General features: G+C 38.2%; 3 protein-coding genes and 1 pseudogene across 3 annotated transcripts; all 4 read right to left on the reverse strand.

The window, feature by feature from the left end:
• The window catches only part of LOC121462149, a 559-nt pseudogene extending 353 nt beyond the window's left edge, over positions 1 to 206 (reverse strand).
• An 18478-nt stretch (positions 207 to 18684) lies between these two features.
• Positions 18685 to 19632, reverse strand: LOC121455670 (olfactory receptor 12-like). Its single transcript, XM_041663297.1, has one exon. The coding sequence runs from the start codon at positions 19630 to 19632 to the stop codon at positions 18685 to 18687; it is 948 nt and encodes a 315-aa protein (XP_041519231.1).
• A 13517-nt stretch (positions 19633 to 33149) lies between these two features.
• LOC121463283 (olfactory receptor 12-like) lies at positions 33150 to 34094 on the reverse strand. The gene has a single exon (XM_041675389.1). The coding sequence runs from the start codon at positions 34092 to 34094 to the stop codon at positions 33150 to 33152; it is 945 nt and encodes a 314-aa protein (XP_041531323.1).
• A 14632-nt stretch (positions 34095 to 48726) lies between these two features.
• On the reverse strand, positions 48727 to 49671 carry LOC121464090 (olfactory receptor 12-like). The gene has a single exon (XM_041676708.1). The coding sequence runs from the start codon at positions 49669 to 49671 to the stop codon at positions 48727 to 48729; it is 945 nt and encodes a 314-aa protein (XP_041532642.1).
• Between the last annotated feature and the right edge of the window lie 22418 nt (positions 49672 to 72089).

Consider the following 72089-nt stretch of genomic DNA (forward strand, 5'->3'; position numbering starts at 1 on the left):
GCTTCATCTTTCGGATCATCTGGGACAGGGACCGAGGTGGCCGGTTGGTGTGACTCATGAATAACCTTTTCAGCACAACCTGATTGAAGGTAGAGTTGGTTCGTCTGGCCGGAAACCTGTACAGCTTGACCAGCAGCCTCAGGTAGATGTCCTGGCTCTTGGGCTCCTTGCGTGCGGTCCTTGTTGTGGCGGATGTCAACACCCATGATGGTGCCTCCTGCTCCGCCAGGTCCAGAAAGCAGCATTGTGTTTTGACATCAGAAAAGGAATGGACTATCTAGGCCTGATCCCTAGAAAAGTGCGTGATGAGTGTGGGTGAGGGATGCCCTACTCTGGACTTGGTGCTGGGAGCAGGGAGCACTGGGTTCCTAGTGGGCAACCACGGCTGGGCAGGCTCCTATCCCATAGACGGAGATGGCCCAGTGGTCTCAGGGACAGTGGCCTCAGCCCCAGATACTTTCTTAGCAACACAAGCTCCCTGGACTCCTCAGTGCCCACTCCTCCAGCACCTCAGCAGGACTGCTCCTCCCTGGGTCCTGCTATGAATGAGGCCAGACCTGTTATCTGTGAAAGGCACAGGGTGGTGGTTTCCTATCCTGCTCAGAGTGAGGCAGAGTTGAACTCAAAGAAGAAGATGTTGTGTTTTTTCATAAAAACGAGAGTATGGTGGTTTAAACATTACAAAGAATTGGAAAGACCCGCCATTTTCTGGGGAGCTTTGTGGAAAACATCTGCGCAGACTCCGCGTCAAGAAAGGGTACCATCTCATCACGTGAGTAGAGAGCACAGAGCGGAGTCATTGGCAGAGCATGTCTGTGGACTTCCAGATCTCCAGGAGCTGAGCAGAGGGTGGGCACCTGACTCCAGAGCCCCGGCTTGGTTACTCCCGTGGGCAGAGTGAAGGAGGCACCTTGTGTGGTTTCTGTCCCTCTGGGTTCTGATGTGTGAAGTGTGCCTTGTACTGTCTAGTGGACTTTACAGAGAAATGCCTATTATTTAAAGATGTTTAACTAAAATGGATAATTGTTTACAAGTTTAATTGTTAACTAATTTATTTGCTTTTATAAAACTTGAACTCTCTTGTAATAGCAAAGTCTGGTTCTCAGTCCCTTCCTATCCCACTGATTCTAGATTTCTACCTGGGAATTTGCATCTGGGCCCCACACAGGAAGAGCACTGTCCAGCAGTGGGGGTGATCTCTGGGAGTGAGTGATTGAACTGTGATTAACAGTTTAGTCTGCAATTGATTCTGCTCTGTGTAAACAGCATCTGGGAAACCATATGCCCTGCTCTTCGTTATTCTTCAGGCCCCTGGTTTTATAACATCGTCCATGCTAGGTCTGTGACACAACTATTATTAGTGTTATAACTACAGAAGGATTTTAAAGTTCTCGTATTTATTCCATATTTCTAGTTATTATCCAGTATGGGAAAAATTTTTCAAGCCTTACTTGTTTGCTTTTTTAAAAAGTCATTCAAAAGCCGGGCGGTGGTGGCACACGCCTTTAATCCCAGCACTTGGGAGGCAGAGGCAGGCGGATCTTTGTGAGTTCGAGACCAACCTGGTCTACAAGAGCTAGTTCCAGGACAGGCTCCAAAACCACAGAGAAATCCCCGTCTCGAAAAACCAAAAAAAAAAAAAAAGTCATTCAAAAATATATTCATTCATTTCTAGCGGTGTGGGTCTTCCCACATCAGTGAAGATAAGCCCACATGGTAATGTTCAGTCTTGACGGCCAGGCCATCCTAGATCCTGTCAAGTGTCAGTCAGTATTGCCCACTGCATTTCTTTATAAGTGTGTATGAGGACGGGGTGTGGTGGGTAGTACTACACATTTGTGGTGCATGAGTCTGATCTAACAGGACAGATGGGCCACAGGTGGGCACCGGCGTGGAATTCAGTCCCAGTGACTCTGGACCTCCTTTCTCTGTTATTCCCTAGACAGCTGGGAGCACCATTTGAATTTCTTCTCATCTCAACTGGGATGTTCTGCTTTGATCTTCATTATCTACAATGCTCTTTCCCTTTTATCTCAATGTGATATTGAGACCACAGCCCAATCAGTTGTTTGTATTTTCCCTGGCTGTGAGCCCTCAGGACGTCCATTCCCTTTATTATGTATACACTGGCAACCCACCAGGATGTGCAGAAGAAACGTCAGGATGAGATTGACAGAGCTCTGCCCAGTAAGATGAGTGGATGGTACCCAGAGAAGGCGTGCATAGCAAAAGAATTAGCAAGAACATGACTCATCAGTCTCAATGAGAATTTTTACAGCTGGCCATGCAATAGTTCTTCCACCAACAAGAGTCTAAGAGAAACAGGAGGGACATAGGAGATGAATGCAACCCATAGAAATACACAATCTTTAATACAGTCCTGGCTCTGCCGTATCTTTATCTGTTATTCCAATAATACTAAGTAAGAGACCCAGAAAACCTGGGTGACACTTGAAAATGAACAGCAGTCCCTCAGGTGTCTGGAAAGTTATCTCTGCTGAGGTCCTCGGTGTGCTGTCCCCACTATATAGTGGTAGGCTGACTGTCACTTGTCTTGGCAGGCTGGCCTGACACTCCTCTCAATGGCTCCTCTGTCCAGTCCATTAGCATGGCGTGTGTGTGTGTGTGTGTGTGTGTGTGTGTGTGTGTGTCAACTAGGGATTCCTTTTTCTTCTGTGGTTTTGATGGTGTATTAGGCTCCTTCCTGTCTGATGCCCTGATTGTAGTTAGCATGACTTTCAGAAGTTCTTTGAGTGTCAGTGCCCTCTGCTGACCATAGCATGCATTACAGTCAGTGTGCTGGACAGGTTCTCTCAGGAAGTATCCATGCCAAACCCTGGGAAGAAGCGGCTAATGTTCCAGCTTCAGCTGTTTTGGAAAGCACCTAGATATGCACTAGAGGAGTGTCTGCCTTTGTGCTTTCGTGAACTCCTAAGTATTGGTCACCTGCTGGTGGGATGCAGCCGTGGGTCCAGTTGTGCTGTGGGGAGCATCTCATGGCTGAGGTGCAGGGAAAGGACAGCTCGGCAAGTTCCATGTCCTTGTCATCCTGTCAGGGAGGGGTTTGCTTGGTGGTGAATAGAACTTTAGAAAATGAGGAAACTGTCTCTGTCTCCTTTCATCGCCTGATGAAGGTTAATATTCAGGAGAATGCCTATATGTTTTTCTTTGGGTTCTCCTTCTTATTTAGCTTCTCAAGGATCACGAATTATAGGCTCAATGTCCTTTATTTATGGCTAGAAACCAATTATGAGTGAGTACATCCCATGTTCCTCTTTTTGGGTCTGGCTTACCTCACTCAGGATAGTGGAGACAGAGACAGATAGTGGAGACAGAGACCCACATTGGAGCACCGGACAGAAATCTCAAGGTCCAAATCAGGAGCAGAAGGAGAGAGAGCACGAGCAAGGAACTCAGGACAACGAGGGGTACACCCACACACTGAGACAATGGGAATGTTCTATCGGGAACTCACCAAGGCCAGCTGGCCTGGGTCTGAAAAAGCCTGGGATAAAACCGGACTCGCTGAACATAGCTGACAATAAGGACTACTGAGAACTCAAGAACAATGGCAATGGGTTTTTGATCCTACTGCACGTACTGGCTTTGTGGGAGCCTAGGCAGTTTGGATGCTCACCTTACTAGACCTGGATGGAGGCTGGTGGTCCTTGGACTTCCCACAGGGCAGGGAACCCTGATTGTTCTTTGGGCTGACGAGAGAGGGGGAATTGATTGGGGGAGGGAGAGGGAAATGGAAGGCGGCCGCGGAGAAGAGACAGAAATCTTTAATAAATAAATAAATTTAAAAAAAAAGAAAATGAGGAAATCAAACAGTTGGGGGAGTTTAAAACTCACTGAGCTCTGGCCAACAACCTAAAGAAGAAGATGAGAGAAGAAGACAGATGTGCCTTCAGAGTCAACACTCAGAAAGGCAGCAGACCCAGCAGAACCTCATGCTGGCAGGCTGGCTTGTAGAGACTATACTGGGTACAGGTAGAAGTGGGAAGGTGTCTAGGGGCCTCCTGAACGAGAAAAGTGCATTGTCATCATGTGAACATGCATCCAACAGGCGATCTCCTAGCTGACTCCCTGACCTCCCACCCTGGAGCAATCCTTAAGGGCAGAGATAGGCAAGTCTCCACCTAGATGGAGAGTCCATGCTTACCCTTGACATTGTTTTTATCATTTCCTCATTATGACATCTGTATGGCTTGTGGAGGCTAATCTTGGTTGTCATTTACACAACATCTCTAATCCATACATGCAGGCACTGGTGAGGGAATTTATAGATTGGGTAACTTGAGGCGGAAAGGCTCACCATAAATCTTGCACACATCTCCTGGAGTCAGCCCACATAAAAAGAACAAGGAAGAAGGAAGCTTCTGTATTTTTGTCTTTTTGTCCTTGCTCTCTGCAGTAAGTCCATCTCTCCTGTTTATGAGGCATTCCTTCACTGGTGTTAGACCTTACTTGGGGATTTCAGTGCACACTGAAGTACAGCAGCTCTCTGGGTCTCGTCTGCGACTGCTGAGACATTCAGGTTCCTAGACGGAAGAACTGTGTGTGCTTGTCCTTCCCATCAGAAGAACACATGTGTAGGACAAGCTGGACCTCTGCTTGTGAGCCATTAATATAAACAGCCCTTAATATGTATGTTTGTGCATTCATGGATGTAGGCTGTGTGTCTGTATGTGTGCCTCTGTGCATGTATGTGTGTCTCTCTGTGTGTGCACAGGTATTATTTCCAGTAGTTCAGTTCCTTGGCAAACACTGACTAAAATTGGCAGTTTGGTCTACTCTTAGTTGTCTTTGAACCACATTCTGTCACTGACAGCTTACCAATTGGGAAAACTGTCTGACTTGGGTGTCTTTGCCTTCTTTCTTCTTGCTGTGATAGAAAACTGACCAAAAATACCTTCAGAAATGCAGACATTTCTTTCATCTTGCAGATTAATGTCCACCATGAAGGGAAGCCAGGGCAGAAACTCAGAAAGCAACCTGGAGGCAGGAATGGAAGCAGAGGTCATGGAGGAACACTGCATACTGGATTGCTCCTCATGGCCTACCCAGCTTGCTTTTCTCTACCACCCAAAGTGATCAGTGCTTGGTGGCACTGCACACAGAGGGCCATCCTTCCCAAATCAAGCACTGATCAAGAAAACATGCCACCTATTTGCCTTCAGGCCACTCTGATGAAGGCATTTTCTCCACTAAGGTTCCCCTTCCCAACTGACCTTCTTTGTATCAAGTTGAAGACAATGAAAGGGGGGGGGGAGGAAAGAAGGATATAGGGTAAGAGATGCACAGAACCATGCCATTTTTAAAAAATGTGAATACTGGGTTTCCATTTTAGGTCCTTGTGCTTTCTCAGCAGGTAGCATACTGATGGCTGATGTGGGAGTGTCATATATCAATTTGTTGATTTCATTGGTTAAGCAATAAAGAAACTGTTTGGCCATGATAGGTTAAAACATAGGTGGGAGGAGTAAACAGAACAGAATGCTGGGAGGAAGAGGAAGTGAGCTCAGAGAGACGCCATGCTACCCTCTCCCGGAGAGACACGATTCAGCTCTGACCCAGGATGGACGTAGGCTAGAATCTCCCTGGTAAGCCACCTCGTGGGCTACAGCAGATTATTAGAAATGGGCTAGTCCAGGTGCGAGAGTTAGCCTAGAAGAGGCTAGATAGAAATGGGCCAAGCAGTGTTTAAAAGAATACAGTGTCCATGTAATTATTTCGGGGCAGAAGCTACCCAGGCGGCCGGGGTGCTGGGGACGCAGCCCCGCCGCTCCTATTACAACAGATGGCCATCTCCCTATCTTCGATCTGTGTCGTTTCCAGGGTCCATCATCATGCACAGGGACAGTGACGTAAGCATTCCCAATGCTGTCCAAAGTAATCGAATGGATGTGCAGATTGATTGCTGTGTGAACAATTTTAACAGTGTTGTCCTTTGTCCATGAACCTTCCATTTCTACATCAACTGACTTTCCTTGTCGTTTTAGCTCCATGGTATGATTCCTGCTGTCTTACCCATTGCAGACATTTCCCTAAGAATTTCTGGAGAGAAGATAGGTCCACTGTGGAGAGCAGGGACAAGGCATATAGTAGAATTGATGACTGTTTGAATGACTGTATCTGTGTATTTTCCTGCTGATGTGCTTTTAAGTTGATGCTCTCATCTGGATTCCTCCCTGTGCTAGGCTGGTGTGCAGCTGTGTGGCGAGTTCCTTCCATATGACCTGTGTTGGCCGTGTGTGTGTGTGTGTGTGTGTGTGTTTGCTGAATTGCTTACTAGCTCTAAAAATATTCTGTCAATTCCTCAGAATTTTCCTACACATATTGATTGGAAATTATGGTAGTTTGATAGAAAAAGGCACCCACAGGGTGTGGCATTGTTAGGAGGTGTGGCTTTGTTGGAATAGGTGTGGCCTTGTTGAAAGATGTGTGTCAGTGTGGAGGTGGGCTTTGAGGATTTGTTGCTAAAATTACACAAGTGTGTAACACACCATTGCTTATGTCACCTGCTTATCAAGATGTGGAACTCTCAGCTCCTTCTGCAGCACGATGTCTGCCTGCATGCTGCCATTGCCACCCACCATGATGATAAGGGACTAAACTTCCAAAGTGCAAGCCAGCTCCAGATAAATGTTTTCTTCTGAGTGTTGCTGTGGCCATGGTGTCTCTTCACAGCAACAACAACCCAGACAAAGACAGTGAAGGACGAGTTCACTAGTTCGCTCTGCCTGTGTGTAGGGAGGACAACTAGACCACTAATGTCAATCACTTCTGGCTACTGTTCCTCTCTGTCCTCTGTGCTGGACAGTCGTCCATTGTTCTACAGGGAAGCCTGTCTCCAACTGCAGCCTGAGTGGGCGTTCCCTCAGCCTGGCTAGAGCATCCTTGGGTAACTGAGTCGTGAGAAACCCTGGCCATGCCAGCTCTGTGACTAGATGATATCGACAGCTCACTTCTTCTTGATGAGACCTGGACTAGCCTGGAGACACACTTGGCCACACACACCCATTCCGCCCCGCCTGCTCGCTGGAGAAATTAACCCCTCCCTGCCTGCCTTGGCTAAGTTTGCAGCAGAACCCCACTGCCTGAATTAACAGAAGCTCAAGTACCAGTGGTTTTGCAACAAAAGCCGCCACAGCAGCAGATTTGGTCTGATACAAAGTGACCCCTCCGCGACCACTCTAACTCCTCAGGCAGAACAATAACTTTCGGTTTTGAGTTGTTTCAGACCAACTCTGGCCTCGGCCACGTGGACTCAAGTGCATTTCTTTCGCCACCACTGACAGGAACCAGTCATTGCAGGTAAAAAATTTTCTTTTATAAATAAAATGTCTGAACATGTTACCATTCAAGACTTTAACAGTTTTTTTTGAGATTTTACCATGTGGGAGATTTTACAAGAGGTGTCTATCACCCCACATCTATGGACCCTTCTGGGATTCGTAGTTTTCCTTGGCACTACATGGTTTGATAATAGAAATATGATAAAGTCTTTACGAGACGAATCCAGGATTCTTAAGGCAGAGGTTGAACACTTAAAAACAATTGAGAATGACAACAATCTTCTCAAGAATCAGTTTGAAGTTCTCCAGGAAGAGAACAGATCTTTGTTTAACATGACTCAATCAACTGAGCAAATCAGTACAGGCTGATGTTAAGGAGAAATTCATTTCTCTATGGAAGAGGGAACAGCTGATTTGGATTGTAAGCTTCAGTCCCTTTCTGTAGGAACTGAAAAGTTAACAGCTAATATTAAGGAGAAATTCATTACTATGGAAGAAGGAACAGCTGGTTTGGATCGTAAGCTTCAGTCCCTTTCTGTAGGAACTGAAACATTAGTGGCTGATATTAAGGAGAAATTCATTACTATGGAAGAGGGAACAGCTGATTTGGATCGTAAGCTTCAGTCCCTTTCTGTAAGAAATGAAACATTAACTGAGAGAATCAAAACTGCTGAATGTGACAATTGGATTTTGTCTAAAGCTTATGACAGATTGGCGGAAAGATTGTCAATACAAGAAGGCATGGTTTATGCCATAAAAATTATGTCCAAAGACAAGATGTTATCTCTAATGGACAAACTTCATACTTTAGAATCCTCAGTGAAGGCTTTGGAACATAATTCTGGACAGGAGATTCAGACATTGCAGAAGGCAATGGTGAATAGAATTGAAAAGATTGAGGAATTTCTAAATTCTGATGAAGAAGAGCAAAGGGTAGAAAGGCAAATTTTAACTACATCTGTGGGTAAATCTCTCCAGGACAATTTCCACAAAGCTCTACCTACAGCTCTACCTGCCTTTCCAGTAATAACAACAGAGAAGGTGATTGGTTCCAGAAACCCTAGGGTCATCAAGTAAGATACATGGGAACCTGTCCATATGAATGATCTCAAAGAAATTAAACAGGCTGTCATGACTTTTGGGATGCACGCCTCTTTTGTTAAAGAGATGCTAAAATCTTGGGCCACGACAAGCAGAGCAACCCCCTCGGACTGGCTCCAGCTGAGCTCTGCGTTACTTGAGAGTGGACCACAATTGAAATGGAAATGCTTATTCAGGCAAGAGGCTAGACTTTTAGAACAGCAGGAAAAAGCAAAGGGAATTGACATTTCCCTAGATAAAATTCTAAGTGAAGGGCTTTTTTCCGACCCTCAGGAACAAGCTAATTTGGATGAAAACACACTCTCCATGTGTACTACAGCAGCCTTAAGGGCTTGGGACAGGCTACAAGACCCAGGACAGAGAATGGAATCATTTGTCAGAGTTAAACAGGGTCAGAGAGAACCCTTTAGTGACTTTTTACAAAGACTAACTAAAGCTGTACAAATAGGGATATCTGACCCAGAAGCAAGACGTATAATAATTGAGTCTTTGGCTTATGAAAATGCAAGTGTGGAATGCAAAATGATTTGGGGGCCTTTAAAGCTCAGATCAGCGCCCTTGGAAGAATGGGTCTTGTATACACTGAATGTTGATACATTTGATTATGGCACTGAAGCATGGGTAGAAGAAGCAATTTCCAATGGTAAAAGGAGACACCAGAATACCAAATGTTTTAATTGTGGCAAAATAGGTCATATGAAAAGGAATTGTAGACAATGGATTTTCAGAAATAATAATAATGCATCTTCTAGAAATAACAGAAATAGGAGGACTCAGCCTTCAGGTTTATGTAGAAGATGTGGAAAAGGCAGACATTGGACGAATGAATGCAGGTCTACAAGAGATAGACAAGGCAACATGATACAGACAGGAAACATGAGAGGGGGGCCTCACAGGTCCCCATGGCAAACATGGATCAGTCATTTCCAGTTTCTGCAGAGAACATGCCTCGTCAGGACAATTAGGAAGCCCGATGCCTACTGTTACAACAATAATGATCAGAAAGATGAGTTACGTGTGTTTTGGCAAACTTCTATAAATGATCAAATACCTAAGCTGAGAGTGTGTGTAAATGGCATTTTTATTACTGGCCTTCTGGACACAGGTGCTGATGTAAGTATCATTACCCCAGAATCTTGGCATCCATATTGGCCTCTTCAGAATGTAAATGTTCAGCTCCTGGGAATTGGAACCCTATCTCGAGTAAGGCAGAGCATGAGATGGGTTGAATGTATAGGGCTAGAGGGACAAATAGGAAAATTAAGGCCATATGTTCGGAGAGGGCAGATTCAGTAATCACTCATTTGTTGGAGGTCATGGCTCTCATGGGTATACCTACACAAATAAAGACGGATAATGGTCCTGCTTATGTCTCTAGGAAAATGAAACGGTTTTTTGATTATTACAATATCAAGCATGTTATAGGTATACCATACAATCCTACAGGTCAAGCAGTCATAGAAAGATCAAATCGAACTATAAAGGATATGTTGAACAAACAGAAAGGGGTGGAAAACAACCCCAGAAATAGGTTACATAATGCTTTGTTAACCTTGAATTTTCTCAATGCTAATGAGAAGGGAACAACGGCTGCAGAAAGACATTGGATAATGGAAAAGTCTGCTGAACTAAATCAACCAGTTTATTTCAAGGATGTGCTGACCTCACAGTGGAAGCCAGGAGATGTGCTGCGTTGGGGAAGGGATTTTGCTCTTATCTCCACAGGTGAGGAAAAATTGTGGATGCCATCAAAATTAATAAAGGTTAGGTTTGAAGAAGAGAAGCCACTTGGAAAAGATAAATAACAATTCATTCACAAGGATGGTGAGCATACTGATGGTAAGAAATACAGATAGGTTGGGGGCAGGGTTCTTTTCTTATCTCCACAGGAAAATACTCATCTTCAAAGAAATTAAGGGACCCTGAATATTTAATTATTGATGGATGGACACATTTTGTAAGTATTAATTTTATATCAACAAGCCTGTTGATAAGAGATATTTCACAGTTTCTGTCTCAGGTCAGGAGCCATGAAATGGGACAGAATAAGAATAATTATGTACTTGATAAACTTTCTTTGCTTTTCCTCATATCTGTGTCTTTCTTTATATGTCAGTATATGTCCTTGTTGTTAATGTTTAAATTTCCCATAACAAACAACAACTTTCCCTACAGTAATCTTTAAAGTTTACAGGATGAAGATGGGGCCCCATGACATCAACTCAATCTGGTTTTTATGATGTCATGAATATTTTTTTAAGCGCTAAAATTAGACCTGTTTTTTGGAACCAACTGCACAAGAAAATTTCGAATGGTGCACATTTTAGACAACACTCTGGCCGGACCTTCTCAAAACGCTCAGAGACTAGTTATAATTTTCTTAGGTCAAAGGTTTATTTGGGAATTTTACCATCATTTGCTTTTACAGAAGCCCCTATAAAGAACGTCGTCCCCATGTCAGCTAGAAGCAATTTTAGAGGACGATGTCCCCTCTCCAAACAGTTCCTGCAAACTTCATAAGGAGCCTCTTTGGTGCCCATCATCCTCTTGAAGTAGATTGGTGCTGCCAGAAGCATATGTGTTTCACTGTCATGAAAAGTCTTAAGCTCTTAAAACATTTTAAATGCCATATTCTGAAGGTCTCTGAAAGATTTGAAGAATACCTACCTAACTGAAATATATCTCTATATATCTAGAAAACCTAACTGACTACACACTTGACTATTATTGATAATTGTCTATTAAGCTATATTTGTTAATTATATATAACATTTCTTAAATGAGCTGCATAAAAACAGCACCATAATCAAGAGCTGAAAAATAGATAACAAAATTGACCTTAAGTTTGCATCAACAGACCAAGATTCTTACCAATGCAAAGTATTCATGTCTATATCATATCCTCCTTTAAATGTAAAGAAACATTTATAAACAATATTTGGGAATTTGGACGAAGCTCTCTCTAAACTGTCTGCTGCTTTTTGTTGGGCAAAGTATTTCTGTGGGTATTCATAGCAATCTTTCAGGGGGTATTGGCCATAAAACCACATTAGTCTGGAAGGATTCCACAGGTTCTCATCCTCTGTGGAAACAAAAGTACCTGTTTTCCAAAGCAACATATCCTTAGACTCAAATTTTGAAGTCACGAAACCTTTAAAACATATGTGTTTGTTTAGCTTAGTAGCCCATACAATGGAATATCTCTCTATATTTAGCTCCTTCACAGTCAAAAAAGTCAAAGAGAACACAATAATATACATAATCCATATTCTGTATTTATGTTCCATCTTATTTTTCTTTACTCCTATTACTTTTTCTACAAGGTTATTTTGTCTCTTTAAAGATTTTGTTTTATTTTAGGAATGTGCCCCATCTTTACAAATCAGCCTCTCACCTTCTCTTTGTTACTTACCTGCTGACCAGCCTTCTGGAGGGTGTCCCTCAGAGGTGTCCCTAGTTCCTGATCTCAGCAGGTACTCCACCTGTGGTACCTGCACCACCCAGAACTGTGGTCAAGCAAGAGTCTGGGGAGACATGGGTCACTCTTGACGCAAGAATACTAATTTTATTATGTCCCAGGCAGCTTATTTAGTGCTCTGCTTGACTAGTAGCCATGCTCTAGCTTTTGGAATTTTTCACGGCAAGCACACCAGAAACCACTTCCTTGTTATCAGGAACTCATGGTGGTTCCATGCTCAGAGCAGCTGCAAGTATAGGAAAACAAGTTGTTTACTCCAGCAAGCAAGGGGTTATAGAAGGTTCCAGGTCTAAGGGTCTGCAGTGCCCAACAATCAGGGATTTTGTTACCTCCAGAAGGTCTTTTATTGAAGCTGCAAAACAATCCCACACAAGTTAAAAATTAGGGATAATAAAAAGGGTTATTTATTTGAGGGGGAAAACTTACAGATCACCATCCCAAACAACAGTCCTCTTGTCGCAAACAGGAAACAAAGTATAGTTGCCAGAAAGGAAGCCCGAAGCAAGAGAGAAGGTATCTGGATCCCGCTACTTTTTAAAGTATGAGACCACACCCCAGTGTTCTGGTATCTTAAAGGCTATTGGCTGAAAGAGCAGAAGAAGCTCCCGCAGCACCTCCCCGTTTTGTTTAATTAAGAGAGTTCCAAACCCAATACAAAACAATACACACTAGGAACAGATAACAAGTATAAGATTAGAATTACAATCAGTATAAACAATATTAAGCAAGGAACATATGCTGTTTTAATAAACATTCTATCCTGTGGAGCCTAAGTCTTGTATAGGAAATGGCTTGGCTAGATCATAAGAGGACAGTAAATACAACTATCTAATCTTCAACCCCATCGAAGGTCTAAGAAGGGAGATAATATTACTTGAGCAGACAGGAAATGCAATTAAGTGGCTTCCAAAGGGAACAATATATGATGGAGACAATTAGCTACCTGAGCAATCACCCAAAGTCTCATTTTGCAAAGTTGAAGCAACCAACTTTGGCTAAGGCATAGTGTAAGTGACAGACCATTATCAGAGGCAGGAAAATTTTCAAAATCATTTTACCCTGTCTTGGCATGATTTGACAGTCCTGCTTATCCATTTCCAGATACTATGTAACTTGTCAGGGGTTGAGGCATTGTCAGTTCCTGGCCCAAAGACCAGTTTTGCCAAGAAGAAAACAAGCTCCAAGTGGAGTGTCTTTGGTGCTCAACATTCTCTTGGGAATAGATTGGTGCTGTCAGAAGCAGTCATGTTTTATGTCAATCAAACCCTAAGTTATTTAAATGCCATGTTCCACATATTCTTAAAGTGGTTGAAGATTGCCTATCTAGACAGAATACAATCTCTATATATCTAAAGAACCTAATTGATCTGACTGTATGTACAACAAGTATAAACAACTATTGACCAAAAATAATAAATACCTGTGCAACTTAGAGAGTAAATCAGAAGTAAGTCAGAATATTAAATAATCTGTAAACAAAGTTCAACAAATGAGGACAATGACTTCAAAATGTAAACAATCTATAAGTATCTTGATCAGAGGTAGGAGTAATATATAATGTGATATGAAAATATATCGTAAAAGTTGTATTAATATACAAAATTCCCTAAACAGAGATAAGAACATACATATATACAATCTGACAGAATAACTTTGCATAGGTGTACAAATAATGTAAACAAAGATAAAATATAATTTGAACTTGTATCAATATACAAAAACCATACCAATGTAAATTATTCATAAATAATAGCTCACACTCTATTACCCCCTATTACTATCTCCCCTTTTTAACAAATATATTTTCACCCCAACTCTCTATCTAATACAAGTAATTAGCAACAACCCCTAACAGTGTTCCCAACCCTATGGGCAAACTTTTTTGGGATGGGGATGTTGTCTTCTAGAATTGTTTCCTGCTGTCATGGGGGCAATGTTCTCTTAATGGGATCCTGCGAAATTAAAGTGGTGGTTACGTTTCAAAATTACTGTCTAGTATATTTACAAACAATTTCAAAACAGTCAATAGATAGGGATTTTTGGTTGTTGTTGGGTTTTTTTTTCAAAATTCTTATTTGGAGTTCTGGCCAGAACTTGTCATGAGAAGGTACAACATTTCAGCAGCTGGCACCCCAAAAAAAAGCAGTCTTATAGTAGCTCTGTCTTCATCATGATGTCATCTCAACTAGGTAGAGTTGATGCTGTGAGGCCCCATCTTCTTCCTGGAAAATTCAAAGATTACTGCAGGAAAAGGATCTGTAGGAAAAGCTATTGTTCATCATGAAACACTTAAACATCATTCATATAAACATACATTCAATGAAGAATATGATATAGACAAAAAAGTCATGGAGAAAGTAAAATTTTTCCTAAAGTTTTTCTTTTGTCCCATACCAAATGTCTCTTGATATGAAACAGAAACTCTGAATGTTCCTTTTAACAACATACTTGGATTTAGAAAAGTACAGAGCCATTATCCAACTCCAAAACCAGCTGAGTGTGTGTGTGTGTGTGTGTGTGTGTGTGTGTGTGTGTGTGTGTGTGTGTAAATGTAATTATAATCCATACCTGGATTCATAAACCATATTCTGTTTTCTAGATGGTCCTTAGTGGATAGTTTTTTTTCTTCTTTCAGCATTCAAACATCCAGTGTCTCTTGAATTTTTGATGGTATGTATTTTCCTGCAAAGATAAGAACAGAACCCTGTCCCAACCCTATATGACTTTCCTTACCACCTGTATGGTTGTCACCATTGTGGATGAGCTGTCATTTCTCTGTTTCAATAGGTTTCTCCTTTTCAAAGTGAATCTTTATTAATCTTGATGGTATCCATAATTTTTCTTCTCTTGTGGAAACAAGAGTGAAACCCCTTCCCCCAGTAGTACATCTCGTGGTTTTCATTGGGAGGTCAACACATCCTTGAAATATCCTGGTTGATTCAATTCAGAAGTTTTTCCCATTATCTAATGCCTCTGGCACTGTAGTTCTCTTCTCATTAGCGTTAAGAAAATTCTGACACCTACTGGTAAGTTAAAATCCTATCCTTGTACCTCCACCCCCTGTTCATCAGTTCTCATAATTTCCTCAATCATTTCAAATCTTTTTACCACTGTCTTCTGTAAAGCCTGAATCTGTTGACCTGTGAATTTTTCTAATGGTTTCATTGACTCAAATAACCTCTGTCCTCATTCTGCACATATGATTCCATAGTATGAAATTTTTCCATTAATGATAACTTCTCATCTTTAGATATTATTTGGATGGCATGCTGAGTGTCTTCCTGGAGAGAGACTCTACCTACTAACTTATAATAATTTCTAAGCAGATTTTGATTGTCAAACAACAATATCACTTCTTTCAGATAATGTTAGTACCCTTTCACACTGATTGAATTTTTCTGTCAAAGTAATGTTATCCTTTTCTATCATATTAATTTTTTCAGTTAACTTTTGATTTTCAATGGTATAAATTCTGTCAGCCAGCTGTTCATTATTAGTCCATAAAGACCTTATCATTTCTAAAAGTGCCTCATTATTAGCCTGTTATCAAACCATTATTTAAAAGATATAATACGGTTAGGGAGAACATGAGCAAGGAAGTCAGGACCGCGAGGGGTGCACCCACACACTGAGACAATGGGGGATGATCTATTGGGAGCTCACCAAGACCAGCTGGACTGGGACTGAAAAACCATGGGATAAAACCAGACTCTCTGAACATGGCGAACAATTAGGACTGATGAGAAGCCAAGGACAATGGCGCTGGGTTTTGATCCTACTGCTTGTACTACCTTTGTGGGAGCCTAACCTGTTTGGATGTTCACCTTCCTAGACCTGGATGGAGTGGGGAGGTTCTTGGACTTCCCACAGGGCAGGGAACCCTGACTGCTCTTGGACTGGAGAGGGAGGGGAGAGGAGTGGGGGGAGGGGGAAGGAAATGGAAGGCAGGGAGGAGGCGGAAATTTTTTCAATAAAATAAAGATATAATACATAAAAACAAAGCTAAGTCCCAATATCAAATAAATAGATGTATCAGAAAAACCATATAAGCCTTGTAGAATATCATCCATAATATAAGCAAAAACGTTATTATATTTCTGGATGGTGATAATGGTCTGCCATTATATAACTTTCAAATTTATTGATTATTTTTTTAATCAAGTGAACTTTCCTCCATTATGAGAATTCAGTAAATTGTTATCTGGAAACACAAACTGCCCAAATTGCTGTGTGCCAGGAAAAGCAGCAGGGGAAAAAGTGAGTGTGAGCTGGAGAAATTGCCAAGTCACTGCATGGTGAGCCTACCAATGGGTTACCTCTGCTGTGGTGGGGTTTTGACAGAAAACCACATAGGTTAAATCAAGCCAGGTGGGAGACTTTTGGCCCCAAACATTTTGAGCTGGTTCTAGTAGTCATGGAATCAGTATCCATGTGAATTTGTACCCCAAAACTCCTAGCACCAAATGAAGCATGATTAATATAAGCCTTGTATGTGTATTTATTTTCATATAAGGCTGGTACCTTTTATAAATTTTGAACATATATTCTATCATGTGGATAACCAAATTTTATAAAATCTATATAGAAAGATCATTTATGTCTTACTAAACTATTCCTAAATTTTTGTGAACTTTGAATTAAAAGTAGGAATTTTTCTCTAAATTTAAAAAATATTTTTATAAAATATTTCCTCATTGTTAGTTGACCCTTTCAATATCTGCAGATATACATACTTTCTCATTATATTCTGATAATTTTACTCTATTTTCTTCCTTAAAATGCAAATGATTTTACTGTTAACTTCATTTTGAGTTTTATATTTATTTTTAAGTATCTCATAGTAGTGTGTCATAAAAATCATAAAATGTTTTTATTCAGCCTTTCTTTAAACCTTTTGAGAAAATTTTCATATTACTCTGAAATTTCTAATATTAAATCATCAGTGGTTTCCATATTAAAAAATATTCCCCAAACACCACTCCAGCCTAAGGGGCCAAGACACATAAGTGCTGCCCTGGTCTCTCAGACCATGGTGGACATGTGCCTCTACAATAAATAAGTGATGGAAAGTGGGGGAAGAAAAACAGAGATGATGAGCTCAGGAAAGAGGTGGAACTGAAGAAATGATGGTTGTGATAGATGAGAGAGGTAAGGTCTACATGCTGTTATTGCCAAGTAGGGTCAACAGATGGTGTAAAACAGCCTGGAGCTTATGCAGATGCACACTCATCCCTGAACCTTCTGTCCAGCTTCAGGATCACCCTGACTCTGGGCAATGATGGAAGCCCAAGATGAGGAAAGGTTCACTTTCAGGATAAGACCTCCTCAAAGGACCACCTTGATCAGTGATGCTACCAGAGGCCATGTTGATGTCAGTGGTCCATGAAGTTGCCCAGGCTGTGATAAAGCCTGAGATTCATGTGGAGAAATTTAGTCTGTGCTGTTACCTAATACCTTGGTGATGTCCTCGGGATTTGCGCCCTCAGGAAGCCATACCGATGTGAGTGGCATATGAGGCCACCTGAGTAAATGCTGAAGCATGCTGTCACTGAGAGCTATGAGTGGGTCAATGGTCCTGGTGTGGCCAAGGACCATGTTGCTATCTGTGGCCTGGTCAGGGCTGTCACCTGAATCCATGTTAATATCCATGAGAGTGGAAGGGCTGGATCTATCCCTCATGGAAGAGTTGACCCCTCCAAGGGTCACAGCACTGCAATGCAGGAGGTAGTGTGTAGGAGATCTAGTCCTGTTCCATTCATGCCTCTATACAAATTAATTAAAAATAGGAATTTGTCTAAGATCATTTGAAGTTTTAGTGCCTTTAAATCCAATAATAAAACTAGAAAAAAAATAATAAGGCATGAGTCAAGTGGATGGACTGTGCTGAAGTTAGAAATCCATTTAAATAGTCCCGTTGTAAAATCGATAATACACACGACAGAACAAGAACACATGAAAAATGAAATTGCACACCTATACTGATGATTGTGCAGCTCTTCAACACAATTCATGAAACTAAGGAAACACTATTCAATATTTAAACTCACAAAAAGGAAGTTAATAAAAATCAGAAAACCTTAGAAAGTAAAACAGTTATATGGCATAAAGATTTGTATGCAGATATTTCAGTGATATATTCAGTATATACATTAATTTTGGTACTTTTGTAATTTTGAATACACCTCAGCAAAATAAAACAAAAGCAAAGATACATATAACAACTTGACACACTAAGAGGAATTATTTAAGAAATGGATATGAATCTCAAAATGAACTTCATAGCAAATTCCATGGCAAGTTTAATAGAGAAAACAAGAAGAAAGTACTAGGTAGGATATTTGAGATAGTGAGCATGTCTACTGACATTGAAAGGCTCAGATAATTATGAGAAAATATTTTATGTCATTTCATGGAAATAACTTTTCAAATTCAAGGGAAATGTATAATTTAATTTACATATAAAATTTTGAAATAAGATACATAAATATGAACTAGACAAGCATAAATGATACTGACCATCAAATTTTTTGTTAAATAAACCGTGGAAAGATAGTTTTAATCAATTTAATATATATATATATTTAATTTGGTAGTAATGCATTTAATTATAGTTTTGAAATTATGTAATACCTAGCTATAACACTATTATTTTATACAAGAAACAATGAAAATCTAGGATATCACCAAAAGAAAAAAAATAAAATTTAGAATCCAAAACTTTGAAATACCTTTGATTGAGCTATGCCATAAATTATTGATAATGTTGCTTTTAGTTGATTCCATAGTTTTGAGGGAAACTTGCAGTCAATGCCAAGGCATTTTTCTTAGTAATATCTTCTTCAAAGCACTTTTTACCTCTGTATTTCTTAAGCTATAAATCAGAGGATTCAGCATTGGGATGATAAGGGTGTAGAACACAGCCACAATCTTATTTTTCTCTGGTGAGGAGATGGACCCAGGCTGGGCATACATGAAGAACACAGTTCCATAGAATAAACTCACCACAATGATATGAGAGCTACAAGTGGAGAAGGTCTTACTCCTGCCGTGGGTGGAGGGGATCTTCAGGACAGTGGAAAGAATGTACCCATAGGAAACCAGAATGATGGTTGTGGTGGAGATGATGATGAGAGCAGAGAGAATAAACAGTACAATCTCATTCACAAAGGTGTCAACACAGGAGATCTTAATCAGAGCTGGGACGTCACAGAAAAAGTGGTCCAGCCTGTTTTCTCCACAGAAACGCAAGCTGAAGGTGAATCCTGTTTGTATCATGGAGTTGATGCATCCACAGATATAGGAGCCAGCCACCAAACGAATACAAGCCGATGGAGACATGCGTACAGTGTACAGAAACGGTGAGCAGATGGCTGAGAAGCGGTCATATGCCATCACGGCCAGGAGGAAACCTTCTGTCCCAACAAAAAGAGCAAAGAAAAAGAACTGTGTTGCACACTCATTGTATGAAATTTTCTTGTGCTTGGAGAAAAAAGTAGCTAGAGTTTTGGGTGCAATGACTGTGGAATAGCAGAGATCTAAATAAGATAAATTTTGAAGAAAGAAATACATAGGTGTATGAAGTCTGGAGTCTATTTTAATGACAATTAACATGCTGATATTTCCCAATACAATGGTCAGATAGATAAGCAGGAACAATAAGAATAAGGGAACTCGTGCTTTTGGAGATACCGAGAATCCCAGCAGAATAAACTCTGTCAGCTCGGAGTCATTCCTGCTCTGCTCCAGTTTCATAACTGAGACCTATCTGAAAAAAGAGATCACAGGGCACTGTGGTTAACTTGTGGTTCCTTTTGGGGAAAATGCTAATATAAATTGATTCATTTTTAATAACTCATTTGACAAGATAGTTTTGAATTTAGATTAGCCAGTGTAGTGTCAAAGATGAAGCCATCCATTAACTCTAACATCATAAGCCCTGATATAAATTGAGAAGTATGAATAGAGGAAGGCACACTTCTGGATTGGATGCTACTCAGTCAAGTTAGGACACTTAGGAGTTTTCAACCTAAATAACTCTAAGATGACTTCTAAACTCTCAGTACATCCAAGTTCTCTTCTGTAGGATGGGAACTGCTAATAATACCTACCGTACGAGGTTGTTTCAAGGATTGCAGGAAACAGAGAATGAAGCAGTAGTATTTATAACAAACCAAACACATAAAATTAGATAGTAGTCAAATACTTAAACACATACAATTCTTTGAAATTTAGAAACAAGAAATCTGTTGAATCTACTTCCCCACCAAAAGACATAGTGAACTTGGTTCTTTTAACACAATAATTTATGAAGAAAAGAAACTATAAAGGTGAAAGAGAGCAAGGAGGGGCATGTTGGAGGAAAAAACATAAGTGGGGAATGATGTTTTTACATTTTAATATAAAAAAATTAAATAAAAAGTTTCATGTGTACGTAAAGACATTAGGACACAGGAGGTTGCAGTTTCACACGGTGAAGTAAAGCACCAGCCTGGAGAAATGTCATCCAGTGAGAAATCAGCCCCATGTCCCCTGTACATGCCTGACATAGCTAACGTCTGTGTTCTACATCACTTATTGCTCATCTCCGAAGGTCAGTGGCTTCTTTTTGGGAAACCAAGTCCCAGCACTTCTTTTCTTTGTCCCAGCTTTAAACATATAAATTATTTGTTTATGTAAAATGTCGTGGTTGCCACTTATTATTCACTTCCCCAACAAGAATCATTTTTCTCTGTGAATATTCTAAAAACACAAAATAAATAAATCAGGTTTACTTCTTTAGTAAATATAAATGCTTACTATTAAATAACAAAAAATACATCAATAACGAATTAATGGCAAAAATATCTGAAAAGCTAAATCTAAATGGAAGAATAGATTTTATGATCCTGAGGGCCTAACTTGTTACATTTAATTTCCGATTGGCAAAAACAGTTCCTTCTATTTGAGGAACTTTTAATGAACTTCTGAAGTTGAACATTTTTATTTCAAAATCTTAGAAATTAAACATACAACAGAGAGAGAAGTGAAAGTGACTTAATTTCTGTCATATTTTATAAAGGATAAAAGTATTTCTTTATAAAATCATGATATTTGGTTCACATAAATTTGGGTTATGCTGGGTGGTGGTGGCACATGACTTTAATACCAGCACTCGGGAGACAGAGGAAGGTGAAGTTCTGTGAGTTCGAAACCAACCTGGTCTACAAGAGGTAGTTCCAGGACAGGCTCCAAATCTACAGAGAAACCCTGTCTAGAAAAAAAAAAGATTATAATCCCTGCTTTTTATGTCTCTGGCTACTTTATCTCAACAATTCAATTAAATGTTTAATTCCATGTCCTTATTTTATTATCAGTAACTTGTGTAATAGAAAATTGATTCAATAGATTGTCATAAGGATTGCCCAAAGTTATATATAAAAAGTAAGTAAAATATCTAGCCCTTGTAAAATGGAAAGTCCTGAATAAATAATTCATACTTGAGAGAATGAACTGAGAAACAAGAATTATTTGCTAAAGTAAAATAAGGTCTATATAAAAACTAATTTTTTTTTTACTTTTGAAATACAGATCTGGCTACCTGAAAAGCCTCACCAATGAATTTAAAAGCTTATTGTTTTTTAAGTCATATTGAGAAAAGTATAACAATCAACAAAAGTATTTTATCTTTCATATAGATTCTCCAAGCATCACACCACACGCACCAAACAGACCTTTTTGATTTCATATATAACATGTCCTCACCTCATTACCCTCAGAAAAAATCCCTACACTGGGTTTTCAGCTCAAACTCAAGAATACCTTTTTATATTAGTAAACGTAAAAGTGAAAGCATCATAATATCCAGCTGTCTAATACTCTCAAACCAGAAAAGCAAATCTGAAATTTCTTGAATATACACATATATTTCTATGAAAATAAAATAAGTCCCAGAGGTCAATTAGGTCAGCATTTGGTGTATTTTCTGACTCACTAGAATCACCTGGGAAGTGTTTTGTTCTTATTTTTAATTAATTAATTATTAATTAATATAAAATTGTAAAAGTCTAAATAGGACACGGTGAGTTTAGGATAGGAATTCTTCATTGTCTGATTCCTAATGACTGTTATAATTTCAGTTTCTATGAAAAAAGTTCAAAGATAAGTAGAGTAGGCTACAGTGCTTCCAAGTAGAATAGATATTTCCTCACTCAAAATTCACCATTGATTATAAAGAATTTTTGAACGAATATTATATTATTTCACAAAACTGCTTCTAGGAGTCCCTGCATTTATTTAACAAAAATGAAATATTATGAATTTTTTCTTGTTTCTGATGTCAGTGTATGCTGAGAAGTGGATCACAAAAACCTAGTACTGTTCGTTGTATAAATACTTATTTAATAATATTGATGCTTGAAATAAAAATTATAAATTCAATCAGAAAATGTTGATATAAAAGAGATACGAATACATGATATTTTTCAAACTTATAAAACTCTTTAGCTGGGGGCTGGAGAGATGGCTCAGCGGTTAAGAGCATTGCCTGCTCTTCCAGAGGTCCTGAATTCAATTCCCAGCAACCACATGGTGGCTCACAACCATCTGTAATGAGATCTGGTGCCCTCTTCTGGCCTTCAAGCATACACACAGAAAGAATATTGCATACATAATAAATAAATGAATAAATAAATATTTTTTAAAAAAAATAAAAAAAACTCTTTAGCTAACAAAACAATAACAATAAACCCCCAGAAGATTAAAGGACAAAAATCTATATTACTAATCTGCAAAATAAAAAGTACTTGAATTTTAATTAAGAAATAAGATTTAGCAATTTGAACAATTCTGTACTTCATTTGTTTAAGGTGTATGAACAACTGGAAAAAAGATGCATAATTTTGTAAGGATATTTGGTAGATGCTGAAATATTCTTGTGTTTTAATATTCACTTTTTAAGATGAGCAAATACTTATAGTTTTTCCTTACAAAATTATGCATCTTTTTTCCAGTTGTTCATACACCTTAAGTATCCTCCGGAATATTAACCTTCATCAGGTGATGAAAGGAGACAGAGACAGAAACCCACATTGGAGCACCGGACTGAAATCCCAAGGTCCAAATCAGGAGCAGAAGGAGAGAGAGCAGGAGCAAAGAACTCAGGACAACGAGGGGTGCACCCACACACTGAGACAATGGGGATGTTCTATTGGGAACTCACCAAGGCCAGCTGGCCTGGGTCTGGAAAAGCCTGGGATAAAACCGGACATGCTGAACATAGTGGACAATGAGGACTACTGAGAACTCAAGAACAATGGCAATGTGTTTTTGATCCTACTGCACGTACTGACTTTGTGGGAGCCTAGGCAGTTTGGATGCTCACCTTACTAGACCTGGATGGAGGTGGGTGGTCCTTGGACTTCCCACAGGGCAGGGAACTTTGATTGCTCTTTGGGCTGACGAGGGAGGGGGACTTGATTGGGGGAGGGGGAGGGAAATGGGAGGCGGTGGCAGGGAAGAGACAGAAATCTTTAATAAATAAATAACACAAGAATATTTTTACACATTGTAAGAAAGAAATTGAAGAAGCTATCAGAAGATGGAAAGATCCCCCATGCTCTTGGATCAGTAGGACAGATATGGAAAAAAAAAGCCATTCTAACAAAAGCAATCTATACAGTCTACACAATTCTTCACAGATCTTAAAAGAACAAACTTCAGTTTCATATAGAAACACACAGAGAGATGCAAATCCCAGGATAGCTAAAGCAATCCTTAATACTAGAAGAACTGTTGGAAGTATTTTTATTTCTGTCTTGAAGTTGTGCTATCAAGCTATAAATAATAAAAACAGTAAAGTATTGTCACAAAAACAGACACATTGATCAATAGAATAGAACTGAAGACCCAGTCATAAATCCATAAACCTATGGACACCTGATTTTTGACAAGGAAGCAAAAACCACACACAGGAAAAAAGACATCATCTTTAACAAATGGTATTGATAAAACTGGAAGACTCCAAATAGATTCATATTTATCACCTCACAAAAAATTCCATAGAGATCAAAGACTTTAACATAAAACCAGATATACTAAACCTGATAGAAGAGAAAGTGGGGAATAGCCTTGAACTCATTGTCTTAGATGAAGACTTTCTGAACAGAACACAGCACAGGCACAAAAATCAACAACAAATAAATGGGACCTTGTAAAGCTGAGAAACTTTGCAGTAAAGGACCCTGTCGTTCAAAGCAGTGGCCTACAGAATGGGAAAAGATTACTTTAAATTACTATCTGATAGAAGGCTAATATTCAAGATATATAAAGAACTAAAAAGCATGGATATCAATAAAACAAAAAATCAACTAAAAATGGAGTGCAGATCTAAACAGAGAATTCTCAGTAAAGGAAACATGAATGACTGAGAAACACTTAAAGAAATGTTCAATATCCTTAGTCAACAGGGCAATGCAATATTAAACTGCTTTACTCATGTTACAACCACCAGAATGACTACAATCAATAAAACAGGTAAAATCTCATGCTGGTGGGGATTTAGAGAAAGGGGAACATTCATCCATTGCTGGTAGCACTATGTCACTAGGGAAATCAGTGTGGCATTCCCTCAGAAAAATGAGAATCGATCTATCTCAATATCCAGCTACACCACTTTTCGGTATAAACCCAATGGATATTTTATCCTATCAGAGAGACACTTGTTCAACCATGCTCATTGCTGCTGTATTCATAATAGCCAGAAACTGGAAACAATGTAGATGTCTCTCAACAGTAAAATAGATACAAAAAAAGGTAGTGTATTTACATAATGTAGTAATAATCATCTGTTTCAAACAACAACAAAAAAAGAAATCATAAATTTCCAGACAAATTGATGGATATAGAAAGCAATCACCTCAAATGAGATAACCCAGACCCATAAAGGCAAATAAAGACCCAGAAAGTCTTCATCTAAGACAATGAGTTAAAGGCTATTCCCCACTTTCTCTTCTATCAGGTTTAATATACCTGGTTTATGTTGAAGTCTTTGATCTTTACGGAATTTTTTGTGGGGTGATAAATATGAATGGTACATATTTGTTTATATTTAGATATTAGCTGCTAAGTCATTGACAACCAAGGTACAGAACTACAGAGATTAAATACAGAGTAAAGAAATAAGAGGAGACATACAGATGTCTCTAGGAAAGGGAAGTAGAATAGATCGTTTTTAGGCATGTTGGGGGAGATTATAACAAGAGGATCAAGTGGAGAGGGGGAGGGAAGAGAGAGATGTGGGAGTAAAGACAGTTAAATATGAAAAGAAACAGTTAAAAGGAGTAGTATGGAAACCTAATGCAGTAGAAGATTCCTAAAATATATGCATATATGAAGATGATCTAAAAATTGCCAAATAATAGGGCAGACAGAACCCCAACTGGACATCTCTTGTCATCAAATGAATCTTCCCGTACCAGGATTGGGTTACCTCTAATTGAGTTGTTGGCCATAGAAATCCCATGGGAATATCCATATTACCTAGACCTTAGTCCAGTCTGTAGATTTTTTTCCATAAACTGAAGGCAAGCCCCACTAACGAAGACAATACCATTGCAACATATTGAACCTTGAGAAGTAGGACTGGTTCCTACAGAGAAAGCCTTTACTCTGCAGGCGTTGAAGCCAACGGTGAGTATTTCCATCTTGACTTAAGGTTAGAGAGTTCAAGATTGTAAAGGCAAAATGTGTTCACTAGATGTGTTTTGCTCCTCAAGGCCAAATAACATAATGTTTGACCAAAGGCATGGTCACTAGATGTTTTACTCCTCAAGGCCAAATAACAAGATGTTTGACCAAAGGTGTGGTTACTAGATGTTTTGAGAATTAAGGATGTGATTATGCTTGTTTGTTTCTTGAACCATGGTAAGGAAGCCAAAAGACTTTCTCTTTTGACTTCTTCTTTTTTGCTTTGAGTATAAAAGGTCTATGAAAAATAAACTCAAGTCTGCTAGATTATTTGCTCAGATTCCTCCTGATTCTATCTTTTGACTTTTGCCTCTTCTTTTTCTTAATCCTTTGGATAGCTGTCATGGATTAAGTAAAATGCTGCAGGATACCTGGTGGTTGCAGTGGAAGAAACACTGCAGGTCCCTGTCTTATATTATTTTATTGTTATCCCTTAGAAGCCTGTTTGTTTCCTAATGAGAGACAGAAACAGGGTGGATCTGGGTAGAAGGGGAAGGAGGTAGAGATGAGCTCCAGGAGTAGAGACATGGGAAACTATAATTAGAATATGTGAGAAAAAAATCTGTTTTCCATAAAAAAGAAAAATATACACATTATAGTATTGAATGTATTGTTGTGTGCACATATTTTACATTCTCAAACAAATATATTTTAAAATATGTAGTTAATGTAACTACATACTAGTTGAGGGGTGTAGCAAGCTTTTTCGGCAGCTGTCACCACAGAAATAATTACATGGAAACTTATTATTAATAATGAAAGCTTGGCCTTTAGCTTAGGCTGGTCTCAACTAGCTCGTAACTTAAACCATTTATACTAATCTACATTCTGTCACATGACATTACCTCTCATCTTGAACCATCCTTTTCTGCTTATCTGGCTGACAACTCCACTCTTCTCTCTGTCCCTGGAAATCCTGCCTAACCTCTTCCTGCCTAGCATTTGGCCATTCTGCTTTTTATTAAATCAACCAGAAGGCGCCTTGGTAAAGACATATATTCACAGTGTAAACAAATATTCTGTAATAGGGGTAAGGACTAGAGAAAGGGTAGGAAAGGGGAGGGAGGGGAAACTGAATGGGTTGTGGAAAATCAACTAATAATAAATAAATAAGTATTAATAATTAAAAAAAACTCTTCTTTCATGATGTATCAATAAAACATGAAAACCATGATGTAGGGTTTTCCTATATCAAACAATTCCCTAAAAGAAACTACTTAATTTATTTGTCTTTATCAAATTACAGTTTCACGGGTTTAGTCCATAATAATCATGGCAGCACACAGGCAGACATGCTACTGGAGACGTAGCTGAGAGTCCTTCATCTGGATCTGCAAGCAACAGAAAGAGAAAGCCAGTGGGTTTGTGAAGGCGTAAGTCACAAACAATGCCACACCGATTCGGGGTTATGATTATTAGGGTGGTATTTATTTAAAGGGGAAAAAACTTACAGATCACTGTCCCAGGCAACAGCCCTCTACCCAACCAGGAAAGGAGTCTAGCCGCAGGCGGAGCAGGAAGTGAAGAGAGCGAGGAGAGGGAAGTGGCCGCTTTTTTAAAGGGAGAGAAACCACGCCCCAGTGGGCTGGTACCTCAGCGGTGATAGGCTGGAGGAGTGGGAGGACCTCCCGCAACACCTCCCCCTTTTGTTTAAATAAGAGAGTTCTAAACCTACTATGAAATTATATACAATAAGTACAAATATCCTATTCTAACTAGCTTAGGTCTTGTATAATAAATAACTTGGCCAAGTCATGAGAGAAAGTAACTACATTTATATAGTCTTCAACCCCATCGAAGATCTGAGAAGGGAAATAATGTTACCTGGGTAATTAGGAAGTTCAGTAAAACAACTTCCAAAACATGCAACAAATTACAGAGACAACTAGCTACCTGGGCAATCACCCAAAGTCACATTAGCAGCGTTGAAGCAACCAACTTTGGCTAAGGCCCAACATAACTGACATACCATTTTCTAAGGCAAGCAACTTTTCAAAACTATCTTACCCTGTCTTGGCAGGATATGACAGTCCTGTTTTATCCATTGATGCATGCTCTGTATCTTTGTCAGTTGTTGAGGTATGGGCATTTCTTTGCCCAAACGCCAGTTCTGCCAAAAAGAAAGGCTCCAGGTGGAGTGTCTTTGGTGCTCAACATTCTCTCGGGAATAGAGTGGTGTTGCCAGGAGCAATTGTGTCTCACTACCACAAAACTCTGAGTTAGATTAAAGGCCATTTTCTACAGCTCTTTGAAGAAGTTGAAGATTATCTATCTATACTGAGTATAATCTCTATATATCTAAAGAACCTGATTAGTCTATTATAAATGACAAACTTAGATGACTATTAGTCTATATAATTCTCAATATCTATCTAACTTAAAGACTAAGACAATAAACAACTGTGAAACAAATGAGGACAATGACCTCCAAATATAAACAATGTACAAATATACATTGCAGTAGGTAAATATATATCAATGCACAATCATTATAAAAGTATCTTAATCAGAGGTAGAAATGTACACTGCAATATGGTAAATATATACAATATACATATATATATATATATCAATACAATATATGTCAATACATAAACAAATGTTTTAAACAGAGGTAGAAACATGCATGCGTACAATAGTCAATATAATTTAACTTTGTATCAATATACAAGAATCTATAGCAATGTATTTGTCTAAAAACAGTAACTCACAATTACAAATCTATTATCCCATCATCCCTCTTTTTTTTCTTTCAAAATGATCCCTGAGCGTATAAAATTCCTCCCCCAACCCTCAATCGTATACTAATTATAATCGACCCCTAAATGATGTCCCTAAACCCAAGGGCAAGTTTTATTGGGAAAGGGGACGTCGTCCTCTAGAATTACTTCCAGCTGTCGGGGGCGACGTTCTTTCTGGGGGATCCTGTGAAAGTGAAATGCCCCACGTTGGGCGCCAAAATGAAGGCGTAAGTCACAAACAATGCCACACCAATTCGGGGTTATGATTATTAGGGTGGTATTTATTTAAAGGGGAAAAAACTTACAGATCACTGTCCCAGGCAACAGCCCTCTACGCAACCAGGAAAGGAGTCTAGTCGCAGGCGGAGCAGGAAGTGAAGAGAGCGAGGAGAGGGAAGTGGCCGCTTTTTTAAAGGGAGAGAAACCACGCCCCAGTGGGCTGGTACCTCAGCGGTGATAGGCTGGAGGAGTGGGAGGACCTCCCGCAACAGGTTTGGCTTGGACAGAATAGCCTCAAAGCCTACACCCAGTGGCACATTCCTCTAACAAGTCTACACCTACTCCAACAAGGCTGCAATTCCTCATCCCTCCCGAGTAGTGCCCACTCCCTAATGACCAAGTATTCAAATATATGTGCCTATGGAGACATTTTTATTCAAATCATCACATCATCCTCATAGCAATATGCAAACATAACTCAAATCAACATAAAAAGAACAAATTAAAACCAAAGTATTACTATGCAATTTTACATATGTAAAATTTTATACATGTAAAACTTCACATATAAAACAATACATAATGGTAATGACTATAAATTACATATATTTTTCCATTATAAATAATATTTTAAGTTATTTTTGAGAATTGCTTACATTTGTACAATGTATTTTAGTCATATCAATCCACTACTACCTTCCTCTAACTCTCTCTTGTGCCCCCCACACCATCTCCTCCCATTTTCATGTCTTCCTTCTACTCTTTTTTTTTCTTAAAACAGGTCTTCTTATGTTCTTATGGCTGGATTTGTGTTTTCTGTGTACCAGGTTGGCCTTGAATACACAGAACCTACATCTGTATGCTAGGTGCTAGAATTAAAAATGTATCATGACTGAAATTGTCTATTTCTTGGTTATTAATAACATTGAGTCCTATTACTGCTGCCCATCTTCATGTGGATGTGACTATCTACTGGGACATGGGCAGCCTATCAGCTGCCATGTTCTCAAAAAAGAGTGAAACTTCCTTTGGTAGGCATCAGTTTCCAATGTCTGGTCAACCAAAGGCTCATCCCCTGGTCATGTAGGAATATTGATTGTATGATCTTGTCTAGATCTTGTTCATGTAGCCACAAATTGATGAATGCATTAGCCATGCCATGTCAACAAGTCATAATTTTGTAGATTTTACCCCATCGTTTTCATTCTTTCTTCTCTGTCTTCTACAAAGTCTCCTGAGCTAGGGTGTGAGAGAAGGGCTTGATATGAATGATTTATGCACAAATGGATACTCATTTGCTTGTACATGGTGCTTTGACTTGTTATATATCTGCATTACCTACTGCAAAAAGAAGTTTCTCTGACAAAGGTAGAAGTAACACAAATCTTTAGCAATAAACACAACTATTTAGAGGACAGCTTGACCCCATAAGCATTTAACAAACCAATAGCAGTAACTTTCCCTTTAGAGTCTGTGAGTTCCCCAGTCATGGGATTTTGGCCAATTTACAATATAAGACATTAAATCCCTCATGTGAGGCAGACTTTATATCAAATCATAAAATGTTTGATTACCCTCCTACCGGTTATATCACTCTTATGCCAATGGGCACATCTTGCCATGTAAGTCAGTGTTCTAGCATGTAAAGATCAGCAGTTAGAGACACCTACGATTTCTTTTCTCTCTCAGCAGGTTATATAACACCTTTTGGAACTATATAAGCTATCCAGAAGGGTGAATGCTCCATCTACAGTTGAAGTTGGCTTCTCTATGTGTTATAGGCAAAGTGAGTAGTGTCTTCAGTAATAACATTATACCACCTAGCTATGATGAGTAAACTAGAGTAACTGCAACAATATGTTCCATTTTGAGTGCCTCTGGAGGCAAAGAGGTGTTACAATTGTTTACACTACATTATATTACTTAACTGTGTAAAGGTGTGTTACTTTTGTTTACGCTGTATTTGTTTAATGATACAAAGATATGTGATTAATTATATAAAGATGAGTTGCTTCTGTTTTACCTGGCCTGCCTAAGGCACCTGATTGGTCTAATAAATGGCTGAATGACAAGCCGTTAAGCGGAGAGGGATAGTTGGGTCTCGTAGGCTGGAGGAATACATAGGAAGAGAAATCTAGGCTCAGGGACAGAAAAGACGAAGGAAAGAATGGGGGGAGAAGGAGAGGGACCCACACAAGGCCAGAAACCACTCAGCTGCCACCCAGACCCAAGAAACAGTAAAAGTATGATATAGAGAAGGAAGAAAGGTAAAAAAGATATAAGGTAAAAGATAGATAAAGAGAGGCAGGCTTATTATTTAAGTTAAAAGAGCTAGCCAAAAAAAATGGGGCACTGATCTGAACAGAGAATTCTCAAAAGAAGAAGTTCAAATGGCCAAAAGACACTTAAGGTCATGCTCAACCTCCTTAGCAATCAGGGAAATGCAAATCAAAACAACTTTGAGATATCATCTACACCAGTCAGAATGGCTAAAATCAAAAACACCAACGATAGCCTTTGCTGGAGAGGTTGTGGAGGAAGGGGTACCCTCATCCATTGCTGATGGGAATGCAAACTTGTGCAACGACTTTGGAAATCAGTGTGGCGGTTTCTCAGGAAATTCGGGATCAACCTACCCCTGGGCCCAGCAATGCCACTCTTGGGAATATACCCAAGAGAGGCCTGAGCATATGACAAGGGCATTTGTTCAACTATGTTCATAGCAGCATTATTTGTAATAGCCAGAACCTAGAAACAACCTAGATGTCCTTCAATGGAAGAATGGATGAAGAAAGTGTGGAATATATGCACTACTACTCAGTGGTAAAAAACAATGACTTCTCGAATTTTGCATGCAAATGGATGGAAATAGAAAACACTATCCTGAGTGAGGTAACCCAGACCCAAAAATATGAACATGGGATGTACTCACTCATAATTGGGTTCTAGCCACAAATAAAGGTCAGTGAGTCTATAATATGATATCCTAAAGAAGCTAAATAAGAAGGTGAACCCAAAGAAAAACATATAGCTATCCTCCTGGTTATGGGAAGTAGACAAGATTGCTGGGCAAAAAACTGGGATCTTGGGGGTGAAGTGGGAGGGGGGTAAGGGGAGATGGGGAGAGAAAGTGAGAAGGGGAGGATGGGGGGAACTTGGGGAAAAGGGATGATTGGGATAAAGGAAGGTTGGATAAGGGAGCAGGGATAATTAAGGGAGCCATCTTAGGGTTGGCAAGAGACTTGGACCTAGAGGGGCTCCCAGGTGCCCAGGGAGTTAGTTCCTGGGGCAGCTGAGGATAGGGAACCTGAAATGACCTGATCCTATAGCCATACTGATGAATATCTTACATATCACCATAGAACCTTCATCTGGCGATGGATGGAAATAGAGACAGAGACCCACACTGGAGCACCGGACTGAGCTCCCAAGGTCATATTGAGGAGCAGAAGGAGGGAGAACATGAGCAAAGAAGTCAGGACCACAAGGGGTGCACCCACCCACGGAGACAGTGGGGCTGATCTATTGGGAGCTCACCAAGGCCAACTGGACTGGGACTGAAAAAGCATGGGATAAAACTGGACTCTCTGAATATGGCGGACAATGAGGGCTGCTTAGAAGCCAAGGACAATGACACTGGGTCTTGATCCTACTTCATGTTCTGGCTTTGTGGGAGCCTAGCCAGTTTGGATGTTCACCTTCCTAGACCAGGATGGAGGGGGGAGGACTTTTGACTTTTCACAGGGCAGGGAATCTTGACTGCTCTTCAGACTGGAGAGGGAGGGGGAGAAAAGTGGAAGGAGGGGGAGGGAAATGGGAGGCTGGGAGGGGGCAGAATTTTTTTTCTTCAATAAAAAAATAAAAATTTAAAAAAAGCCTAACCTAGGTAGAGGATTCATAGCTAATAAGGTTCTGTGTCATGACTTGAAAACTGGTTGGTGCCCCCCCCAAAAAAAAGCCTTGTACACCTCCTCATTCCTGAACAACAGTCTAAATATGTAATGGTTTGATTTCTGATGCCCCTAACCACCAGGATGAGATTATTTTTACTCTGATAGGATCCCATGTTGGGAATTTGTTAGTGAAAGTAAGAAATTGGTGCCCATATAATGTTTTATGATCAATTATAAACAACAAAAATCTACAGATGAAATGAAAATTGAGTTAGACTTGTCTGGAGGCCATTTTTATATTTTTACTCTATCGGTCCTGTGTGTGGTGTTGAAATGATGAAGATGTAGGACCCTGTAGAACAATAGAGAATTTCTCTTTTGCTTAGTTGGGCTTGACCCAGGAAGTGAAAGGTGACATGACTCAATGTCATTGGTTGACATAAAAAGTGTAATATACATATATGGCAAAATTTTAACAATTACATGAAGATAATTTTTTATATTTGCTACCTAATCAATTGAAATTTCATTATAAAGTGAGAAGTTATATGCTTTCATATATTCAGTATAAACAAAATAATGTTCTATGCATTTTTACTGGAATTATTACTCTATAAGACTTATATAATTATATCTGTGGTCATATACAGATTAGAAAAGAAATTTTGTTCACTAAATAAAGGTTTCATAAATATCACTGAGAACATTTCCCACCTAATATTTTTTGTACAGCATCTTTGACATCTCTGTTTCTTAGACTATATATTAGAGGGTTCAGCATAGGGATTATAAGTGTGTAGAACACAGATACAATCTTGTTTTGCTTTGGGGAGGAGATGGACCCAGGCTGGGCATACATGAAGAACACAGTTCCATAGAATAAACTCACTGCTACTATATGAGAGCCACAGGTGGAGAAAGTCTTACTCCTTCCTTGGGTTGAGGGGATCTTCAGGACAGTAGAAAGAATGTACCCATAGGAAACCAGAATGATGGTTGTACTGGAGATGATGATGAGACCAGAGAGAATAAACATTACATTCTCATTCACAAAGGTGTCAGCACAGGAAATCTTAATCAAAGCTGGGACATCACAGAAAAAGTGGTCCAGCCTGTTTTCTCCACAGAAATGCAAGCTGAAGGTGAAACCTGTCTGTACCATGGAGTTGATGCATCCACAAATGTAGGAGCCAGTTACCAACTGAATACATACCTTTTGGGACATGTGCACAGGATAAAGGAGAGGAGAGCAAATGGCTGAGAATCGATCAAATGCCATGACAGCGAGAAGGAAGCATTCAGTTGTAGCAAACAAAGCAAAGAAGAAGAATTGCGTGGCACAACCATTGTAGGAAATTTTCTTTTCACTTGTCAAGAAGTTGGCTAAGGTTTTGGGTGCAATGACTGTGGAATAGCAGAGATCCAAATAAGACAAGTTTCTAAGGAAGAAATACATAGGTGTTTGGAGTCTGGAGTCCATCTTAATAATCATTATCATGCTGACATTCCCTACCACAGTAACCATGTAGATCATCAAGAACACCAAGAATAAAAAGACTTGAAATTCTGGAGGGGCTGTAAATCCCAACAAGATGAACTCGGTTATATCTGAGTAATTCCTCTTCTGCTCACTCTTCATAGCTAATATGATAATAAAACTTGAAATGGCAAAAAATAAACATAAGAGTCAGAATTTTAGTAAAAATAACTGCCCACTCAGCATGGAAGCACACTTACCTTGTTCATTTTACTTTGTAAAACATCAAGGACATAAACAATCTCCCCATTGAGTTGTTTAATCCAGTGAGGGTTTTTCATTATACTTACCTGTAATAAATGCAAATTGGACCTCTAAATTCTATTGGGAAAACAGAAATTCCAGAAAAATGTCTGGAATCAGGAAGTTTTGTTTTGAATTTTCCCATAGATTCTATCACCTGTTTACTGTCATTAAATTTTGTGACCATAAAAGGTTGATATTTATTAGGTACATCATAATCTTTCTAGAATATATAATATGTGAAGAATAATAATGTAATTATTTTTGAATAAATTTTGAGCACATATTAAAACGTTATTCGGTTTAGATAGTTTTATCGACAAAATAAAAAGTAACATATATCATAACACACATGTGTGTACATACACAGTTTTATAGATGAAAGGGAGTCTCTCCAGTTTAGACAATTTTATCCTTACACAATAACTTCATGTTATTATTTCCTTTGTTGTTCATCCATAAGATTATTTAAATGCTTGAAGGCACAACTTAACTGCCAAAGGCAGTCATTATTTTGCTTATATTTCCTAAATGCAATGAAACAAGACTCTCATTTTGCACTCCCATTTCTCCCTCCTTCTTCCATTTCTTATTTTCTTTATGCATTAATTCACTTTTTATTTCCTATTTTATCCTTCATTCTTTCTTTTTTCAAACTATCCTTCCTCCTTTCAATCTTTATTAATTAAAAAAATGCAAGTAGAGTTTTCTTAACTCTTTAGCAAAGAAATCTTCCTTTTAGAAAGAACCCTAATTATATGTACAATGATACATACACTTGTAAGATGAGAAGACAACACAAGACACTTAAAATATAGCTGCTATTTAAATAGTAAAAGTAAGAATTTAGGCAAGCTTCAGTTATCTCCATTTAGACATATACTGTTAAAATTGCAGCATATTATTAAGTAAAATAAAGCATAGACATAAAGAAAGGAAGGAAAGTTTTTTTCCAATCTATGATTTAGAAGAATAGTTTTAAATGACTTAGGGTAACTACAGTGAAAAACATGCTTGTCTACTATTCAATAATCTATCACAGAGTAGAAAAGAATGTGTGTAATCAATAGTTCAATCACATGCTGTGAAGCTGACTTTTAAATCGCATAGTCACGTGCATTAACTTACAACATCTTTACTTATGCCAAAAATGCTTCACAATTGCTCCTGTTGGTACTAGAATCACACTATGAAATTTTCATATGCTAGCACATTTTGAACCTTTGGTGTATATATTTCCAGAAAGAAATTTCCCATGAGGATGGAAACCAAGGAGCTAGGCAGGCAATGCCTCCATATAATTTCCCATGGAGATCAAAAGGCTCTATCATCATTAAAATATTTGTGCCGTGATGCCAAAAAGAAACAAAAGGAAAAGAAATAGAGTGAAGGAAATAAGGAAAGAAGAGAGAAAATTATTAATTGGTGAATTCATCAGACCTTTGGGAAATTAAAAGAGCTCTCTGGAGAACATGATAACTGACTTTCTACACAGAAGAAACTAATAACAGTGATACAATGTGACAAAAGGTACACTTGGACTATATTTCTTATGGTCCTGATTAACAGAGAGAAGTTCATTAATATCTGGATAGATTATAGATTTACATTTATAGAGCCATTTCTTGTGTGGTTGTGTGTTATATTCAAGTGTGTCTTTATGCATGTGTGGGGCGTATATTTTTGGTACACTTGCTTGTGCACATAGATGTGGAAGCCAGAGTGTGACTTACAGCGTCTTTCTTTTCTTTTCTTTTCCTTTTTTTTGCAGGCTCTACATACTTTATTTTGTTTGTTCTTAAAATCACCATTAATGATCACCATCAGATCATGAACGATTTCTCTTTCTTTTCCTGTTTTTGGAAAAATGGACAAAGAACATAATGAGTGAACTTTGACCAAACTGCGTTTTTCTTTTCATGACTTGACAAGTAACCCAAATTTTTATTTTCAGGATCCCTTAAAAACGCTATTGCTCCCAGGTAGCAGGAAATAAATTTAGGAACACAACTTCCAAGAGGTGGGGTAGGTGGCTTTGGGTCTCTCATTGGGTTATGGATATTTGTCATTGTTTACAGGGGTTGGTTACAAGTTGTTATTTTTTTTATTTTTATTTATTTATTTATTTATTTATTTATTAAAGATTTCTGCCTCCTCCCCGCCACCGCCTCCCATTTCCCTCCCCCTCCCCCATCAAGTCCCCCTCCCTCGTCAGCCCAAAGAGCAATCAAAGTTCCCTGCCCTGTGGGAAGTCCAAAGACCTCCCACCTCCATCCAGGTCTAGTAAGGTGAGCATCCAAACTGCCTAGGCTCCCACAAAGCCAGTACGTGCAGTAGGATCAAAAACCCATTGCCATTGTTCTTGAGTTCTCAGTAGTCCTCATTGTCTGCTATGTTCAGCGAGTCCGGTTTTATCCCAGGCTTTTTCAGACCCAGGCCAGCTGGCCTTGGTGAGTTCCCGATAGAACATCCCCATTGTCTCAGTGTGTGGGTGCACCCCTCGTTGTCCTGAGTTCCTTGCTCGTGCTCTCTCTCCTTCTGCTCCTGATTTGGACCTTGAGATTTCAGTCCGGTGCTCCAGTGTGGGTCTCTTACAGCATATTTCTCAGTCACTTTATACCATAAGTTAGTTGAGATTATCTAGAACTAAGTGTGAATGTCACCACTGTAGACAGATTGAATATCAACTGGCCTTGTGTTTTTCCTTTGTTCCTGCCCTGTTCTCCAGAGCTGGAGTTCCAGATGCATGCCACCACACACAGTGTTTATATGGGTTCTGTACAGACAATTTATTCTGAGCCAAGGACTCACTTCTTAATTCAATTATAAACACAATGTGCTGATATTAGTCACGAGGCAATTAATATAAAATATTTTTAGTAAATTGAAACCATGTATTTTTAAAACTAGATGAACTAACAATATACGCTACCAAAAGTATACATAGGGCTGGCATCTTGAATTCACAGAGGGTCACTGGGGTAGTGATTGTCAACTGTGCCAAGGAAGGAGGAACATGCGACAAGCCAATTGTCATCAGTTTGGAGCAGCCAATTAAGCTGGTCCCGTGTATAAGGTATAACCAGGGAATCAGAATTTAATCTCCTAAAAATTCAGTGTGCTGGTTGTGGCATCCAATCCAATATTTCCCTGCAAAATAGAAAGCATGAATTAAGGTATTCTCTAGATACTTAGCTGAGCCATCTGTATCTGAGTATATTTTACCCATTTTGATGAAGGTACCCTTGCCTTCTTAGTTTCTTGGGGGTTTTACAACATTTTAACTGTATGCTGGAATTCTCACAGATGTATTTTGTTCTGTACATTATTGTTATATTTGTGTTTACATAAAGAAACTACAAATGGAAATTTCTATTCTTTTATCTTGATGTTTTCACTTCCACAACATGTTTTACATAACTTTTTTATTAAAATGTTTTAATTTATTTTACACACCAACCACAGTTTCTCCTCCCTCCTCTTCTACTGTTCTCTTCCCCCACCTCCCCTTTACCTGCCCATCCCCCATCCACTCCGCAGAAAGGGCAAGACCTCCCATGGGAGTCAACAAAACATGGCATATCAAGTTGAGGCAGGACCAAGCTGCTGGGATGTTTTACATTGACCTTTGTATATTAGCCATGTTTCAGGAAACATGCGGAAAGTTTTATTGCTACTACTGCTAAGACATTTGAATTTTCTCCATATGTCACCATTTTGTATGCAAACACGTGCCATTGTGTATTTATCATCAATCATCTAATCACACGAGTTTTCTCAGTCTGTCATAACAAAATACAACTAACTGGGTATAGTTATCACAGAAATATTTTCTTATAGCCTTGGAGGCTAATGCCTAAGATGAAGCTACTATCAGAGTGAGTTCATCTTAGATCTTTTTCTTGGTTTGTAAGTGACAATTCTCTTGGTTTCTCTGCCTAGATTCAACTCTATGGACATGAAACTGAAAATTCCATGTTCTTATAATTTCTTCCAACAAATATCCTGATATACGGTGAATTGGGACCCATTTGCTGTCCAACTTTAACTTTATTTCATTTTCAAGGACACTATCCAAATTATAGTCTTATTCTGAGACATTGGAGATTTGGGCATTGTCTTAGTTATTGTTCTATTGCTGTGAAAAGACACCATGACCAAGGCTACTCTTATAAAAGGAACATTTAGTTGGGGGCTCTCTTATAGTTTTGAAAGGTGACTCCATGATCTCCTTGGTCTAAAACAGAAGAGCATCGCAATGAGTCCATAGCTGTTCATTGGATAAATACTTATTTAATAAATATTGATGTTTATATAAAAACTGGAACTAATCTGTTAACTGGGGTTTCTGTCCTTCCTGGTTCCAGCGATTGTTAAGTCCCAAAGAAATCACACAGAGGTCTACATTAATCAGAAACTGATTGGCCCATTAGCTCAGGCTTCTTATTAACTCTTATAACTTATATTAGCCCATTAGTCTTATCTGTGTTAGCCATGTGGCTCAGTACCTATTTCAGCGGCATAGTCACATCTTGCTTCTTCTGTGACTGGACAGGACTACAGAGGGAGCTTCCCTATCCCCAGAATTCTCCTGTTCTCATTGACCTGCCTCTACTTCCTGTCTGGTTGTCCTGCCTATATTTCCTGCCTGGCTACTGGCCAATCAGCGTTTATTTAAAACATGCTTGACAGAATATAGACAGTTTGGGCATTGTCTTAGTTACTGTTCTATTGTTGTCAAAAGACACCATGATCAAGGCTACTCTTATAAAAGGAATATTTAGTTGGAGGTTTCTTATAGTTTTGAAAGGTGACTCCATGATCTCTATGGTCTAAAACAGAAAAGCATCACAATGAGTCCATAGCTGTTCATAGAATAAATACTTATTTAATAAATATTGATGCTTGATATAAAAATTGAAACTAATCTCTTAAAATTTACTCCTTTAGTGGTTTATGATATTTTTTGGTAATTTCTACTTTATTTATTCAGCTTTTCCTAGGCATTGAAAGGTTACTAAAAATAATATGAAAATAGTAAAACTTTTTTATATACACTATTGGATCTTTATCTGGAATATTTGAAAAAGTTTTTGAGTTATGAAATCCAAATAATTGAATATAAAATGTTGTGGATTTAAATTACAAGTAATTTTCTTATTTATATCAATTTATAAAAATAAGTCAAACCTACAGTATTTAATAATAAAAATGAGAAGTGATTTATATACTAAGTCAATAATAATTAAACAAAGAATAAATCATGATTTCTCTTAAATTTACAAAGTATTCTTTAATATGCACTACATGGATAATCAATATGATAATATATGCTGCATAACTTCATATTATATGTATATTAGTATTTACTTTTAAAGTCATCACATATTCTGACAACATATTTCTAAAAATACGAAAGCTGGATGGAGAGCTATATTTACACAATGTAGTAATAATCATCTGTTTCAAACAAAATAAGAAATCATTAAATTCCCCAGCAACTGATGGACTTAGAAGACAATTATCTCAAATGATATAACCCAGACCCATAAAGACAAATATAGTGCATATTTGCTTATATTTAGATATTAGCTGTTAAGTCAATGACAACCAAGCTACAGAACTACAGAGACTAAATATAGAGTAAAGGAATAAAAAGAGACATACAGATCTCTCCAGCAAAAGGAAATAGAATAAATCATTTTCAGGCATGTTGGGGGGAGACTGTAAGAAAAGAATCAACTGGAGAGGGGGAGGGAAGACAGAGTTGTGGGAGGAAAGACAGTTAAATATGGAAAGAGACGGTTAAAAAGAGTAGTATGGAAACATAATACAGTAGAAGATTCCTAAAATATATGTATATATGAAGATGATCAAAAAATTGCCAAATGATAGGGTAGAGAGGACCCCAACTGGACATCTCTTGTCATCAAATGAATCGTCCCGTACCAGGATTGGGTTACATCCAATTGAGTTGTTGGCCATAGAATTCCCATGGGAATACTCATATAACATGGACTGTAACCCAATCTGTAGATTTCTCTCCTCAAACTGAAGGCAAGCCCCACAGATGAAGACAATACCTTTGCAAATTATTGAACCTTGAGAAGTCGGGCTGGTTCCTACAGAGAAAGCCTTTACTCTGCAGATGTGGGAGCCCACAGTGACTATTTCCTTTTTAAGAATAGAGAGTTCAAGATTGTCAAGGACAAATAATAGGATGTTTGACAAAAGGTGTGGTTACTAGATATTTTGAGAATTAAGGAGGTGATTATGCTTCTTTGTTCCTTGAACCATGGTAAGGAAGTCAAAAGAATTTTTTTTTGACTTCTTCCTTTTTGCTTTGTGTATAAAGGGGCTATGAAAAATAAACTAAGTCTGCTATATTATTTGCTCAGAGTTCTTTTGATTCTACCTTCTGTCTTTTGTGTCTTTCTTTCTTAATCCTCATGTCCTATTTTAGGTATTGTTCGACAAGTCGGCTGGTCCCAACATGAAGATACCAAAAGAGAAACATTAACATCAACCCAGCCAAAATCCTTTGCTCTAGAAGACTGTCCTTCCTGCAAGATATGATAGGACAGTGATTGCACAAAGCTTGTGGGAGTTACCAGTTAATATATGACTTGATGTAAGGCCCACTCCACTAGATGGAACACATCCAACACTGCTTATGTTATCAAAACTAGATAGTCCAGGGACCTAGGGTAAAACCAAATACTGCTGTTCTAAAAAACAACACAAAACTTTTAGCAATAAAATTACTCTATTTATTTATTTATTTATTTATTGGGGAGGGGTTCCGAGAAAGGGTTTCTCTGTGGTTTTGGTTCCTGTCCTGGAACTAGCTCTTGTAGACCAGGCTGGTCTCGAACTCACAGAAATCTGCCTGCCTCTGCCTCCTGAGTGCTGGGATTAAAGGTGTGCGCCACCACCGCCCGGCTTAAAATTACTCTTAATGCTATTCTACTATACTCATAGATCAGTGTTTTGCTTAGCCATCATAAGAGAAGCTTCAAAACCCAGCAGAAGAGGAGGCAGAGTGTAAGAGCCAGAGGGAATGGAGAACTCCAAGAAAAGAAGGCCCTGTAGATCAACAAGATTGATGCACATAAAAACTCACGCAACTGAGACAGCATGCACACGGCCTTCATGGGTCTGCCTAGTTGGGGTCCTACAGCTGAAAGAAGTGGACATATGACAGCAACCCTAACCACTGGGAACAAACTACTCATGGGGTAGGCTGCATGCTCAGTACTAACTGGACAACACAAAACAAACTCAATGACATCTTTCGAGGGTTTTTTTTTTCCCTAGTGCTCTGGTAGAGCTTCAACTTTTTTAAAAAAATTATTTTTTATTTTTATGTTATTTAAAACTATATTTTTCTTTTCTTTTTTACTCGACATGTGCTTTGTGTATCTAATATGGCATATTTGGCATTTTATGGGTTTCCTGATTATGCAGATGAGTGTGCCTCAAGCTTTGCGCCTTTTCTTGGGTTCGTTTCCTTTGATCATTCATTTTGTCCAACTCATTGTGTTAGTTTTTATCTTATCTTATATTATTTTATCATTATCCCTTAGAAGCCTGTTTGTTTCCTAAAGAGAAACAGAAACAGGGTGGATCTGGTTTGAAGAGGAGGGAAGTGGAGATGAGCTCTAGGTGCATAAACATGGGAAACTATACTTAGAATATGTGAGAAAAAAATCTGTTTTCATTAAAAGAAAAAAGAAAAATATATGCATTATAGTATTGAATGTATGTGCTTCATACCCATATTTTACATTCTCAAACAAATATATTTTAAAATATGTATTCAATGTAACTAGATACTAGTTGAGGGGTGTAACAAGCTTTTTCCGCAGCTGTCACCTTACAAATAACAACATGGAAACTTATTATTAATTATGAAAGCTTGGCCTTTAGCTTTGGCTGGTCTCAACTAGCTCATAACTTAAACCTTTTATATTAATCTACATTCTGTCACTTAGCATTACCTCTCTGTTCCCTCATCTGGCTGACAACTACACCCTTCTTCCCAGAGTTCACTCTATCCCTGGAAATCCTGCCTAACGTCTTCCTGCATAACTATTGGCCATTCAGCTTTTTATTAAACCAGTCAGAAAGCACCTAGGTAAAGAAACATCTTCACAGTATAAACAAATATTCTGTAACAGGGGAAGGGACTGGGAAGGGAGGAGGGAGGGAGGGGAAACTGATTGGGCTGGGGAAAATCAATGAATAATAAATAAATATTAATAATTTTAAAAACAAACAAAAAACTATTCTTTCATGATATATCAATTCAACATGAAAACCTGTGATATAGGGTTTTCCGATATCAAACAATTCCGTAAAAGAAACTACCTTAGTTTATTTGTTTTTGTCAAATTACAGTTTCACAGGTTTAGTCATTATAATCATGGCAGCACACAGGCAGACATGCTACTGGAGAAGTAGCTGAGAGTCCTGCATCTGGATCCACAGGCAACAGGAAGAGAAAGCCATTGGGCCTGGCTTCTATAACCTCAAAGCCCACACCCAGTGGCATATTTTTCTAATAAATCTGTACCTACTCCAACAAGGCTGTACTTCCTAATCCCTCCCAAGTAGTGCCCACTCCCTAATGACCAAGTATTCAAATATATGCCTATGAAGACATTTCTCTTCAAACCATCACATCATCCTCATAGCAATATGGAAACAAAACTCAAATCAACCTAAAAAGCACAAATTAAAACCAAAGTATTAAAATGCAATTTTACATTTGTAAAAATTTTATATATGTAAAACTACACATATAAAACATTACATAATGATGACTATAAACTACATCTAATTCCCATTATAAACAATATTTTAACTTATTTTTGAAAATTGCAATGTATTTTGGTCATATCAATCCGCTACTACCTTCCTCTAACCTGCTCTTGTGCCCCCCCACACACACACCCTCTCCTCCATTCTTTGTGTCATCCTTCTACTCTTTTATTTTTCTTAAAACAGGGTCTTACTGTGTACTTATGGCTGGACTTGTATTTTATATATACCAGGTTGGCCTTGAAATCACAGAACCTACATCTGTATGTGAGGTGCTAGAATTCAAAAGGTGTCGTGACTGAAATAATCTTTATGTAAGTTCTTAATAACCTTGGTTCCTATTACGTCTGCCCATCTTCATGTGGATGTGACTGTCTACTGGGATATGGGCAACCTATCAGCTGCCATGTTCTCAAAAAAGAGTGAAACTTCCTTTGGTAGGCATCAGTTTCCAATGTCTGGGTCACCAAAGGTATGGCATCAGGTGCTTAGCCCCTGGTCATGTAGGAACATTGATTGTATGATCTTGTCTAGATCTTGTGCATGTCACCAAAACTTGATGTATGTATTAGCCATGCCATGTCAACAAGTCATAATTTTGTAGATTTTACTCCATCATTTTCATTCTTTCTTCTCTGTCTTCTACAAAGTCTCCGGAGCTAGGGTGTGAGACAAGGGCTTGATATGAATGATTTATCCACAGATGGATACTCATTAACTTATTCATGGTGCTTTGACTTGTTATATATCTGCATTAAGTATATAAAAAAAGAAGTTTCTCCGACAAAGGTAGAAGTAACACAAATCTTTAGCAATAAACATAGCTATTTAGAAGGCAGTTTGACCCCATGACCAATTAGCAAACCAACAGCAGTAACTTTCCCTTTAGGGTCTGTGAGTTCCCCAGTCATGGATTTTGGCCAATTTCTAGTATATGACATTAAATTCCTCATGTGGGGCAGACTTCATATCAAATCAGAAAATGAATGATTACCCTCCTACCGGTTATATCACTCTTATGCCAATGGGTACATCTTGCCATGTAGGTCAGTGTTCTAGCATGTAAAGATCAGCAGTCAGAGATACCTATGATTTCTTTTCTCTCTCAGCAGGTTGTGTAACACCTTTTGGAACTATTTAAGCTATTCAGAGGGAGAATTCACCATCTACAGTTGAAGTTGGCTTCTCTATGTCTTACATGCAAAGTGAGTAGTGTCTTCAGTAATAACATTATACCACCTAGCTATGATGAGCAAACAAGAGCAATTGCAACAATATGTTCCATTTTGGGTGCCTCGGCAGGCAAAGAGGTGTTATATTTGTTCACGCTACATTACTTAACTGTGTAAAGGTGTGTTACTTTTGTGTACGCTGCATTTGTTTAATGATGCAAGGATATGTGATTAATTATATAAAGATGAGTTGCATCTGTTTTACCTGGACAGCCGAAGGCACCTGATTGGTCTAATAAAAAGCTGAATGGCAAACAATTAAGCAGATAGTCTGGTCTGATAGGCAGAGAATAGATAAGAGGAGAAATCTAGGCTCAGGGACAGAGAAGAAGAAGGAAAGAATGGGGGAGAAGGGGAGGGACACGCGCAAGGCCAGAAGCCACTCAGCTGCCACCCAGACCCAAGAAACAGTGAAAGTATGATATACACAAAGAAGAAAGGTTCAAAAAAACCCATGGTAAAAGGTAGATAAAGAGAGGCAGACTTATTAAAGTTAAAAGACCTAGCCAAAAACAAGCCTAAGCTAGGTTGAGGATTCACAGCTATTAAGGTTCTGTGTCATAACTTGGGAACTGGTTGGTGCCCACCCCCAAAAAAAAGCCTTGTACACCTCCTCATTCCTGACCAACAGTCTAAATAAGTATCTAATGGTTTGATTTTTGATGCCCCTAACCACCAGGATGAGATTCTTTTTACTCTGATAGGATCCCATGTTGGGGATTGGGTTAGTGACAGATAGTATGAAATTAGTGCCTATAGAATGTTTTATGGTCAATTATAAGCAACAAAAAATATACAGATGGAATAAAAATTGAGTCAGACTTGTCTGAATGGCATTTTTATATTTTCACTCTATCGGTCCTGTGTGTGGTGTTGAAATGATGAAAATCTAGGACCCTGTAGAGCAACAGAGAATTTCTCTTTCGCTTAGGTGGGCTTAACCCAGGAAGTGTATGAAAGTCAACAAGCACAGAAAGGTGAGTTGCAGAAATAAGTTTCATTACAGGATTACAGATGGGAGCTGCAAAGACAGAAGGTAGAGCTGCAGAAGAGCAGAAATGGGACCCAGGGTATGGAGTTAATAAGGGTTTACTGAAAAGAAGAACTTGGGGTCTTAGTGGGTGATCAACTGTTACATTTATGCAGAGGCTGATTTTTGTGACCATATTGTCTAAAAACAACTCTATTTTCAATAAAGAATTTTAAAGTTTATTATTTCTGTAAAATAATTTATGTAGAACAGATATCTCTCATAAATCCTAGAATAAGAAAATTTCTGCCTCAGTTTCCAAAACTAACATTTAAAAACACATACCCAAACCATTGCAACAAAAAAATTCAACATGAACATTTTAATTAGTTACTATTTTAGTTAGGTGTGAATGAGATAAATGTGTGAACAATCAACTTATCTTTGATCTTGCTTTCAGATTTTATACTACGCATTTTTAGTGAAACTTTTTTCCATGGAAAATAAAGAACAAAAAATAGCAGCTCCTGAATATTGATATAGGTCAAAAAATTATCCTAAAGCAATCACACACACACACACACATACACACACACGAAGGCAGAGAGAGAGAGAGAGAGAGAGAGAGAGAGAGAGAGAGAGAGAGAGAGAGAGAAAGAAAGAGAGAGAGAGAATATTAGGTCTGTGTCTTAATTTCTTTTGTGGTAATTATGATTAAATACTCTAACAAAATCATCTTAGGAGAGAAAAGATTTTTTTGAGTCCATATTTTCAGGTAACAACCCATCATTTTTGGTAAACCACAGTGACAGCTACTTGAAACAGCTGTTATATTTTATTCATAGTCAAAAGGCAGAGGGCAATGAATCCTTATCCTTAGAACTCTCTCTCCTTTCAGTCAGTCCAAGACCCAGCCAATGAAACGATGTCACCCCTTTAGAGTGCTGGTCCACCCATTTAGATTAACCCAGTGAAGAAAATCACACACAGGCATGTCCACAGGCCAATAGAATATGTACAAGGAGGGCACTGGAGTCCCTTCCCAGGTGACATCAGGTCCTACCAAGTTGACAATTGAAAATAATCATGAAAGAAAGATGACAGGAGCAATTCTAATGTATAAAAAGTTTTTAAAAAAAACACATGGTTTCATAACAAAAATTATTAGAATGTTAAATGAAAATAGAAAGAGAATATGTATAATAATAATGACAGAAAGATCAAATATGTTATGTACCAGGGCTGGCTACATATCTGTAATGGCATTCAACAGTGATTGTCTCTACTCTGTATGACTATGTTTTTACATTGCTTCACATGTACTGGGCTATGTATTTAGCTAATAAAATTTTTAGAACCATTCAGGTATTTGTGTCAACCAAGATTCTTCAGCATCTAGTCCTACAGTTTGCTCCTTTGGACAAAATGATATTCAAGGCCAAGTAGTACATATATGGTATTTACATAGGGGCATTTATTATTTGTTAATTATTCTCTCCTGGGAAGACTTGAGCAAATGTCTATTCCTACAAGATATGGCACTGGGGAGAGACCAATGAAAAGTATCCATCTAAATCTGGCTTGGATGAAGAGTGTTTCCATTGGGATTAATTACAGCATTTTGGATGACTCAAACGGCGCTGAAAAGTCACCCTCATAGGGACAAATCATGAGACCATGTCAGAACCTCCTTGCCCAGTAACCCCCACCAGAGACTCACTCCTTGTCAAAAACTCTCACTAGTTTTATATACTCTGGGAGGGATCTTTTAAATTTTGTAACTTTCTACACTGATGAATGTTGAGCGAGGCTACTTGTTCATTTCCAGGACACTCAGACTCTCAAAAAAATTAGTCCTAATTGCAATACTGTTTGGCCATAGCTTAAGTGTATTTCTGGCTAACGCTTATATCTTAAATTAACCTGTATCTATTAATCTTTATGATAGCTATCGATAATAAATGACAACCAATACTCCCTTTTCTTCATTCTTTCTTACCACATTCCCTGACAAAATTCTAGTTGATGATTAAGCATCCCCATGCATTTTTTCTATGTAATTCATGTCTTGTGTAGCTACGTTTTTCAGGATAGGCATCTCTGCCTCAGGTCCATGTCTTAATGTCCATAGTAAAGGTCATGAAACAATTGCCAGAATTTGATTGCATTCCTATCCCTTATATACTTTCACTAACTACAATAGACTATAGTTCACCCCATTTGGTGCTATCCCTGTACTTATGAAGTGGTCCCCATGCGGCTACCATGTTCTTCATAGAGCAAGATAGTATGGGACTTCCCCTGAAAATACAATGCACTCTTGGATGCATCATTCTTTGTTGCATTGCATATCACCCATCACAAAGAGTATCTCATTGCCACAACAGCAATGAGGCACAGCATTTCATAACATATGGGGAACTGTAGACATATACAGACTGCCCCAATGAATACTTTGCTCTCAGATGGATCAGTCTCAATCATGTTTTGTCATCTAACTCAGGAGCCAGAGAACTGGTCCTTGAAATTTAACCTTGGGTCAAAATGTTGGTCCCTCTTTGGGTACCAAATGTGTTTTGTGACTTCTCCTGTGAAGACATGAAAAAAATGTTTACTTATCCTATTGATTCCACCAAAATCTAGCTTGTTAGACCAATTAATTTATTTGAAGGATATTTATAGAATAGGTACCACAAAGGTAGCTAAATCACCTTAAATCCACCCTAATCTTATTGGCAACTCATAAAAGTTACAACTATGCAGCTTTCTGATTAATGTGTGGCCAGCTCTACTAAAGGGAGTCTTATTTCCACAGCAGTTTTTACTGTTTTATGTCTTTGGAATTCTGAACTTCCAAAGCCTATTATGTTTCCTGAACTTTCTGGGTCATTAAGTTTCATTTAACTTATAGAGTCCTATGAACTACTATCCTTCCCACAAGAAGATATCTTTAAATTAAATGAAAATATCTATAGAGTATCTTTCTAATATAATACTTTATATTAAAGGGGGAATGGGAAAATAAAGTTTAACAAAATACTATTGCCACATATTTATGTGAAGAAATGTTTCACATAAACTGTTTTATCTAAGAAAGATAGCTCCTAGAATATAAATGTGGCCACTTGGGCCACAATAAGTTTTCATCCAAAATGTATGTCATGTTCATGCTTTCATTTAGCCACTATCACAGAACCTTTGAACTTATAATAAAAAAGAGTATAATATACACATATGAAATAATTTTAACAATTACATAAGGATAAATTTTTCTATTTGCTACCCAATCAATTGAAATTTTATTATAAAGCGAGAAGTTGTATATTTTCATATATTCAGTACACACAAAATGATGTTCTATGCATCTGAACTAGAATTATTACTCTAGGAAACTTATAAAATTATATGTGTGGTCATATACAGCTTAGAATAAAATTTTGTTCACAAAATAAAGCTTTCATAAATATCACTGAGAACATTTCCCACCTAATATTTTTTGTACAGCATCTTTGACATCTCTGTTTCTTAGACTATATATTAGAGGGTTCAGCATAGGGATTATAAGTGTGTAGAACACAGCTACAATCTTGCTTTGCTTTGGGGAGGAGATGGACCCAGGCTGGGCATACATGAAGAACACACTTCCAAAGAATAAACTCACTGCTACTATATGAGAGCCACAGGTGGAGAAAGTCTTACTCCTTCCTTGGGTTGAGGGGATCTTCAGGACAGTAGAAAGAATGTACCCATAGGAAACCAGAATGATGGTTGTGGTGGAGATGATGATGAGAGCAGAGAGAATAAACAGTACAATCTCATTCACAAAAGTATCAACACAGGAGATCTTAATCAAAGCTGGGACATCACAGAAAAAGTGGTCCAGCCTGTTTTCTCCACAGAAATGCAAGCTGAAGGTGAAACCTGTCTGTACCATGGAGTTGATACATCCACAAATGTAGGAGCCAGTTACCAACTGAATACATACCTTTTGGGACATGTGCACAGGATAAAGGAGAGGAGAGCAAATGGCTGAGAATCGATCAAATGCCATGACAGCGAGAAGGAAGCCTTCAGTTGTAACAAACAAAGCAAAGAAGAAGAATTGGGTGGCACAACCATTGTAGGAAATTTTCTTTTCACTTGTCAAGAAGTTGGCTAAGGTTTTGGGAGCAATGACTGTGGAATAGCAGAGATCCAAATAAGACAAGTTTCTAAGGAAGAAATACATAGGTGTTTGGAGTCTGGAGTCCATCTTAATAATCATTATCATGCTGACATTCCCTACCACAGCGACCATGTAGATCATCAAGAACACTAAGAATAAAAAAACTTGAAACTTTGGAGGGGTTCTAAATCCCAAGAGAATGAACTCTGTTACCTCTGAGTAATTCCTCTTCTGCTCACCCTTCATAGCTAATATGAAGATAAAACTAGAAAATGGCAAAAATAAAAAAAGATAAGTGAGGAGTCAGAATTTTAGTAAAAACTCCTGCTGATTCAGCATGGGAGCACACTTACCTTGTTCATTTTACTTTATAAAACATCATGGACATAAACAATCTGTTGTCTTATTAAAGTCTTCCCATTGAGTTGTTTAATCCAGTGAAGATTTTTCATTATACTTACCTGTAATAAATGCAAATTGGACCACTAAATTCTATTGGGAAAACAGAGATTCCAGGAAAATGTCTGGAATCAGGAAGTTTTGTTTTGAATTTTCCCATAGATTCTATCACCTGTTTCCTGCCATTAAGTTTTGTGACTATAAAAGGTTGATATTTATTGTATACATCATAATCTTTCTAGAATATACACTATATGAAGTATTATAATGTAAATATATTTGAATAAATTTTGAGCACAAATTAAAATGCTATTTGGCTTGGTTAGTTTCATCAACAAAATAAAAAGTAACATATACCATTACACATATATGTGTGTATATATACATATATATGTATATAAATATATACAGTTTTATAGGATAGAGGGAGTCTCTCCAGTTTAGATAATTTTATTTTTACACAATAACTTCATGCCATTAGTTCCTTTGTTGTTCAGCCATAAGATGGTTTAAATGCTTGAAAGCAAAACTTAACTGCCAAAGACACTCACCATTTTGCTTATATTCGTTAAAAGCAATGCAATAAGATTCTTGCTTTGCACCCCATCTCTCCCTCCCTCCTTCTTCTGTTTCTTATTTTCTTTCTTTATTAATTTACTCTTTTTCTATGTTATCCTTCATTCTTTTTTTCAAATTATCCTTCCTCCTTTCAATTTTTACTCTCCTTTTAGAAAAAGCCCTAATATACCCTTGTAAAATGAAAAGACAACACAAAACAATTTAAATATCGTTATTTAAATAGTAAAAGTAAGAATTTAGTCAAGCCCCAGTTATCTTTATTTAAACATACACTGTCACAATTGCAGCATATTCTTAAGTAAAATACAGCGTAGACATAGAGAAGAGTTTTTTCCAACTCTATGATTTAGAAAATTAAAATATTAACAATAGATTTAAGTGACTTGGGGTCACTAGAGTGAAAAACATTCTTGTCTACTACTCAACAATTTATCATAGAGTATAAAAGAATTTGTGTAATCAATAGTTCAATCACATGCTATGAAGTTGACTTTTAAATCGCATAATCATTTAACGTACAACATGTGTATTTATGTTCAAAAATGTCTCACAATTGCTCCTGTTGGTACTGGAATCACACTATGAAATTTTCATATGCAAGCACGTTTTGAATCTTTGGTGTATATGTACTAGCTGACCCTGCTGAATACAAAGGTTAAAACTATATAACTGGTCAATGTTCACAGTAGAGAAGTGATAAAAATCACCTCCAGCAATGACTATTAATTTAAAAACTAAGTTTCCTTTAAATCCATAGTTTACATTAACAAGTTCCTGATTTTAGCAGAATTTTCAAAACATGGGATAGAATTGAAAGTTAAGTCAGGGTACAGATATGAGAATTTTTTTTATTATTTTAGGAACCACTAAGTATGCTTAAGAATACACCAAAACGTGAATATAAACCAAATGTTCATTACCCAGAAGCTATTCCACAGCACTGATTGTTATTCATCAATGTTCAGTTCCCCGTTCAGATTTGCTGGCTTTAGCAAACAGCAGCAACATTTTTAGATGATATCCTAACGTCACGTTGGATGAACTTACAACTGTCTTGTACTATTTCACCAGTTCAGTGGCAAGTAGGCCTGGAATGAATCCAGAAAGAGATTTCCCCATGAGGATGGAAACCAAGGATCTGGGCAGGCAGTGCCTCCATATAATACTCCAAGGAGATCAACAGGCTCTATCATCAGTAAACTACTTTGTGCCAGGATGCAGAAAAAGAGAAACAAAGGAAAAGAAATAGAATGAAGGAAACAAGGAGAGAAGAGAGAAAATTATTAATTGATGAACTCATTAAACCTTTGGAAAATTAAAAGCATTCCCTGGAGGACATGATAACTGATTTTCTACACAGAAGAAACTAATAAAACAGATACAATGTGACAAAAAAACACACTTGGTTCATTTCTTATAGTCCTGATTATAGCAGCAGGCTGCTTGTTTGTCCCAGCCACCCAGAACCGAAATTCACACAGAAACTATATTAATTAAATTACTGCTTGGCCCATTAGCTCTAGCTTCTTGTTGGCTAGCTCTTACATCTTATTTTAACCCATCTCCATTAATCTGTGTATCTCCACATGGCTGTGGCTTACCGGGTATAGTTCCCAGCATCTGTCTCTGGCGGGCTACATGGCTTTTCTCTAACTCCACCCTTCTTTCTCCCAGCATTCTGTTTAGGTTTCCCCACCTAGCTCTGTTTCCCTTTGGCTCTGCTATAGGCTCAAAGCAGTTTTCTTTCTTTCTTTTTTTAAAGTATGCCACATAATCTTTAATAAGTAAGATGATTGACAAGAACATGCTCAAATAAACTTGCTTTTCAGGAACCACAGGTATGTTGTATACCAAATGACTGCAGGAGATGGCCATACTTTTTCAATGTTAGACATGTTCTTTGAGCAAGAGACTTCATTTGTGTATTTTGACAAGTGTTTACCTCACACTCTAAAATCTTTGAGGTAGACATTAATGTAATATTTTGAGCTTATATACATATGTCATTATACTTTGAATCTGAAGTGTCCCCTGAAGGTGTGTTTACTAAAGGGGTGTTTCTCAATCAATGTGGGTGGTTCAGAAGTACTGAAAACAAAGTCTCTGACTTGATTAAGGTTGGCATTGCCTATTGAAGGGTATCTTGCTCAGGCTCCCTTCTGGTGTGTCCCTCTTGGCTTCTTAGCCACTGTGAGATATGTACTTGATCTACCATCATTCCCTCATCTAGTAATGCTCTGTCATGTCAGTACCTAGAAGGAGCTGGCCCAGTCAAGCATGGAGTCAAAGCAGTTTTCTTTATTCATTAATGGTAATCACAGCATACGGAATGAAACACCACATTACCTCCCTTTTCTGTTTAAATAAAAAAGAAAGGCTTTATCTTTAACATAGTAAAATTACATATAATAGAGCAAGTATCAAGCAAGAATTACAGTTACAATATTTATATCTACTTTATATCATAACTAAGAAAAACTATAACTATAATATTTTCAAGTCCATGAAAGACCCCAGAAAGATATAATATTACCTAAATAAACATAAGGTGCATTGTAAAGCATCTTCCAAAACTCTAGTATTAACAGAGACATCTTGCTGCCTGGACAATCACCCAATGTTCTTCTGTACCATGGGGCATCCATATTCAGCCTACAGGCCCATAGTACCCAGCAGACTTTTTCATGAAGAAGGAAATTTCAAAGACAGTTCTGTCTATATTGGCAGTTTGTCTGTCCCTTTCTTCTGTGTGCTGCAGAATGTCTCACAGAGTCTTTCATGAAGCAGGAACCATGAAAGATCATCTCACTTTTAGGCAAGCCCAGCAGTCATTTCTCTGCAGGTCTTGCATGTCCAGTCCAGGCAAGAGCAGTTTCTTCCCCAATGGCTAACCAACACCATAGCCTATTCAATGGCCATCTTCCTCTTGAAGTAATTGGTGTTGCCAGGAACAAATGTGTCTCACTGTCATGAAAAGTCCTAAGTTCTTAAACATTTTAAATGCCATATTTTGTAGTCTTTGAAAGGTTTGAAGAATGCCTATCCGTCTGAAATAGATCTCTGTACATCTAGAAAATCTAACTGACATGACTACAAGCTTGATGATTATCTATTAACCTATATTTCTTAAGTATACATTATTATAAATTAACTGCATGATTACAATACCTTAATCAAGAGCAGAAATATACATACAACAAAATTAACCTTATGTTTGTATCAATAAACCAAGATCCATATTAATGCAAAGTATGCATCTCTATAGCATATCACCTTTTACATGTAAAGAAGCATTTACAAACAATATTTGGGAATATGAGCATATTTTTGTCCAAACTTCTTCTTGCTGTTTATTGGGTGAAGTTATTTTGGGGGTGTTCACAGTGACCTCTTGGGGGGGCTCATGGTCTATCAAACCATATTAGCCTGGAATAAATCCACAGCTTCTCATCCTCTGTGGAAACAAAGGAAGAACCTCTTTTTCCAAGCGACATATTCTTAGGCCCAAATTCTAAAGTCAAGATACCTTTATAATATAAATTCTGGTTTAGATTAGCAGCCCATACAACAAAATGTCTCTCTATACTTAGCTCCTTCACAGTCAAAATATTCAAAGAAAACACAATAATATGTATACATAATCCAGACTCTCTGTTTATAATCCATCTTTATGTGGGTTAATTTTCTTTACTATATTTAACCTATTACTGTCTTACTGGAAATATCTGTGTACGGCAGCAGGAAGAGTCTGTCTCTTTTAGTGTTTGGGTGGAATGTTCTAGAGATGTCTGTTAGTTCCATTTGATACACAGTATCTGATATCTAGTGATTATTTAATTTTTGTCTAGCAGTATAGTCTGTTGATAATAGCACTTTACTTAAGTCACTCAGTATTACTATTTTGTGGTTAATCTGTTGTTTTACATCTATTACAAGTTTACAGTTCTGAAGTTTGATGCCCTTGAGTTTTGTGATTCTATGTTAGGTTTATAATATTTTCTTGGTGTATTGTTCCTTTGATGTGTAACACTCAAATGCATTGGGTGCCATTCTGTAACATGAAGGGCCTGCTGCTTGTTTGGGTTTCTGTCCTGCCTGGTCCTCCAGCCATTTAGTCCCAGAGAAAATCACACAGACATCTCCATAAGATTATAAACTGATTGGCCCATTAGCTCAGGCTTTTTATTAGCTCTTATCACTTATTTTAACCAGTTATTCTGAACTATGTTAGCCATATGGCTCAGAATCTTTCTCAGCAGGGCAGGTCATATCCTGCTTGTTCAGTGATCTGGGCAGGAGTTGGAGGAATGGGCTTCCTCCTTCCTAGAATTTCCCTGTTCTCATCACCCTGCCTCTGCTTCCTGTCTGGTTGACCTGTCTATACTTCCTGCCTGGCCAATCAGCATTTATTTAAAATATGATTGACAGAATAAAGGCAATTCTCCCACACCATTGATGAGTATAAAGTGACCTTGTTTAGTTCTTTTGACTATTTTTAGTTTAATATATATTATATATTAGAATTGTTACACTTAGTCATTTTTAAAAATGATTGATTTCTTTGGAATACACTTTTCAGTCATTTTACCCTATCTAAAACTATCTCTATGGTAAGGGGTGTATCTTGATGGTAGAAAATTAATGGATGCTGGTTTTTGCTTAGTTTTGTCTCTAATTTCCTAGCTTTATATTTTCACTGTGCTTTGAGACTATTGATAAGAAGTATTACTAAAAATGTGTCTTAGTCCTGTAATTTTGTTGAATTGTGATGCTTCCTTTAATCTCTTTTGAGTAATAATTACGGCAGAGTTTCCTTTTCCAAATGACCCTTTGACTATATGTATCCTTCCATACAATAAAGTATTTTTTTAGTATCTATGTACAGTTCACTTATTATTCATTAATGCCTTTGATCTGCTTTTATTTGAAAGGTTTTTATTTTTTTCTCATTTTTAATTGTTTGTTTTGCTGGGCATAATAGTCTGGGTTGACAGTTTTCCTCTTTCAGGACTTGGAATTAATCTTTTTAGTTCTTCTGGTTTTACATTTTTCTGTTGAATACTCCCAGGTTATTCTAATAGGCCTGCTTTGCAAGTGACTTGATCATTTTCTGTTTCAATTTTCAGAATACTTTATTCTGCACTTTTCATATTTTAACTGTACTATGTCATTGAGAGTTTCTTTTCTCATTCCATCTATTTATACTGTTTGATCACTTAGAGCTGAAAGGGGATCTCATCTCTAAGTGGATAAAATTGGCTAATATAATTTTACCGATAATATTTTGTACTCCTTTTGTATGGTATTCTCCTCATGTGCCCATAATTCTAAGGCTGGGTCATTTTATGATGTTCCAAAGCTTTCTAATGTCTCCTTCGCAGATGTTTGTAAACCTATCACTGCATTTTACAGAGCAGTATAATTACTCTGCCTGTCTTCCAGCCCTTCTTACTCTGTTTTCCACATGATCCATCCTAATGGTGAGGATTTCTTCTAATCTGTTAATTTTGCTTTATTATTTTTAAATTATATGTGCATATGTGTGTGTCATTATCGGTGAAGCTAGGGTGGGTGTGAGGTGCTGGGCTTGGGTGCTGAGAGCTGGATTTGTGCTCACTCCTTGATGGAGGAAGGTCATTGGTTTAATAAAAAGAAACTGCTTGGCCCTCATTGGTTGGAAGATAGGTGGGAGGAGTAAACAGAATAGAACGCTGGGAGGAAGAGGAAGTGAGCTCAGACTCCACAGCTCTCCTCTCGGGAGCAGACGCCTCAGAGAGATGCCATGCTCCGCTCTCCCGGGCAGACGCATGCGATGAAGCAAGCCGCCAGGTTTGACATGCTGAATCTTTCTCGGTAAGACCAGAGCTCACAGATTATTAGAGATGGGTTGATCGGGATGTGAGAATTAGCCTGTAAGAGCTAGAGCTAAAGGGCCAAGCAGCGTTTAAATGAATACAGTTTGTGTGTTGTTATTTCAGGCATAAGCTAGCCAGGCAGGCGGCCGGGGTGCTGGGAACGCAGCCCCGCTGCCCTTATTATTATAAATGGCGCCCGACGTGATGGCTAAATCCACTTAAAAAACCTGAGAATGTTTAAAAATAAGAGAGAGAGAGTTTAACACAGATTTTTTGTTTGTTGGTGGCGTGCTGTAGAGAGATTTCCTGATTCGGCAACAGCAGCAGAAAAAACGCTGTGTCATTTTAAAGCGCGACTTCCTGGGGCTGTGCCGCCATTGCGATCTCTGTCTGGCTCCTGCGGGAGACAGAGCTTTTGAATAGAGCATTTGGAGTAAAGTGCTATGATTTGTTTGATGGCAACTAGACTCGCTGTGTTCACGGGTCTGCTCTGCTTGTTAGAGGCAAGCAAGTGCTCTCATCTAAGAGAGGCTTCCTGACTCAACTTTAGCTGCAAAGCTTGCAGCTCTTTTAAGAGGTCCTGCCACAAAACACGTAAACAGTGTTGACGAAAAGCTGAACGCATGCTTTTTGGTTTTCAGCCATAGCAGGAAAAAAGCTGCGCCGTTTAAAAATGCCAGCTGTCTGGGCTGTCCTGCCAGGGCAAACTCTGACTCTTTTACGCAGGCGGTTCATGCGGTTTGCAAGCACAGGCTGCTGAAGAACGCTTGCTGGCAGGGACCTTGAAATGCCATAGAGTTGTGGCAGTAAACATGGCTACAGCCAGTACCTCAGCCATGAGGCTGGAAAGCTAAGGAATGGGCTACATCTAGCCGGCAAAGCCACGCCTTTAATCCTACTGATATTGCTTGGTAAATTAAAGACACATATGGTCAGAAAGAGAGAGATATACAGTAAAGAGAGATTCAAAGACAAAGAAAATTTTTAAATGGCTTACACTGTGTTAAAAATATATGCAGACTAAAAGTTGAAGTTCTTAAAGTAAAAAACAAAAAAAAAAGGAAGAGAGTTGTTGTGTGTGGTAGTACACACCTTAAATCCCAACACTTGGAAGGCAGAGGAAGATTGACCTCTGTGACTTCAAGGTGTGGTAGCACACGCCTTTAATCCCAGTGCCTAGAAGGCAGAGACAAACAGATCTCTGTGAGTTCAAGGTATAGTAGTGTACAACTTTAATCCCAATGCCTGGGAGGCAGAGACAGGCGGATCTCTGAGAGTTCAAAGACAGCCTCGTCTACAGAGTTACTTCCGGCCAAAGATACAGAGAACCTGTCTCAAAAAGCAAAAAGTTAAAAGTAAAAATAAGCAAAATAGAGGTTAAAATAAAACGCACAAAGATGGAAAATACACAGAGAATTTTGATACTGTATGCTATTATGCTCTCTTTGAATTATTTGAATGCTGAGGAAAGAGCAACAGATGCTAAAAGATATTTATTTATAAATGCTGCTGAACTAATCCAACATAGATATTTTGATGCCTTGACTTTGAAATTTGGATCTAAGGACATGATGCTTTGGAAAGGAGTTTCTTATTTTGTTTTCACAGAGGATGAGACCCTGTTCATTTCTTCTATTCCGATTTGGTATGATGGACCAGGCCCTCCTGAAGGGTTGGTGTGAACACCTTCAGAAAATTGCTTTGCTCAACTGCCAGCTGAGATGAAACTAGCACACAGGTTATACCATGAAAGACCTAATTAACGAAGCCCCCATTCAGCAGGAAGCAGTTTGGAGAGAAATAACTGCGTCCATATTCCCAAAAAATGTTTATAAATGTTCTTTTACATGTGAAGGGGGATATGATACAGGTATGAATAATTTGCATTAGTATAGATTTTGCTTTATTGATAGAGATTTACGGTCAATTTTGTTATATGTATATGTATTTCTGATATTGATTAAGGTATTGTGATTGTGTAGTTCATTATTAAAATGTAATGTATAATTAGGAAATATAGGTTGTTGATGGATAATCATAAATAATAGTCAAGTTTGTAGTCATGTGAGTTAATATTTTCTAGATGTGCGTAGATATATTTTAGATAGGCATTCTTCATATTTTTCAAAGATTATAGAATATGGCATTTTAAATGTTTTAATAACTTAGGACTTTTCATGACAATGAGACACTCTGCTCCTGGCAGCACCAATCTATTTCAAGGAGAAGATGGGCATCGAAGAGGCTCGTTATGGAGTTTGATAGCCATTTGGGCAAGAAACTGCTCTTGCCTGGACTATTGCATAAACTGGACACAGAGAACCCATAGAGAGAGGACTACTGAACTTGCCTAAGGTGAGATGATCTTTTGGGGTTCCTGATTCATGAAAGAGTCTGCGAGACATTCTGCAGGACACAACAGATAGTGACTGAACTGACTTTGAATTTTCATGCTTTATAAAAATGTCTGCTGGATACCATGGGCCTGAAGGCTGAAGATGGATGCCCCAACGGTACAGAGGAACTTTGGGTGACTGTCCAGGCAGCGAGATGTCTCTGTCATTTCTAGAGTTTTAAAAGTTGCTTTTTTCTTGTTTGCTTAGGTAGTATTGTATCTTTCTGGAGTCTTTGATGAAGTTAAGAATAGTTAGTTATAGTTATAGTTTTCCTTAGTTATGATAAAGATTATTGTAACTTTTACTTGATAACTGTTGTGTTATATGTAATTTTGCTATGTTAAAGTTAAAGCCTTTTTGTTGTTGTTGTTGTTGTTGTTTAAACCGAAAAAGGGGAAATGATGGAGGAAGGTCATTGGTTAAATAAAAAGAAACTGCTTGGCCCTCATTGGTTAGAAGATAGGTGGGAGGAGTAAACAGAACAGAACGCTGGGAGGAAGAGGAAGTGAGCTCAGACTCCACAGCTCTCCTCTCGGGAGCAGACGCCTCAGAAAGACGCCATGCTCCCAGCTCCCAGGCAGACAGACGCACGAGATGAAGCTCCGACCCAGAATGGACATAGGCTAGAATCTTCCCGGTAAGCGCACCTAGGGGCGCTACACAGATGATTAGAAATGGGCTAAATTAATATGTGAGAATTAGCCTAGAAGAGGCTAGATAGAAATGGGCCAAGCAGTGATTAAAAGAATACAGTGTCAATGTAATTATTTCAGGGAATAAGCTAGCCGAGCAGGCGGCCGGGGTTCTGAGAACGCAGCCCCGCCGCTCTTATTACTACAACTCCCCTCTTCTTAGCCATCTTTCCAGCTGTCTCCTGGGTTTTTATTTTTATTGAATTTTTCATAATTAGCATTATTTCAGCTTGTGTGTTTTTATGTAACTCTGTATCTTTATTGAACTCTACATCTTATATCAGCTTCCCTATTTCACGCGTCTTTTTATTTTTTTTATCTTCTTTTTTATGTTGTCATTTTTCTTTGTATTTTTTTTTTGTGAGTTTTTGGATCTCATTTGGTCAGTTACTCTGGAGTTACTTATGTCTTGTGTCTTCTTCAGTGTAGCTAGCATTCATGTTAGAATGATGTTTTCTTTCCTCTACAGAGTGTCCTCTGAAGAGCTGAATTTTTAGGCAAAATTGTTTAAATTTATTTTGATCATAGAATGTTTTCCCCATAGAGTATGATCGATAATTTTGCTGGAAAAAGTAACCTGGGTTGTTGTTCATGGTCTTTCAAAACTTGTGCTGTCCTGATGTGTGATTTGGTTTTTTCCCTTGATGTTTTTAAGATCCTGTTTTTTCTGAATATATTTTTTCTGTTTTATAAACAATTGCGTTTGTGGTCCTATTGGTTGTTCAGTATGCTTCTCACATCTTGATGCTTATCACATTCTCTAGATTGGGGAATTTTTCCTCTATGCTCTTGTTTAAAATTTTTCTGTGCCCACACTGATGAATATCTTGCATATCACCCTAGAACCTCATCTGGTGATGGATGGAGATAGAGACAGAGACCCACATTGAAGCACCGGACTGAGCTACCAAGGTCCAGATGAAGAACAGGAGGGAGAACATGAGCAAGGAAGTCAGGACCGCGAGGGGTGCGTCCACCCACTGAGACAGTGGGACTGATCATCATTACCATTAGATGACTGGACTGGAACTGATGGAGCATGTGATCAGACCAGACTCTCTGAATGTGGCTGACAATGAGCGTTGACTGAGAAGCCAATGATAATGGCACTGGGTTTTGATTCACCCCTGCTGTTATCTCTGTATTCTCAGCAATTCCTTAACATACAACTATGTTGGTTTCATTTGAGCATCAAATGATTCACAGAAAAAAAAATTCTTATTTAATCTTCTAAAAAGTCAGTGTGTTGGTTGTGGCATCCAATCCAATATTTCCCTGCAAAATAGAAAGCATGAATTAAGGTATTCTCTAGATACTTAGCTGAGTCATCTGTATCTGAGTATATTTTACCCATTTTGATGAAGGTACCCTTGCCTTCTTGGTTTCTTGGGGGTTTTACAACATTTTAACTGTATGCTGGAATTCTCACAGATGTATTTTGTTCTGTACATTATTGTTATATTTGTGTTTACATAAAGAAACTACAAATGGAAATTTCTATTCTTTTATCTTGATGTTTTCACTTCCACAACATGTTTTACATTACTTTTTTATTAAAATGTTTTAATTTATTTTACACACCAACCACAGTTTCTCTTCCCTCCTCTTCTACTGTTCTCTTCCCCCACCTCACCTTTACCCGCCCATCCCCCATCCACTCCGCAGAAAGGGCAAGACCTCCCATGGGAGTCAACAAAACATGGCATATCAAGTTGAGGCAGGACCAAGCTGCTGAGATGTTTTACATTGACCTTTGTATATTAGCCATGTTTCAGGAAACATGCAGAAAGTTTTATTGCTACTACTGCTGAGACATTTGAATTTTCTCCATATGTCACCATTTTGTATGCAAACACGTGCCATTGTGTATTTATCATCAATCATCTAATCACACGAGTTTTCTCAGTCTGTCATAACAAAATACAACTAACTGGGTATAGTTATCACAGAAATATCTTCTTATAGCCTTGGAGGCTAATGCCTAAGATGAAGCTACTATCAGAGTGAGTTCATCTTAGATCTTTTTCTTGGTTTGTAAGTGACAATTCTCTTGGTTTCTCTGCCTAGATTCAACTCTATGCACATGAAACTGAAAATTCCATGTTCTTATAATTTCTTCCAACAAATATCCTGATATACGGTGAATTGGGACCCATTTGCTGTCCAACTTTAACTTTATTTCATTTTCAAGGACACTATCCAAATTATAGTCTTATTCTGAGACATTGGAGATTTGGGCATTGTCTTAGTTATTGTTCTATTGCTGTGAAAAGACACCATGACCAAGGCTACTCTTATAAAAGGAACATTTAGTTGGGGGCTCTCTTATAGTTTTGAAAGGTGACTCCATGATCTCCTTGGTCTAAAACAGAAAAGCATCACAATGAGTCCATAGCTGTTCATTGGATAAATACTTATTTAATAAATATTGATGTTTATTATAAAAACTGGAACTAATCTGTTAACTGTGGTTTCTGTCCTTCCCGGTTCCAGCAATCGTTAAGTCCCAAAGAAATCACACAGAGGTCTACATTAATCAGAAACTGATTGGCCCATTAGCTCAGGCTTCTTATTAACTCTTATAACTTATATTAGCCCATTAGTCTTATCTGTGTTAGCCATGTGGCTCAGTACCTATTTCAGCGGCATAGTCACATCTTACTTCTTCTGTGACTGGACAGGACTACAGATGGAGCTTCCCTATCCCCAGAATTCTCCTGTTCTCATTGACCTGCCTCTACTTCCTGTCTGGTTGTCCTGCCTATATTTCCTGCCTGGCTACTGGCCAATCAGCGTTTATTTAAAACATACTTGACAGAATATAGACAGTTTGGGCATTGTCTTAGTTACTGTTCTATTGTTGTCAAAAGACACCATGATCAAGGCTACTCTTATAAAAGGAATATTTAGTTGGAGGTTTCTTATAGTTTTGAAAGGTGACTCCATGATCTCTATGGTCTAAAACAGAAAAGCATCACAATGAGTCCATAGCTGTTCATAGAATAAATACTTATTTAATAAATATTGATGCTTGATATAAAAATTGAAACTAATCTCTTAAAATTTACTCCTTTAGTGGTTTATGATATTTTTTGGTAATTTCTACTTTATTTATTCAGCTTTTCCTAGGCATTGAAAGGTTACTAAAAATAATATGAAAATAGTAAAACTTTTTTATATACACTATTGGATCTTTATCTGGAATATTTGAAAAAGTTTTTGAGTTATGAAATCCAAATAATTGAATATAAAATGTTGTGGATTTAAATTACAAGTAATTTTCTTATTTATATCAATTTATAAAAATAAGTCAAACCTACAGTATTTAATAATAAAAATGAGAAGTGATTTATATACTAAGTCAATAATAATTAAACAAAGAATAAATCATGATTTCTCTTAAATTTACAAAGTATTCTTTAATATGCACTACATGGATAATCAATATGATAATATATGCTGCATAACTTCATATTATATGTATATTAGTATTTACTTTTAAAGTCATCACATATTCTGACAACATATTTCTAAAAATACGAAAGCTGGATGGAGAGCTATATTTACACAATGTAGTAATAATCATCTGTTTCAAACAAAATAAGAAATCATTAAATTCCCCAGCAACTGATGGACTTAGAAGACAATTATCTCAAATGATATAACCCAGACCCATAAAGACAAATATAGTGCACATTTGCTTATATTTAGATATTAGCTGTTAAGTCAATGACAACCAAGCTACAGAACTACAGAGACTAAATATAGAGTAAAGGAATAAGAAGAGACATACAGATCTCTCCAGCAAAAGGAAATAGAATAAATCATTTTCAGGCATGTTGGGGGGAGACTGTAAGAAAAGAATCAACTGGAGAGGGGGAGGGAAGACAGAGTTGTGGGAGGAAAGACAGTTAAATATGGAAAGAGACAGTTAAAAAGAGTAGTATGGAAACATAATACAGTAGAAGATTCCTAAAATATATGTATATATGAAGATGATCAAAAAATTGCCAAATGATAGGGTAGAGAGGACCCCAACTGGACATCTCTTGTCATCAAATGAATCGTCCCGTACCAGGATTGGGTTACATCCAATTGAGTTGTTGGCCATAGAATTCCCATGGGAATACTCGTATAACATGGACTGTAACCCAATCTGTAAATTTCTCTCCTCAAACTGAAGGCAAGCCCCACAAATGAAGACAATACCTTTGCAAATTATTGAACCTTGAGAAGTCGGGCTGGTTCCTACAGAGAAAGCCTTTACTCTGCAGATGTGGGAGCCCACAGTGACTATTTCCTTCTTAAGAATAGAGAGTTCAAGATTGTCAAGGACAAATAATAGGATGTTTGACAAATGGTGTGGTTACTAGATATTTTGAGAATTAAGGAGGTGATTATGCTTCTTTGTTCCTTGAACCATGGTAAGGAAGTCAAAAGAATTTTTTTTTGACTTCTTCCTTTTTGCTTTGTGTATAAAGGGGCTATGAAAAATAAACTAAGTCTGCTATATTATTTGCTCAGAGTTCTTTTGATTCTACCTTCTGTCTTTTGTGTCTTTCTTTCTTAATCCTCATGTCCTATTTTAGGTATTGTTCGACAAGTCGGCTGGTCCCAACATGAAGATACCAAAAGAGAAACATTAACATCAACCCAGCCAAAATCCTTTGCTCTAGAAGACTGTCCTTCCTGCAAGATATGATAGGACAGTGATTGCACAAAGCTTGTGGGAGTTACCAGTTAATATATGACTTGATGTAAGGCCCACTCCACTAGATGGAACACATCCAACACTGCTTATGTTATCAAAACTAGATAGTCCAGGGACCTAGGGTAAAACCAAATACTGCTGTTCTAAAAAACAACACAAAACTTTTAGCAATAAAATTACTCTTTTTATTTATTTATTTATTTATTTATTTATTTTTGGTTTTTCGAGAAAGGGTTTCTCTGTGGTTTTGGTTCCTGTTCTGGAACTAGCTCTTGTAGACCAGGCTGGTCTCGAACTCACAGAAATCTGCCTGCCTCTGCCTCCTGAGTGCTGGGATTAAAGGTGTGCGCCACCACCGCCCGGCTTAAAATTACTCTTAATTCTATTCTACTATACTCATAGATCAGTGTTTTGCTTAGCCATCATAAGAGAAGCTTCAAAACCCAGCAGAAGAGGAGGCAGAGTGTAAGAGCCAGAGGGAATGGAGAACTCCAAGAAAAGAAGGCCCTGTAGATCACCAAGATTGATGCACATAAAAACTCACGCAACTGAGACAGCATGCACAAGGCCTTCATGGGTCTGCCTAGTTGGGGTCCTACAGCTGAAAGAAGTGGACATATGACAGCAACCCTAACCACTGGGAACAAACTACTCATGGGGTAGGCTGCATGCTCAGTACTAACTGGACAACACAAAACAAACTCAATGACATCTTTCGAGAGTTTTTTTTTTTGCCCTAGTGCTCTGGTAGAGCTTCAACTTTTTTTAAAAAATTATTTTTTATTTTTATGTTATTTAAAACTATATTTTTCTTTTCTTTTTTACTCGACATGTGCTTTGTGTATCTAATATGGCATATTTGGCATTTTATGGGTTTCCTGATTATGCAGATGAGTGTGTCTCAAGCTTTGCGCCTTTTCTTGGGTTCGTTTCCTTTGATCATTCATTTTGTCCAACTCCTTGTGTTAGTTTTTATCTTATCTTATATTATTTTATCATTATCCCTTAGAAGCCTGTTTGTTTCCTAAAGAGAAACAGAAACAGGGTGGATCTGGTTTGAAGAGGAGGGAAGTGGAGATGAGCTCTAGGTGCATAAACATGGGAAACTATACTTAGAATATGTGAGAAAAAAATCTGTTTTCATTAAAAGAAAAAAGAAAAATATATGCATTATAGTATTGAATGTATGTGCTTCATACCCATATTTTATATTCTCAAACAAATATATTTTAAAATATGTATTCAATGTAACTAGATACTAGTTGAGGGGTGTAACAAGCTTTTTCCGCAGCTGTCACCTTACAAATAACAACATGGAAACTTATTATTAATTATGAAAGCTTGGCCTTTAGTTTAGGCTGGTCTCAACTAGCTCATAACTTAAACCTTTTATATTAATCTACATTCTGTCACTTAGCATTACCTCTCTGTTCCCTCATCTGGCTGACAACTACACCCTTCTTCCCAGAGTTCACTCTATCTCTGGAAATCCTGCCTAAGGTCTTCCTGCATAGCTATTGTCCATTCTGCTTTTTATTAAAACAGTCAGAAAGCACCTAGGTAAAGACACATCTTCACAGTATAAACAAATATTCTGTAACAGGGGAAGGGACTGGGAAGAGAGGAGGGAGGGAGGGGAAACTGATTGGGCTGCGGAAAATTAATGAATAATAAATAAATATTAATAATTTTAAAAACAAACAAAAAACTATTCTTTCATGATATATCAATTCAACATGAAAACCTGTGATATAGGGTTTTCCGATATCAAACAATTCCGTAAAAGAAACTACCTTAGTTTATTTGTTTTTGTCAAATTACAGTTTCACAGGTTTAGTCCATTATAATCATGGCAGCACACAGGCAGACATGCTACTGGAGAAGTAACTGAGAGTCCTGCATCTGGATCCACAGGCAACAGGAAGAGGAAGCCATTGGGCCTGGCTTCTATAACCTCAAAGCCCACACCCAGTGGCATATTTTTCTAATAAATCTGTACCTACTCCAACAAGGCTGTACTTCCTAATCCCTCCCAAGTAATGCCCACTCCCTAATGACCAAGTATTCAAATATATGTGCCTATGGAGACATTTCTCTTCAAACCATCACATCATCCTCATAGCAATATGGAAACAAAACTCAAATCAACCTAAAAAGCACAAATTAAAACCAAAGTATTAAAATGCAATTTTACATTTGTAAAAATTTTATATATGTAAAACTACACATATAAAACATTACATAATGATGACTATGAACTACATCTAATTCCCATTATAAACAATATTTTAACTTATTTTTGAGAATTGCTTATATTTGTACAATGTATTTTGGTCATATCAATCCGCTACTACCTTCCTCTAACCTGCTCTTGTGCCCCCCCCACACACACACACCCTCTTCTCCATTCTTTGTGTCATCCTTCTACTCTTTTATTTTTCTTAAAACAGGGTCTTACTGTGTACTTATGGCTGGACTTGTATTTTATATATACCAGGTTGGTCTTGAAATCACAGAACCTACATCTGTATGTGAGGTGCTAGAATTCAAAAGGTGTCGTTCTAAATAACCTTGGTTCCTATTACGTCTGCCCATCTTCATGTGGATGTGACTATCTACTGGGATATGTGCAACCTATCAGCTGCCATGTTCTCAAAAAAGAGTGAAACTTCCTATGGTAGGCATCAGTTTCCAATGTCTGGTTCACCAAAGGTATGGCATCAGGTGCTTAGCCCCTGGTCATGTAGGAACATTGATTGTATGATCTTGTCTAGATCTTGTGCATGTCACCAAAACTTGATGTATGTATTAGCCATGCCATGTCAACAAGTCATAATTTTGTAGATTTTACTCCATCATTTTCATTCTTTCTTCTCTGTCTTCTACAAAGTCTCCTGAGCTAGGGTGTGAGACAAGGGCTTGATATGAATGATTTATCCACAGATGGATACTCATTAACTTATTCATGGTGCTTTGACTTGTTATATATCTGCATTAAGTATATAAAAAAAGAAGTTTTTCTGACAAAGGTAGAAGTAACACAAATCTTTAGCAATAAACATAGCTATTTAGAAGGCAGTTTGACCCCATGACCAATTAGCAAACCAACAGCAGTAACTTTCCCTTTAGGGTCTGTGAGTTCCCCAGTCATGGATTTTGGCCAATTTCTAGTATATGACATTAAATTCCTCATGTGGGGCAGACTTCATATCAAATCAGAAAATGATTGATTACTCTCCTACCGGTTATATCACTCTTATGCCAATGGGTACATCTTGCCATGTAGGTCAGTGTTCTAGCATGTAAAGATCAGCAGTTAGAGATACCTATGATTTCTTTTCTCTCTCAGCAGGTTGTGTAACACCTTTTGGAACTATTTAAGCTATTCAGAGGAAGAATTCACCATCTACAGTTGAAGTTGGCTTCTCTATGTCTTACATGCAAAGTGAGTAGTGTCTTCAGTAATAACATTATACCACCTAGCTATGATGAGCAAACAAGAGCAATTGCAACAATATGTTCCATTTTGGGTGCCTCGGCAGGCAAAGAGGTGTTATATTTGTTCACGCTACATTACTTAACTGTGTAAAGGTGTGTTACTTTTGTGTACGCTGCATTTGTTTAATGATGCAAGGATATGTGATTAATTATATAAAGATGAGTTGCATCTGTTTTACCTGGACAGCCGAAGGCACCTGATTGGTCTAATAAAAAGCTGAATGGCAAACAATTAAGCAGATAGTCTGGTCTGATAGGCAGAGAATAGATAAGAGGAGAAATCTAGGCTCAGGGACAGAGAAGAAGAAGGAAAGAATGGGGGAGAAGGGGAGGGACACGCGCAAGGCCAGAAGCCACTCAGCTGCCACCCAGACCCAAGAAACAGTGAAAGTATGATATACACAAAGAAGAAAGGTTCAAAAAAACCCATGGTAAAAGGTAGATAAAGAGAGGCAGACTTATTAAAGTTAAAAGACCTAGCCAAAAACAAGCCTAAGCTAGGTTGAGGATTCACAGCTATTAAGGTTCTGTGTCATAACTTGGGAACTGGTTGGTGCCCACCTCCAAAAAAAAGCCTTGTACACCTCCTCATTCCTGACCAACAGTCTAAATAAGTATCTAATGGTTTGATTTTTGATGCCCCTAACCACCAGGATGAGATTCTTTTTACTCTGATAGGATCCCATGTTGGGGATTGGGTTAGTGACAGATAGTATGAAATTAGTGCCTATAGAATGTTTTATGGTCAATTATAAGCAACAAAAAATCTACAGATGGAATAAAAATTGAGTCAGACTTGTCTGGATGGCGTTTTTATATTTTCACTCTATCGGTCCTGTGTGTGGTGTTGAAATGATGAAAATCTAGGACCCTGTAGAGCAACAGAGAATTTCTCTTTCGCTTAGGTGGGCTTAACCCAGGAAGTGTATGAAAGTCAACAAGCACAGAAAGGTGAGTTGCAGAAATAAGTTTCATTACGGGATTACAGATGGGAGCTGCAAAGACAGAAGGTAGAGCTGCAGAAGAGCAGAAATGGGACCCAGGGTATGGAGTTAATAAGGGTTTACTGAAAAGAAGAACTTGGGGTATTAGTGGGTGATCAACTTTACATTTATGCAGAGGCTGATTTTTGTGATAATATTGTCTAAAAACAACTCTATTTTCAATAAAGAATTTTAAAGTTTATTATTTCTGTAAAATAATTTATGTAGAACAGATATCTCTCATAAATCCTAGAATAAGAAAATTTCTGCCTCAGTTTCCAAAACTAACATTTAAAAACACATACCCAAACCATTGTAACAAAAAAATTCAACATGAACATTTTACCCAGATTTTCCATCTCCATCCTTCCTTCTGTTTGTGTTTTCTTCCTTGCTTCCATTTCATTCTTCAAGTCTTGAACCGCTTCCCTAACCTGTTTGATTGCTTTTTTCTTGTTTCTCTTGGTTTTCTTGCGTGTCTTTGAGCGATTTATTCATTTCCTCTACCTTTTTGTTTGTAATCTCTAATTGTTTATGGCAGTTTTTCACCTCCTGTTTAAGGTCTTCTATTATTTTCATATAGTTCACTTTTGAGTCGATTTCTTCTAATTCTTCTGGAGTAGGGTGTATAATTCTTCTTATTTCGGGATCCCTGGATTCTGGTGATGTCATGTTGCCTTTCAGGTTGTTGGAGGAATTCTTGCCTTGGCGCCTTCCCATCTCTTCCTTCAAATGGAGCCAGGAGAGGCCTGGTGTCTTGGTCCAGTCTTTGCTGTGATTGACTCTCTGGGTGTATCTCTTCAGTGTAGAAGCAGGAACCGTTCCCGTCCAGATGAACTCCTCAGCACAGAAACATGGACGCCTGGTAGTCCAATGACCCGAAGACAAAAGGGGGAACTTGGGGGGCAGGGTGGGGACGAGTAGAACACAGGACACCCTGCCGCACAGGCTGAAGGTGCATGTGCTCCCTTACCGGGGGTCCTTGAGGCCTGCCCCGTAGGTAGGCTCTCACAGCTCTGGGTGGGTAGCCTTAGTGTAGGAGCAGAAAACTGTTCCTGAGCAAAGGACCTTGCAGAAAACGAAGACTTGGGGGGGGGGGCGTGTGTGTAAGAAAGACAGCCCTGAAGAAGGAGCTGGGGGAGGGGGGTTTGTGCTTTCTTCTGGGACGATCCGCCCCTGGATAGCACACACTCACCCGTCCAGATGGAATTCCTAAGCAACTAAACAGGGCCGCCCGGTAACCCAATGATCCCGGGACAAAAGGATGAAAGGAGCAAGGGGGGCGGTATCCAGAAGAGCACAGGAGAGCCTGGCGCACTAGCTGAAGGTGCCCGGGCTTCCTTACAGGGGACCCCGAGGCCTGCCAGGTAGGCAGGCACTCACCGCTCTCAACATGAACATTTTAATTAGTTACTATTTTAGTTAGGTGTGAATGAGATAAAAGTGTGAACAATCAACTTATCCTTGATCTTGCTTTCAGATTTTATACTACGCATTTTTAGTGAAACTTTTTTCCATGGAAAATAAAGAACAAAAAATAGCAGCTCCTGAATATTGATATAGGTCAAAAAATTATCCTAAAGCAATCACACACACACACACACACACACACACAGGCAGAGAGAGAGAGAGAGAGAGAGAGAGAGAGAGAGAGAGAGAGAGAGAGAATATTAGGTCTGTGTCTTAATTTCTTTTGTGGTAATTATGATTAAAAACTCTAACAAAATCATCTTAGGAGAGAAAAGATTTATTTGAGCCCATATTTTCAGGTAACAACCCATCATTTTTGGTAAACCACAGTGACAGCTACTTGAAACAGCTGTTATATTTTATTCATAGTCAAATGGCAGAGGGCAATGAATCCTTATCCTTAGAACTCTCTCTCCTTTCAGTCAGTCCAAGACCCAGCCAATGAAACGATGTCACCCCTTTAGAGTGCTGGTCCACCCATTTAGATTAACCCAGTGAAGAAAATCACACACAGGCATGTCCACAGGCCAATAGAATATGTACAAGGAGGGCACTGGAGTCCCTTCCCAGGTGACTTCAGGTCCTACCAAGTTGACAATTGAAAATAATCATGAAAGAAAGATGACAGGAGCAATTCTAATGTATAAAAAGTTTTAAAAAAAAACACATGGTTTCATAACAAAAATTATTAGAATGTTAAATGAAAATAGAAAGAGAATATGTATAACAATAATGGCAGAAATATCAAATATGTTATGTACCAGGGCTGGCTACATATCTGTAACAGCATTCAACAATGATTGTCTCTACTCTGAGTGACTATGTTTTTACATTGCTTCACATGTACTGGGCTGTGCATTTAGCTAATAAAATTTCTAGAACCATTTAGGTATTTGTGTCAACCAAGATTCTTCAGCATCTAGTCCTACAGTTTGCTCCTCTGGACAAAATGATGATCAAGCTCATTTGGTACATATGTGGTATTTACATAGGGGCATTTATTACTTGTTAATCATTCTCTCCCGGGAAAACTTGAGCAAATGTCTGTTCATACAAGATATGACACTGGGAAGAGACCAATGAAAAGTTTCCACCTAAATCTGGCTTGGATGAAGAGTGTTTCCATTGGGATTAATTACAGCATTTTGGATGACTCAAAGGCAGATACAGCACTGAAAAGTCACCCTTCATAGGGACAAATCATAAGACCATGTCAGAACCTCCTTGCCCAGTAACCCCCACCAGAGACTCACTCCTTGTCAAAAACTCTCACTAGTTTTATATACTCTGGGAAGGATCTTTTAAATTTTGTAACTTTCTACACTGATGAATGTTGAGTGAGGCTACTTGTTCATTTCCAGGACACTCAGACTCTCAAAAAAATTAGTCCTAATTGCAATACTGTTTGGCCATAGCTTAAGTGTATTTCTGGCTAACGCTTATATCTTAAATTAACCTGTATCTATTAATCTTTATGATAGCTATCGATAATAAATGACAACCAATACTCCCTTTTCTTCATTCTTTCTTACCACATTCCCTGACAAAATTCTGGTTGATGATTAAGCATCCCCATGCATTTTTCCTATGTAATTCATGTCTTGCGTAGCTACGTTTTTCAGGATAGGCATCTCTGCCTCAGGTCCATGTCTTAATGTCCATAGTAAAGGTCATGAAACAATTGCCAGAATTTGATTGCATTCCTATTCCTTATATACTTTCACTAACTACAATAGACTGTGGTTCACCCCATTTGGTGCTATCCCTGTACTTATGAAGTGGTCCCCATGCGGCTACCATGTTCTTCATAGAGCAAGATAGTATGGGACTTCCCCTGAAAATACAATGCACTCTTGGATGCATCATTCTTTGTTGCATTGCATATCACCCATCACAAAGAGTATCTCATTGCCACAACAGCAATGAGGCACAGCATTTCATAACATATGGGGAACTGTAGACATATACAGACTGCCCCAATGAATACTTTGCTCTCAGATGGATCAGTCTCAATCATGTTTTGTCATCTAACTCAGGAGCCAGGGAACTGGTCCTTGAAATTTAACCTTGGGTCAAAATGT

The sequence above is a fragment of the Microtus oregoni genome, unplaced genomic scaffold (genome assembly GCF_018167655.1).
Source record: "Microtus oregoni isolate MIOR12 unplaced genomic scaffold, Mior012 000001F_ref0000356, whole genome shotgun sequence".
NCBI lineage: Eukaryota > Metazoa > Chordata > Mammalia > Rodentia > Cricetidae > Microtus > Microtus oregoni.

Coding starts and splice junctions, on each gene's coding strand:
- LOC121464090 (XM_041676708.1), bottom strand. CDS start 49,671: ATGAAGGGTGAGCAGAAGAGGAATTACTCAGAGGTAACAGAGTTCATT.
- LOC121463283 (XM_041675389.1), bottom strand. CDS start 34,094: ATGAAGAGTGAGCAGAAGAGGAATTACTCAGATATAACCGAGTTCATC.
- LOC121455670 (XM_041663297.1), bottom strand. CDS start 19,632: ATGAAACTGGAGCAGAGCAGGAATGACTCCGAGCTGACAGAGTTTATT.